General features: G+C 34.2%; 1 long non-coding RNA gene across 1 annotated transcript; it reads left to right on the top strand.

Annotated features, from left to right (window-relative positions):
• Window positions 1-21,691: 21,691 nt before the first annotated feature.
• Window positions 21,692-28,245, top strand: LOC135295435 (uncharacterized). The gene is made up of 3 exons (XR_010357529.1): window positions 21,692-21,804; window positions 25,620-25,738; window positions 27,227-28,245. It is a non-coding gene; the product is annotated as an uncharacterized LOC135295435 (long non-coding RNA).
• Window positions 28,246-72,089: the final 43,844 nt, after the last annotated feature.

The following is a 72,089-nucleotide window of genomic DNA, read 5'->3' as shown; positions in this document are numbered from 1 at the left end:
TGTAACCCCTCCGTATTACCATTTGTCAGTCACCAAGGAATAAGACAGGGGGCTCAGAAAGAAATCATGGAACACAGATTCCATATTTTTCTCTCACAGAGGAATGTAATATTCATTACGTTAAAAAAATACTTTCATGTCTGTTCTCCCTCTGATCAAATGGATATAAACGTTTGATTATAAGATACCTAAGCTTCAGCAAGACATGTAATGTGCACTTATATAGATTAACTTAGAATCTGTGCCACATAAATTTTAATTAGCATTCTTAGTCTGTGGCAATACAACAAATCCCTCCTACGCTGCTGGTTTTAACTGGACTCAGTAAAATCTGAGCATGGTAACAGATCTCTGGGAATTTAATTACAGAATGAGGAGGATGTAGGGATGTCAGGAGGTCATTGAGTCCATCCCTCTGCCCTACGGCGGGACTATTTACACTAATGTCATGCCTGACAGATACGATTCAAACTGGTTCTCGAAGACTTTGAGTGACAGAAATTGCACAGATTGTCCTGGCAATATATTTCAACTTTCCAAAGCTCTTTATTACTAAAAGCTGTGGAATTTCTGTGTGGTTTTTTCATTGTTTTTAAAAGATCTACATACTTCTTCTGAACTGTAACTTAAAACATCATTTACTGGTTTATTTACCATTAGTACACAATATGCCAACATATTTGAATATTGAAATACAATACAGGGAGGTTTCCTCTCTAGAAATTATGTAATGTCAGGTCCCCTGCTATTCCTACAGCAAATGCTACCTTGTATCTTTTGGTCTCAGAAGAATTTTTATTACAACCTTAAGGAAGAATTAATCTGGTTTGTTGTAGATCTAAGCATGTAACCTAAGTATATATGTTTTTTTCACAGACTAGAAGACAGAAAATAGCTGTACAGTGATGCAGATTTCTGGGATACAAAAAAATATGTGTAGAAAAACCCAGAAAAAATAATGATGAGCAATAAAGTACAGCTTTCAAACTTACTAGGTACTCGTATCACAGACTGGTGATTATTTTAATACCTATGCATTAACAATTTATTTTATGTGCAGTTTTCTGTACTAATTCACATCCCTCCCCAGGCATATTTTGCAGTCTGATTATGAAAATTTTATCAGAAAAGATTAGTAAGAAAATTTTATGAAGATATCAGAAAATAGTTTGGAGAAAAAAACAGGCAAAGAACAGTATTGATTGAACCAAATGAAAGACAGACAGAGAGAGGACATAGGGGAAATATGAGGTGTTCAAAACAAAATTAATATTATACTGATGGTTGTATGTATCCTCTATCTATAAATATATTGTGAGCAAGAAACAAATGAGAAAACTAACAAACAGTGTGTTGTGTGAATAATGAAGAAAATGCCAGAAGTAATAAAGAGAATGAAAGATATAGTTTCAATGCGTTAAATATAAAGGAAAGGGGAGAGTTAGAATGACCTTAAACTAATGAGCAAAAAAAGGGCAGACAATAAAAAAAATAGAATAGAATAACCTTAAAAATAATATTAAAAAAAGAAACATTCTGTGAAAAAAATAGAAACTTCAACAGAGGCCGAGAAAAAAAATAAAGTATTTTAAGAAGAAACTTTTTATCAGGAAGAAAGGAGGTGACAGGGACTGCAAAGTAAGTTAGAAGCAGCCAATTCATTTGCCTTGTATAACATCCTTGAGGTACAACTAATCTGTAGGTGAGCTAGGGCAAGACTCAATAATTTTCAGGCAAAATTTCCAAACAGTTAAAGGTATTGCATCTCAAAAAGTAATGCTGCTTTTCACACATCTTTCCACCCAGATTCAGTATGGTAAATAACTCTTTTGAACAGCATTTCTCATCTACTTTTTTTAAACATGAAATAACTTGAAGATAGAAGAAATTGTTCTCTCAGATGTTCCTTTTGGTATCTTCAGACTTTTTTCCCTCTGACATTCCCTGCTAGTGCTTTACATTAAGCACAGACAAACTCCCAATATTTTATTTTTGAAACTTATAGGAGAGGTGCATGAAAATAAATTAAGCTGTGATAGATAATTTATGTCCAGATAGATAATTTATGCCCAGAAATCACTTCTGGATTACATGGAATAATTTTCTGTTATTTTCATGGTGCTTTCATTTGAATATTAATTTATTAATGTTAGAATTCATTGTTACATTTTGAAAATGTTGATACAGAATGATATTTCTAGATATTTCTGTGTATTAGTGTAGTAGACAAAGTTCATACTTTATTATTGTATTTAGGTAAGTGATTTAGATCATGTCATTATAGAATAGCCATGTATTTATGGAAGAAATAATAGTAGTGAAATACTCTCTTATCCTATTTTTAGATTTGTAATTTGACTGTTCAATAATAGGAAATTGTCATTTCTATTTTTATCACTCATAAATATCCAAATTCACCATAGCCTTTTCAAACCCATAAGAAGGAGCTGCAATATATTACCTAAAACAAACTTCACCAGTCAGGAGAGTTTCCATGAGAAGTATTGCAAGGGTTAAGATGGCAGTGAAAGACCAAGTGAGAAATAAAATATTTAATTCTGGTTGGTTTTGTTTTTTCTTTGGTTTTTAGTTTGTTTGTTTGGGGGGTTTTTTTGTTGGTTGGTTCAGGTTTTTTTGTTTGTTTTTTTAATCCCAGGGTTTTCCTGAATTATGTTCTAAATTATCAAGCATTTGAGAATTAGCACATTTTTGGGAACTTTTATTTTAACAAACTGGTTTAGAAAGAAGAATAGAGTGCTTTAAATCAGTTAAAAGCAAACAAACAATCCCAAGAAAACCCACACAGAACTAAACATATTCCTTCTTCCCTAAGTGATTCATTTCAATGGATAGAACAATTAGATTTGTTTTGCTATAACACAATACTTCCTTTGTTGATAATCCCAGAGATAGCACTTTTCGGTCTTTGAAGTTTTTTTCCACCAACAAAATACTTACTACATCAGAATGTTTTTGTACAACTGTTGGTATGCCATTGCATTGTTATCAAATAGGGAAAATCATGTTACTGGTCATGTTATTTGACCAACTTGATTGGATTATTTACTTATTTACACCAGGTATTTATTTTCATGCATAGTATAACATCTTGAATCCATAAAAATAATGAGAAATATTATCTTGTGTTTTCTTGGGCTATATGCCCATTAGATTAGTTTTGGAAGGAAAAATCCTGGAGTGGAAAATCAGCTCCTGCAGTGATAGGAATTAGTTATCCATGAAGTTCATGCACAGTAAAATCACCTGCACAGACATCTGCTCACTTTTGACTCCCATAGTTTGGAATTGTAGAAATCTTTTTTGGGTTTGTTTGTGACTTTTCTTTGGAGCAGAATATTTGCACATACACATATACTTGTATATATTTATCAAGACAGTATTATACTTCCTTTCATTACCTCTTTTTCTTATTTCCTAATCGTAACACTTAGAAATATTTAATTTCTAGATTCCAACTTAATTGGCGGCTTTTAGAATGTTATTCCCACCTCTGTGTACCCAAATATCCATTAATTCAAATAACTTCAAATCCTGGGAATATTTTGTGCAGGGGAAGTTGAGAAACCTTTTTATTTCTAAGAAAAGAAAAGCAACACGAGAAAAGGGGGGAAAAATCTTAGCATAAGAGTAAGAAATAAAACTTTGATAGATGTCAGGATGGACCCAGAACAAGTTTCACCTCCGTTCTTACATAGCAAAGGTGAACTAGAACAGTAACATATATATTGAACAAAGATAAAGTAAGCATAAATTTTAATGGAAATTATTTATTGAAATTGATTTTTTTAGAAGTTCTTCAAAGGTCAATCAATTAACTACATATAATAGAATTATACCTCTCCAGCAAAGAAAGAGCAAAACATTTACCTTCAAACAATGATTGTGTTAAAAAAAAGGTTACTCTTTGTCTGGGTTTAAAGAATGAGCAGATTTCAGTAAAATCAAATTTGATAGTGTGTTTTAGTTCTATTCCACTACAAGAAATATCTATTGTGGTATGTTGGTTACTGTTAAAACCAACTGTTAAGCAGTTTTTTAATGCCATTTTAGTCTAAGAGGGAACAAAGTGGGTACATATATTAACTGCTTAAAAAAATTCAGTATTGACAGTGCATTATTCAGCTGTATATAATTTTGTGTACCTATATTAATAAAATTTAAAATATATTTATAATCCAATCATTCTTATTAATGTAATTTATAAAAAACAATCTCCAACTTCACTCTCTGTAAAGAAAATGTTAAAATTAAACTATAATTATTAAAATCCTACAGTTGTTGTCTGTCTCTCAGACTGCATGGTATTTTACCATAGCAATGCCTTGATGTTATTAATCAAGTGACAAATTAAGATAGACTCTGCTGAGCAGATGGGGTGATTTTTAAGATGGTAAACTAGATTGTAGAGATTGTTGAGGAGACATACTTCCTTTCTCCTTTCTTTCTTACCTGTATTCTTGTAGTCACTTCTGTCTTAGCTGTTGAAATATATTATATGATAGCAGTGAACATAGAATCATCTGATGTTAAAGCCTTTAAGTTACCATGACTGGTATTTTCCACACTATTGAAATACACCTCCTGATAGTCCAAAAAATTATCTAGGGGCACTGTCATCGTCAAGGAAAGTAATGAAAAAGGAAAAGACAGCAATCCACAAAAAACAACTAACCTTTTGTACGGGTAAGACAGAGCAATTTGTGCTGGTTGGGGCTGGGACAGGGTTAACCTGGTGTGGGGTTATGTTTTGGATTTGTGCTTTAAACAGTGTTGCTAGCACAGGGGTGTTCCAGCTGTAGCTGAGCAGAGCTTGCACAGCCTCAAGGCCTTTTCTGCTTCTCACCCCACCTCACCAAGGAGGCTTGGTGTGCACAAGGAGCTGGGAGGGGACACAGCTGGCACAGCTGCTCCTGACTGACCAAAGGGATATTCCACACCAAAGGGACCCCTGTCAACAGACAAACTCACAATAATTGTTCCTTGATTACTGGATTACAACAATAATAACTAAAACATAATTTACAAATCTTAATAGATTTTGATCAATAGCTGCTATTTTTCTTCCAAAAATTAAAATTTAAGAAAACTATCTTAATTGACAGATCAGGTGAGCCAGTTAAGAAAAACTGAAGAGGGAAAATATTTAGCAATAAAATATTCAGAAAAGCCTGCCTTTTGCAGTACTTTTACAATCTATGAATTGAATAATACAGTTAATGGGCATGTGTATACTGATAAAATTTTAACCAATAATTCATTCATACTATTATCTTTTGTATACAATATATATTTCAGCTATCAGTAATTGTAAAGTAAAAAAATATATTTTTTTCTCATTTACTGCTTGTGAAATTCTAATTTTAAGTTATTTACTTCAGGGTTTTTTTAAGATATAACTAGATTGTAAAAACAGAGTTAACAAAATTTGGTGAGAACTAAGCAATAGTTAATCAGAAGGCCTTGCTATTCAAAGTTATTACAATAGTTAATAATAATGGTCCTTGGAGTTCTAAAACTCTAATAAATATTTATATACACACATTTAAAATTTTCTTTGTGTTTTTCTTCTGTTGTAGTAACTCCTGATAAAAAGTCAAGTTCCAGAATGAGTGCCTGAAGTAATCCTCTAAAGTTTATTTTACAGTTTAAACAATCTACCTCAATCTCATGTGATAATCTTTCTTTACTTCTGGCAAACTGTGTGGATTGTCTTTAGTTAAAGTACAGTATTTACTGTGAGTGAGAATGAAACCACCAAATTCATTATCTATATGACCTGAGGCTATATTTGAATGTGCATCTCCAGAGGACAAAACTCCCTGATACAATGGACCTTAGACATTGATGATATCTCACTTGTGTACTTCTGTCATTATGCTGAAGGACTTTTATAAGTAAGAAAAATTTTTCTTTCCCTCAGAACATATGGCTACTTAGTATATTTTAATGAGTATATTTTAATTAATTAATATTTTAATTAATATGAGTAGTTGCATTGGAAAAGAACAATACTTATTTCTTTCTGATTTTCAGTCAACTGATTTTGAAGTATTATATTAATTGCACACAATTATTAAAATGCCTATCCTTTTTAAGAGTCCTCTCACAAGCAAAGGAAAAGATAATTTTCCCAGTATAAATGTTTTATTTCTGCCAGGTTTTATGAAATAATAAAAACTGAGAAAAAGAGTATTCCTTTATTCAGTCATCACTATTCAATTAAGGGTTTTAACTCCATCACTTTCTCAAATGCTTCCACTACTAGATGACAATGAAGTAGAAAAAAATGGAGGAGAACCATTATCACAAAGCAATATTGTAATACAGCTATTAATAAAGATAGCATTAAATTATTCATTATTTAAAATATTTTGCATATATTCTATTTTAAGATAAACATATTTGCAATTAAACTTGTTTGTCTTATGATATAATAATTTATTATCATTATGTGGTTCATGAAAGCTGAATATAGTGTTCAAGTCAAACAAATATTTCAAGTATGTCCCCTGTCTTTGCCCCCATCCTACTCCATTTGCCTCTTCCTTCTCTTTGCTACCCTCTTTTCCCTGTCTTTCATATTGTTCTTGCTGTAAAATGTGGGTGAATACATATACCTGTACATGTGCAATTCAGAATAGTCAAATCTATCTGTGTGTCAATAATTCTGGAGAGCAAAAGAGGTTTTACTCTAAGATTGAGAAGTGTTAGAATAAGCTTATTTTATCTATCATATATACTCCCTTAGAATAAGAGCAGCAAAAAAGAACACAAAATATTTTATTAATATATTTAATAACAAGGTGAGTTTTAATATCTGGAGGAAGCATTGTCTACCCTGCAATGAAGGCAAATAGATTGGATACACAGAGCATAATTTTTTTTCTTACAATATAATAAATCATATAGCTTTGAAAAAATTATAAACCTCTTGATTTTTATTTTTCAACAGTTTAAAATTCTCCTGTTCCCTATTCTGGCTTGGAAAATAAAATTTAAAAAAAAAGACAGTTTAATGGTAGTGGGAATGATAGTTCACTGAAGTTGAAATGGCTCACAAGGTCTAGTGGACTTCCAGATTCTCTTTTTCCTTACTTGTAAAGCTTCCTAAAGTTAAAGCTTAATAAGTTGTAGGCCATTTGACATTTATAAAAGTTTTGTAAACTAATACCTTGTTGAAACATATTGGTTCATCTGGGGAAGGGAAGAGGGGATGGAGAGACAAAACAAGCTCAATTTATAGAACTTCACTAATCTTTTATTGTAATATGCATCCATTCCATTCATTTTGTTGGGCATGTTATTAGAGGGCAGAAAACCAGGTAGATTAATTCTGTCAACAGTGCCATCATTTTAGTCTTCTACATATAAAGATTAGAAATATTTAGAAAAACCTAAATAGTTGGTGAAATTTAGATGCCAAAAATAAGCGGTCACATACAAGTATTCACATAATATACATGTGAATACTCGTGGCAAGGCTGGTGCTATCTGATGGTTGATAGGTTTTCTTTCAAGGATTTTTCTTGGAGTATTTGTGTAGTCCTCATTAAGTTTGGTCATGTAACTTCAAAATCTTCCATATTAGTAAAAGTGGAAGTGGAATTTTCAGTCCACTTATCTGAAGTACCTTCTTAAAAATATTTTCCCCTCCTGCTGAAAATTATTCAGTACTATGCTTTATACAGTGGTAAAATATAAACACACAATTATGTACACAATAGGAGACAGCGAAACTGTTTTGCAGTAAATAACTTTCAGATTTCTTTAGCACAAATTTCAGGGACTAAATATATTGTCTTTACCTCTTCCTCCTAGTAGAGCAAAAATAATAGGAGAAAAAATCAGCATTGTCAGAATAAAGAAGTCATCTCTACCAACTCAGAGGGGCATCCTTATCAGAGAAGAGAGTTACTTGCTCTAGTTTTTGTAATAAACCAGTATAATAAAACAAATACTATGGAATAATTTTATCATAGTAATTAGAATTTACATGTGCAGACCTATCTTTTTTCTATTCAAATGCCTACATTAGAATAACAATATTTTCCTGAAATTCTTTACCAAACCTGGAAAGAAAAACATGGTTTTTTTGTTGTTGTTTTTTTTGTTTGTTTGTTTGGTCTTTTTGGTTTTTGGGTTTTTTTGGATTTTTTTTTGTTTTTTGGTTGTTTTTTTTTGTTTGTTTGGGGGTTTTTTTTGGTTTTTTTTGTTTTTTTTTAGATCACTTGCTTTTTAAATGGTTAACACTGCCTATGTGTTCATGAGAAAATAAAGTTAAAAAGGTAGATTTACTACAAATTTCTTGTGATAGTGAATTTATGTATGATCCCCTGAAATCAGTAATATACAGATGGATTGTCTTCTGATCGTTTATGAAAAAAGGAGGAAAATTCTCAAGAGAATTGTACTTCTGATAAAGGGTTTAAGAAAAACAGGTTTTGGTAAAATACAGAGTATGATCACATCAATTACAGATTTACATTGAACGTGAATTGTTTGTGCATGAAAAAGATGAAAGCAACAGCAATAATGCCTCAATGGAAATAACCAGAAAAGGATAGCCTGAGTCTTTGTCATATTTATGCATTACTAGAAAGAAATTACAATATGATTGCTTTGTTTCTTTTGATTTGCAGTTTTTCATATAATACTTCTTCTTACCTCTCAGGACTTGAATAGTTCTACGAGAGCTATCCTTTACTTGAAAACATAGGAAAAGCCACACTGGTTACCAAGCCACCCAATTCCTCTTACCTTTCCTTCTTATGCCCAAGAGTGACAATTAACTTAGGAAAAGAGCATAGTGGCAATGTATAGAATGAAAGGCTCCTTTCCTTGTTACACTTTCAAGAGTGCCCAGCAAGTGAGAGTTGGGAGCAGTTTATGCACCTGAATCAGAAGAGTCACTTGGCTGAGTAAGTATAGGAGTGAGAAAATGAGAAACATTAGGTATAATAAATTCTGACACAACGTGTAGAAGTTTATATTTAATTGTCAGTTTGGTATGCCATTGTATTCTCATTACCTGAACAGCAATTAAAGACATTAAGCAGTCAAACCTTAAAAAACAATCTAAACCAAGACTAATTTTCTTGGGGCGTGGGAACATTTCTCTGTGACTCCTATGCTGAAAAGGGCCTGAAATCTAGATCTCCCTGTTTCTGTGGAAGTCCTCTAAACAGTATGCTACTCAATATAAAGTGTGCTGTTGGCAATACAAGTGAGTTGCTTTAGACAGGAATTTGATATTTTGGTATCCTGCACTGATGGAAGTATTTACTGAAACTCCTGTTCATGAACCTGTGCCTAGGCTTTTTATTAAGTGCCTAAGGTAGAGTTTATTGTATGGTCTGTTGGGATCAGTAAGTGATTCTGAAGCCTCCCAGAGACTCTTATTGAATTAGGCAGATAGGATCTCCCCTTGAAAGCCTCAATGCTCTCACCTGTCTTCCATGGCTTTATAAGAAACATAAGCACCTAAATTCTTGTTGTGTTTTGGTGTGGGGTTTATTTGTTTGGTTTTGGAGAAAAAAGAAATGGTGAAGTCAACAAAAACTTTATAGGACTTCCCTGTTTTTACCAACATGAAAGCAATAACCAAACCAGTATTAACCATCTCCGTCATTGCTTTTATAATGAGTGAAGCAAGAATAAGACATTTTCTAATCTCCTCCTGAGTTAGCATTTACCTTTATAAGGGTACACACCACAAAATATATTGTGTGCATTTATAACACTTAAGTTTTGGATCCTTGTCCTGTTCATATACAGAAGCACAACAATTGTACATCTAAGTACTAGAATGACCTAGGAGAGGTAGCCACCTGACTAACTCTAAAAATGAAGAGACTTTAAACTGGATTTAATCAATGGACTCAACTTATTGAATATCAGTAAAATTCCTCTAGATGAATTGCTAATACTCATATCAGAATCTGTTGAGAGCTGCAAGCTGAATTTTCAGCTCTCATAGTTCTATTCCTATATTAATCAAAGTACTGTGAGTTTAAAGATTTGTGAGTGAGAGACAGGGCTTTCATTTTGATAGTATTGAAGTCCAAAGGTAAAAACTGAATTTATGTCTCCAGTACAGTATAACCAGAACCTTTTTATTTGGTATATGGTGTTGTTTTAATACTAGATCTGTCAAATCCATAAATCCAATAGCATTTCCAAGAGTTGGGTTTTTCTATTTTTTTATTACTTCTATAATATAACTTAAAAATATTTTACTTTTTAAACTATGAAACCTCTGAGATACTTATGATGATTCCACACAATGGAATCTGTATCAGCCTTTTATATTTTAATGATGCCACTTCAGATTGAACAGGAGGTTTGTCTCCCCAAGAGGCTACAGATCTTCTTAGCAGTCATTTTTTTAAATTTTATTTTTGGTGAAAGGTTTACTCTTTACATTCTCATCCATATTGAATGATATTATTGAAAGATAAACATCTGGATTCCTTCTGTGGAATTTATACCTGATTCAAATAAATGTTACTTTTCTTTTTTGTGAACCAAAAAAATAGGAGCAACAGGAAAATTCAGGAAAAATACATGCTTGATTACAGCTTGTCAAACTGTGGACAATTGAGCAACCATCCCCAATATGACTTTGTATTCAGCCCTAAAGTTCTGTCAGCTGTAGCAGTAGAAGCCTGGACATGGTCCAAGCAAAAAACTGTATCATGCTGCATATCAATAACACTTCCTTCCCATATGGTTATATTGACTCCTGGGGCTTAATTTTAATCACTTTTCCAGAGATCTTCTGTTGTTTCATCGATGTCTTTTAGCAGAATTTAGAAAATATTTCTGTCCCTCAAAGTACATCTGAAGAGAGAAACTGCCTTTTAGAGTTTGTTTAATCTACCATTGTTTTGAAATACACATGTTCACTAGGTATTCCTGAAATAGATAAATTTTAATTTTTGAAACTTTATTTTCAACAATAATAAAGTTTGAAACTTTAAGAATTTGAACTCTCTCCATGTAAATTAGGTATTTTAGATGTAATAAAAACTTCCACAAATTTGACTACTATCAATTTTGTGTTTTTTAAGAATAATGTATAATTTTCTGTGTATCCTCATCATGTGAGTTTTTGTGCTAAAATCTGCCCCTATTGTGAATAGAATATCATGGGCGTGTCAGTAGAGGGACAGGAAAATTGAAATCTAAACATAAAATGAATAAACAGAAAAACAGTATGAGTTTGAAGAAATTCTTCTGCTATATAACTTCCTAAAATGGACTTCAGACCACCAAAGTATTCAGATATGAGCATAAACATTTAGTAATCTTACCATATCTTGCCCTTAATAAATCTAGTCAAGGACTGTTCAGTTCATATGAGTTGTCTTTCAGAATGGGAATATGCAGTCAGACATCACATGTGTAAAACATTCAGATATATTTCTTTAGGCACAATAATGAGAAATATTTTATGATGAACTAGCTAAAACCAGTAGTGTAGGAGACTCTGTTGCCTAGAGGCATCACACAGTGATTTATGCACGCACCATATGTACAGCCAAAGTGCGAGTGGTTAATACTACCACAAATGAAGAGTATGTCCAGATTCATTCTATGCACAGAGAAACTGAGTGGCATTGGAAATTTATTAAGGAAAATCTTCCAGCTTCACCTGCTTTTTTAGGTAGTAATGGGCTACTTATAGGCATCACACAAATACATATGTGTGTATTTGTGTGTGTCTCCATATGAGGGTCTCCCAGAACCCCTGCAAATGCCACTAGGCTTTTTTTCCGTGTATAACTAAATGAGCAGATTGAACTTTGATACAAGAACAGAAAAGAGTAATGTCCTGATAAAAAGAACTTTGTTCCTCTCTTTCAAACAAAAAAAATATACAGCTGCATTTAAGATAATGTTCTGTGGAAGACAAAAATCACAATGCTAACATGGTGTTATCACAGTACCAGATTGCATCAGGAGTTTCATGACATTTTAAAAAAAGTTGCCAATTACCTTCCAACAGACATCAAAAGCTAAATTCCAAGCTCTTTCTTTAACTGGCTTTGTGGGGAAAAAGCTACAATCAAACTAAGGGTATTCAGAATAGCACGAGGACAAAAAATATCACAAATATGTATTCTGAATTATTTTGAAAATATTAGAACTACCTAAACTAAGAAAATAAAGTCCATGTACTTCACTTCCTAATTTTAAGACTTAAGAAACCCCGGTTCTGTTTTGTCTGATTCTGGAGATTAAGAGCAAACAAACATCCTCTTTTAAATTTTATTTTAATGATAGAAGTTAAATTCTGTTACCAAAGAAACAGAAAAATAGACAGCAAGGATAAGGAACAGAGAAAACTGATTGTCAGAAAGTGGCCAAGAAGGCTGTGTACTTATGCTATTATAGTAGCACAAATAAAAAGGACTAATTCAACCAAAATTTTCTTTCCATTCACCATTATGCAATTACCTTAGAACAGTAATTGCTTTTTCATATGACATTTGTGCAGAATGATGAGGCAAATAACCACAGCCATGTTCAATAATGTGAAGCAGATCATGATCACTAGAACAAACATGAGAACTTCTATTTTTGCACCATTTCATTTTAAACTAAAGCATATCCCATACTTATTGAATACATGGGTTAAATGCTGGTCATCTATCTATCTATCTAGTTGCACATTAACATATAAATGTACAGATATATAAGTATATACACACTGATAATTTTTAATGTTCCGTTTATACAAAAATCTGAGACATGACACTATGATCTGTCTTTGCTGGAGCTAAGCAGCAGTGAGATAAGATGACTTGAATAGAATAGAATAGAATAGAATAGAATAGAATAGAATAGAACTTTTTCTTTTGGAACAACAATCATCTAGTCTAACTGCCTATCCACTTCAGGGCTGACTAACACCTAAAGCATTTTAAAGACCTTGTCCAAATGCCTTGTAAACATTCACAGGCTTGGGACATTGACCACCTCTCTAGGAAGGCTGTTCCAGTGTTTGACCACCCTGTTGGTAAAGAAATACTTCCTAATATTCAGTCTGAAACTTCCCTGACAAATTTGTCCTCAAAAAAAATTGTGGTACTAATTTCTTTCATTTAATTGGTAGACTGCATCTAAGTGAGGTACACAGCCCTTATGATGACATGAACAGATTCTTCTCCAGTTCCTTACATTGCACCTGATCATGCATAAGACAAATTTTCTCTCACACCTATTTTCTCTCCACCTATTATTGGAGATAAATGGTGAGCCTGCATAAACATATCAATCATTAAATTCATTACTTGCTATTAGGCAGTCCTATTGCCTATAAAACCTTGTCTGCTGCTGATATAGCTCAACAGCTAAAGATGAGCAGATAAGAATAATAGCTCAGTTCATTCAAACTCAAGAAGATAGTTGATAAACATAGCATGCCTCATAATCCAGTTTACTACACTTGCTGCATTCCAGTGTAGTAAACTGGATTATGAGGCATGCTATGTTTTGAGCCTCCCAGCTCTGCTCAGCCAATGCTCTTCCACCTTTCTTTTTCTGACCATTTAGCAGAAACTCGCAATTTTTTCAGCCTTGGCTAATACCTAAACACCCCCTTAGGCTGTCAGTCCTCAGCAGTGGAGTAAATAGGGTTAAAAAGCTTCAAGATAAAGACAGAGAAGTCACTAATCAATGGCTGTTGTGAGTAAAAAATGCTTGACTTTGGGGAAAATCAATACAACTTTGGCAATCCAATAGATATGGAGAGCAAGAAATGCGACAACTATCATAGAATCATAAAATTATTCGGATTGGAAGTGAACTCCAAAGACCCAACTACTCCTGCCATCTCCCTCTAGACCAGCTTGCTCAAATCCTCATCCAGCCTGGCCTTGAACTTCCAGGGATGCGGCCTCCACAATTTGTCTGAGCAACCCATTCCAGTCCTTCACCACCCTCACAGTAAAGAATTTTTTCCTAATATTTAATTAAAATCTATCCTCTGTTGACGTTAAGCCATTTCCTCTTATCACTATCCACCCATGTAAAAAGTCTCTCTCCATCATTCTTGTAGGCTCCCTTTAGATACTGGAAGGCTGCAATGAGGTCTCTACAGAGACTTCTCTTCTCCAGGCTGAACAATCCCAACTTTCTCAGCTTACCTTCATGGAGAGGTGCTCCAGGACTGTGACCATCTTTATAGCCTTTCTCTGGAGTTGCTCTAACAGGTCCACGTCTTTCAGGTATTGGGAACCCTGGAGCTGGATGCAGCACTCCAGGTGGAATTTGACAAGGGTGGAGTAGAGGGGCAGAACCATCTCCCTCAACCTGCTGGTCACACTGCTTAGGATGCAGCCCAGGATAAAAATATTAAAACAATGTCTTGCCTCCCCTCTTTCCCAGGTTCAACTTCCTTTTTTTGTTCCCAGTTCTTTTTCACACCTCCAATCCTCTTCCACGAACACAGGAGGCTTGGAGTTGAGGAATTATAGTTAATACATGGCAGTCCTTTCTCTGGCTCTCCTTTCTTCTCACACTTTTCCCTGGCTCCAATAGGGCGTCTCTATGTGGTACAGATGCTTCAGAATATATCCTTCTGTTTTGTCAGGCACCAATAAAAGCTCTGCCATAGAGGATCTCCTTCTCTCTCGCCTCTTCTGACTCAGGTGTCTACACTTCTCAATTGTTTTGTTTCTCTTCTTCTCCCATGCCATGTTTTGTCCTTTCTCGTTAATGTGGAATCACTATCCCTGCAGATGTTCAAGGAACATGGCATATAGTACTATGTTTAGTCAACAAGGTGGTGATTGGTCAAAGGTTAGTGACCTTGGAGGTCTCTTCCAATCTTATTTTGTGATACTGTATGTACTGTCAATCCATTTTTGATTACTATTCCTGATCACAATTTGTATACTTATTGTAGATATGTACACATATATACGTGAATATCTTTGTATGTTTAAAATATTTCATTAAAAAAAACCTGAACACCAAAATAGTTAAAATATATTCATGGTTTCAAATATTCCAACAAGAAAAATTTAAAACATTTAAATTTTAATCCTAAACATTAAGTGTTTGATGTACTTCCATTATGGCAGAAGAGGAGGTTTCTCATTATCTCTGGAATCACAATATCAGATTGACAACACAGACTTTGGCTCAGGGATTGGAAATATAATTAATTTTTTTATTACATATTCTTTTAAAATATCCTCAATATTCATGGCTATGTACAGTAATGTAAGAATTTTACTTCATTCTTCAAGTGGCACAGAGCAAAAATACTTTAAGCTAGCATTGCTCAGATGAGCTTTATGTGTCTAATTGCCAGAACACTGTAATGTACTCACCTTGAGATTATTCCAGGGTGAACATCAAAGCTCTTTCTGGTCTCAGATAAGTTTGCATCCTTAACTGGTTATTACCATAAGCTCTTGAGCTTGGAAACAGTGCTGAAATCTCAAGGCAACAGACTTGATTAAGCATATATTTGTTTTTTAACTTTGGCCAGGTAGGAAACCTTTCCACTATGCCACTGCCTTGGCTTTTTTTTTTTTTTTTTTTTTTAATCATTTTCTAACAGAGAAATAGGAAAAATTGGGAAAAATTACAAAAGCGCATGAGAAGTATTTTGGTCTTAGACACAGCAGAGAAAAGTGAAATGAGGACCAGAGGAATGCTGTGATCAATTGGTAGAAACAGGTGATTGGCGTTCTTACACATAAATTGTATACAACAGATTCAGAATAATGGCACTCCTATTTCAGATTCACCCAAAGGTAGCACCAGAAGATATTCTTTCATGGTATTTTAATATTCAAGTATAAAACTCAGGAAGCCTTACACTAAACCTAAACTGGGTTGGTGGAATTTTTCAAAACTGATTTGTGTTATTGTAGTAACCTTATCTTTATACCACAGCAATTTAGAGAAACCTACGTCACAGTTTTGGTCTATCAGTATAGAAACTAGCCATTTAATGTATTGTCAGGTTGAAAAATACTTACTTCAAAATGCAAAGTATTTTTTTCCAGAGAGTTAACATTCTTGACTTTGTATTTTTGTGCCTTAAGACCTCCAAATTTAAGGTCAATCCAAGAAGGATATGTCTCTTTAAAAGTGTAAAACTATGCTTTAAGGAAATTTAACTTTGGTCTAACACTGATAAAACACAAAACAAAACGTTTGCTTTGGTTTGGTTTTTTTTTAAGGAAAATTAATGTTGGTCTAACACTGATGGAGCACAAAGCAGCTGTCTGTGTTACCAATCTGCCCTGCATAATTATGCTGTCCCTTACTTCTCAGTCTTGCTTTGTTTTCTAATATGTTTTTGAGCATTCTATTTTGGAGCATTCTTAAGAGCTGGTCAATATGCAGGAAATATTCATACTCTTAAGCATGATACAACAGATGAAAAAGATCTCCCAAAAAATTTGGCCACTCACCTGGAGCATAGGATAAGCAGAAGGATATTTTCGTTGTCCTGCTCTCCTATTGTGAGTGTGCAGAGAGCAGCCTTCTGAGAGCAACCAAATTAGGTAAATGTGCATGTGCAGAAGTTTAAGGTTAGGTTAAGCGCATACAGATAAGTTCCAGGACTATATTTTTGTTGTACTCGCAGAAGTAGGGGTTACTTGCATTTTTCAACCAAATTGACAGTTTAGGTCCCTAACAGTGCTTTTTGTAACTGACATCTCATTTTAATTCTTCTGACACAGAAGGTGGTGTTGTGTCACAGCAATTAGTGACACAAACCATGGGTATGTATGGGATTTTGGTTTTTTTTAATTAAAAAAAAAAGTCAGAGGTGTCTTTTAAGAGTTAACAATTAAAAATAAATTATCAGAAAAACCATCCATACAACCATGTTTTACAGTAAAATAAGTTAATATTAAGGCCTGTGTAATTAATGCCTCCAATTTGTAATATCAAGTTTAAACTAATAATAGTTTTCTTAATTGTAAGTCAAAGAACTTTTGAATAATTACACTTGTATTTTTTTAACTGATAGTATTTTGAACGATATTTATCTTCATAGAAATATCACATTGTGGATTTTTTCATTCTTTGTTTGGCATTCCATAGTTATTTTATTTCCTGATTTCAGTGTCACAGAAGTATTTAATTTTATTAATAATAACAAGTCCTGCATCTCCAGCAATTCTTGTCATGGTTGTGCTTTAATTTGTGTCTTCTTTATTAAATTACTTTTATCCATTAAATTAAATTAAAACAACTGTTTTTTAGTTCTCTTAACAATGAACCTGATAACTGCATCTTCAAGTCACATAGGTCTCTAGAAGGACTGCTAATGATCATTAGTGAAGATATGAGATCCTAATTCTTGTAGGTGCTTCAAAAATAATTGCATTTTAAGATGCTTTATATAATTGCATTCTTTTAGACTTATGTTTTACTTTGCTAAGAAGCATATATAACTTATAGGTGTGGAAATGTACAGAACTAAATGACAAATAAGATATATACCACTTGTAAGAACCTTGAACTGCAAAACTTGATGCTTTTTAAACACTAAAAAATGTGAAAGGTTTTTAACTTTTAGACTTAAGAATTCCATATATTTTAATATTTTATATTCTGTGCCACAGAACTTTTTTTCTACCAACCAGCCTACAGTTGCAATGATTACGTGCTGCTCAGTACTTTGGCTTCTTTCCAGACAGCTTGAGTCCTGTGGGATGCATCAAAGAACGCAGTTAGTGCACTCACTGGTGTAAAACTTGCATGATGCCATAAATCTTTTAGCAAGTGGATTTGGAAGATGTTTTTGTGAAGGTTATCTGTGTAAGGTAAGCTACATTACATGAGACTTCGATGTGAGCCTTCAACATTACGCTTTCCGACATTTAATAAAATAGTGATTGCAAAGAGCTGCATCCTCAGAGGCCTTGTTATGCCAGCAAAAGAGCACAGACTTTCCTCTGTGTTTTAGTTGCAAAATAATATTTTTTTTATTTTCCTGAGATATCTAATAAAACCTGATTATTTAGAAGATTTTGCTTTTTTTATCCTTTCAGGTTATAATAAAGTTGCATTTTACTATCCACATACAAACAAGAATTTTAATTGGAGAAAATCACATATAAATACACAGGTATTTCAAAATAAAATCAAATATATATGGCTAATTTTTAGTATAAGGATTTTATTGCCCTGCTCTTGTCAGTTGGTACAATTTTCATCAGTTATGAAAGTCTGATCTGGATTTTTGAAGAATATAGGAGTATGTTCTTATATCTACTAAAGTCTTACCCATTTTGTAACTGAAACAAGTTATGCCAGGGTAAAATGAAATTATGTCAGTTCTTTTTAATTAACATCATGGTTTATAAGTCTGGAGATAAAACTGTAAGATGAAGACTTAATTAATTGAAATCTTAGGGGAATTGAACTGCAATGTTAATATAGTGTCCACAGGAAGTTAGTTGATATTGGTAGCACTCCACAGTTTTCAGTGTCCCCCTCATACCTCAGATCTTGCTTTCATTTCTCCTTTTCCACCTCAGCAAAGTAAAACTGGAAAAGCAAGGTGGTTTTCCATCTGGGTATATTAGGCACTTGTTTCTGTTCTAATTTACATTACTGTTCTAGTTTGGATCAGGATATGTTTCTGAAGCAAGTCTCCCAATCACTTTCATGTACTGAGCCCTCACTGACTTCACCATGTAAGTAAAAATTCCTGTTGTAGAAAACTAAAGAGGAAGCTGCTCTACCAAAACACACCCATTTGCTGATGGGTGTTCAGTCCATGGTCCCCACCTCAGACTGTTTCCTGGTGAAATCCCTGAAAGTAATGGGTTGTGGACATCTGGAGCCCAGAGTCAACTGTTTTACTCAGCAGATCTGTTGCTATTGTTACCCCACTTACCATGGTCTCAAGGGAACAGAGGATGTCACTAATTTCAAGCTGCACTTCCACTGCCAGGGCATGAGCTACACCCTGTGAACCCATCTCTGGTTTTATTAAGCTGATATAACTTATTTTACTGGCTATAAAATAAGGAGGTGGTTAGTTGGCTTAGACTATGAACCTACTGGTGCCTAGAGCTGGGTGAGATAGAAACAGACCAGAATATTAAGACAGTTTAAACTTAACTACTACTTTATTTTGCAATAAAGTATATGTTTAAACCATGTTTTGAACTGGTGCTGTCCTTAAATCAGGTCTCCAGCATATCCAAAATAACATTTTACTTCTTCAGGTAGAGTCATGTGAGAAGATTCTTGTACATTCTTGTACATTCTTGTAACATATATTAAAATTAAGGAAGAAGGATGCTTCTTGTAAAGAATTAATTAAAAATTGTATCAGCTACAGTTTGACAGAACTGTCTGTAAATTTCAATTATATAAATATTTCTCAATCTTTCTTCACAAACTCACTTCTTGGAAGACATGGATCCTTTTAGACACCAAGAAACTGTATCACATACCATACATATATAATTATTTAATTAAAGCTTATAAAGTTACTAGGTTTATAGATCACTGTGAGTATTTACCTTCAAGCATGTTTGCTAGTCGCAGGCTGTAATTAGACACAGAAAGAAGAAAAAAAAAAAAGGACATCCTAGGGCAATTTCCTGATTTTAAATGAAGAAAAAAACCAGTAACATTTCTAAGAGCCAGCTGAACAAATAATTTTAAGAGGATTAACACTGTCACCATATAGAAATTAGCATTTCAGTGTTAAACTTTTGAAAACTTTAACTTCAGAGATCAGAAGAAAAACAAACTCAAGCAAACAAAACAAAAAATAGAGTGATTTAGAGAAAATATTACTGTGATCAGTTTAAAGATCTGATCTTTATCGTTATTACCATCATTAATGGGTTAATAGAAAATGTCTTCAAATATTTTTAAAAAACCGTGATATGATGGCATCAGTGGAAGTCATCCTGGAAGAATTTAGCAAAATACTTCCAGCTTTTCTTTCTAAAAATACATTGTAAATAATAATCAAAAGAAAAAGCACTGTTAATTGGTCAGAAGAGAATGATTTTCTGTCCTGACGAAACAAACTGACGAAACTATTTGATTTTAATATCAACCATTGCTCAAGCTGATTACAGTTAACTATTATATCATACCTTTAGTAACATATAATGTGTTCATAAATTTAGGGATGTTCTGATCAAGATGAGGCAGTTCATTTAAAAGAATCATCAGGGTCCTAAATGACTGCTGCTGGTGAATATTCCAAATAAAATAATAAAACCCACACTTCTGAGATGCCACTTTCAGTTTAAAAAAATACAGCTTTTTTAAACAATATTGATAATGGTCATAGAAACAGGGATATGTTAACATTTCTTTTTCAGTGAAGAAGACACTGTTCCTTGATTTCTTGACCTGGTTTGATATTTACTTTGAGATTCTCAGTGAAAATTGCTAAATATTATACTAGTAGGTATAGTTTCATTTTAATCACATTCATTTCACTGACTTATCAAGATGTAATTAAAAATCTTTCCATGTTTGCTTTGTAGAGGAACAGGGCAATGATGACATTTTCTAATTGTTTCTTTTATGCTTGTTTTAGCTGGGAAATGTGTTTTCCCTGTCTTCTCTATTCAGACTGACATTTTATCTCCTAATCAAATATTTGTTTTTAATACTTGCAAGATCACTTCTGCTAAAAAAAAAAAAAAAAAAAAAAGAAAAAGAGAGATCTTTCTTTTGCCTTCTTTTATATAGCAATTTTATCCAAGAGCCTTTTGCTGACTTTTTCCATATCGTAAAAAAAGAAATCTTTAATGATTTTCACTTCCAGTTCAGTCCTGTTCTTGTGGTAACTCTATCATAAAAATTCTTCACATTCATGTGGTTGCTTAAAAATAACTTTCTGCCTTTGCACATATTTCCAAAAATATTTTATCATACTTAATAAATGTGTCACCCAGAAAATAGTCAAAGCTGCTCCTGTAACTGTTCTACTTATTAACTCAGAACAGATCTACCAAATCAGCTAATATTACAGAAATAAAAATTGCTCATTTAGATTTCTCAATCACATTTCAGCACAGATTAAGCATTCACAAACAAAATAATATGCAGAAAAAAATATTAACTTTGGATAGATTGACTTGATAGAAAAATATCAAGGTCTGTGGTCTTACTCATGCAGTTTTATTTTTAGTTGGTCCAGCAAGTATCAGGGAGGTGGATTCAATGATCCCCATGGGTTTATTACAACGTAATTGTACTAATTTTTGATTATATAATAATAAAAAGACAATTATTTACTGTCTCTTAATGTGTCATGTAATAGCTTTAAGAATGAAAAGAAGTTGTTTGTTGTATGGGAACTGCAGATTACTCCTGTGGGACATTTTGGATAGAAAAAATATATTTTTCCTTTTTTTTGGGAGGGAGGGAGGGAAGGAAGGGAGGAGGGAGGGAAGTGGCGGAAGGAAGTGGCGGAAGGAAGGAAGTGGCGGAAGGAAGTGGAGGAAGGAAGTGGCGGAAGGAAGGAAGGAAGTGGCAGAAGGAAGTGGCGGAAGGAAGTGGCGGAAGTGGCGGAAGTGGCGGAAGTGGCGGAAGGAAGTGGCGGAAGGAAGTGGCGGAAGGAAGGAAGTGGCGGAAGGAAGTGGCGGAAGGAAGTGGCGGAAGTGGCGGAAGTGGCGGAAGTGGCGGAAGTGGCGGAAGTGGCGGAAGTGGCGGAAGGAAGGAAGGAAGGAAGGAAGGAAGGAAGGAAGGAAGGATAGAAGGAAGGAATTTGATTTTGTAGGAAAGATGTTTTTAATTCACCAGCTCAAGCAATGGAGCCTTGTAAATAAGCTCTGAAGAAAAAAAAAAATCTAGCTTTACCTCATTCTTTCTCTTTTTTTCTGTATTGTCTTTACTTCTCAGTAACTTTTTGGAGTTCTTTTCATGCCGTATATTTACAGACTATGCATGCACATATAGATATACAAAGATATTAATACATGATTCATAAGAAAAAAGAACTGAAATGAAATCTAAAATGGCAAAATATGACAATTACAAAATAAAGCAGTGACAAGATAATAAGTGTCAGTATTACAAAGTCCTTTGCAATCTTCATCTTATGAAATTATTTTCATCTGGTGAAGGGCTTTTGTCAACCAGAAATCTCTTGTAGGAACTGAAAACATTTATATATCCATGTGCAAAAAATGCACAAGAATGGGGGGAAAAAATCTTGTGCAATCTCTCTCACTGTCTTGTCTTTCATCAAAGTCTAGTTTTGTTTGTACTACAGAAAAACAACTAGACTGGAATGGTCTGAGCACATTCATTACATTACAGCTTAAATAAATCTGCGCAATCATCTAAATAATGCAATATCTTGTCTCCTATTTTGGCCAATGTTGAATAACTCACAGAAGGCCAAAAGAAAAATCTAAACCCAACCATGGGTTACTGGAATGGACAAGCAGTCCAATCAAATTACTTGCTAATGCAAGAAGTAAAAAATGCAGAACAATGGTATAGAATTCATCAGTTACTGCATAAGTACTTGATGCATATTAAGTATTTATCTTTCCACTTGTATTGATGTCACCCCTTATAAGTGCATTATCAGAGAATTTAAATAAGAATTTCCAAAAATATTGACTTTAGTAGATAGATATCTACCTAGAGATAAATTGAAACTGGCCAGGTTATTATGATATGGTGCAATATAGCATGGCAACCACTTATTCTCACACTGATCATTAGTTTTTTGCTCTATACCTAGGAAGGAGACCTTTCCATTAATGGGACTTAATCCTCCCCCATATGAACAAGGTCTCCCTCCTTGAACATTTGGAATGTGATGATAGTTCAAATTGTTTACCTAAACAAAGTTAAACTGAAGTCCAGAACACAGGACTACATTTTATCCAAGTGACTGGCATAGATTTTTGTGTTTATATGGGATTTTGAATATGTATTACATTGTGGGTGATAAGCATGTATGTGGAAGGGGAGAGGGAGGCAGTGGAATGAAGATGTATAACTTGCATAAGTTGCTCCAAAGAAGTCTCACTCCTAAAACATTAACACGGATGCTTGATTTTTCTTATTAAGATGAAGTGCATAACACCTTTTCCTGTGCTGTTCTTTATACCAACCATCTCTTCAAAATGAAGTATTTTCTGATAGTTTTAGGTTTCTTTACACTGCATCCTTTGAACCACATTCTGAGATGTATATCTCTTCTGTATCCTGTTAAGCATGCCTGTGGTCTCGATTCCTCTAGCAATTTTGTAAAGGTGAAGTAGTTTTGTAGGGTAGAGTTTATTAGAGGGAACAATTATTTGGGACAAAGACATGTGTACAGGTTTCTTTTACTTGGCATGGTATCTTTCCTCTATCATCCTGAATACTGTTTTTTAATTGTTTAAGATGCTAAGCATAGACTTGTATAGATTTGCATTATATAAGCTCATTTTTCTTCTTTCCTGACCTTCTCTGAAAAGTTATCCCTTGCAGTATATTTGTCAGTGTCTTCTCTGACTTACTTGTCTGGCAATCTGTCCCTTGGCATCCTTATAACATCTGTCATGAATGTCTATCTGCACCATTCTCCAAGTCTTTCATTTGTTGCCTTGTCTGTTCACAGTAATTGCCACATTCATCATAGGTACTTTTTTTGAAGTAGAAACAATTTCATTCTCTGATGTTGCATTTAATATCTTCTTTGTAGTTCTTTGTGTTTTATTTCTTTTCTGTGTTGTGAAATCTCTGCACTCAGCAAACAAGCATACAAGTAGTGACAAAATCAAATTTTTATAACTACCTTCTTTTGTTGAGGTACTCATCATTACATAAATAAAGAGCTCACATCTCTTACCACATTTTGCACATGTGTAAGAGCTGCTTCAAAACATCATGAACTGGAAATTGAAGCTGTAATTAACTGCAATAAAAAGTATAACTTTGTATTTTACAAAAGTCTAGCAGACAGAGCAAAAGGTGCATTCATTCAAAAGTACAAATCATGGAGATATTTCAGTTCCCTTTTCATCTTGAGCCTTCTGGATGTCAATGTCCTTATCTCTAAAAGAATGGGGAATAACGTTCTGTAATGGGGATAATGTTCTGTAATTACATTATTTTAAAAATATATTTACCAAATAACGAGCAACAAAATTGACTTTTTCCAATATTTCTCACAAGAGAAAAAAAAAATTAAATTTGTTTACAGCACCCTCTCAGGCACACTTAACTGCCAGTCAGATAAGCCTGTCACACTGTTCTGCCTTGAGATATCTTATTTCCTGCTATAGTAACAGCTTCAAGAATCATGCAAAATATAAACATACAAAGGATGAGCTTGTTCCAGTCTGATTCCTTCATAGCTTTCCTAGTACATCTGACATTGACAGTTGTATAGATGGATGAAACTATTAGGTACAGAAACTAGTATGTACAGAAAGATACATACCTTAGAATATATTATCTTTTAAAAAGCTAAATCTTTACTGTTAGCATCATGCCATGTTAGACTATGATTATGCATTGACATGACATAAATATATAAAGTTATAGCGTTATCTCTGATAATTCTGTTGTCAGAATGGCCACATAACACTTAAGTAATGCCAGGATTTGTCAAATGCTAACTGTTCTTGGGAATTTTTTTGTATTATTATACAAAGTTTCTTTTTTCTTTCTGTTTCATGTTGAATTTCTATAGATTAAAAAACTATAGAGAGTATACTGTATTGGTTAATTTTAAGTTTTTCCTTAAACATGTAAGTTATGACATTTATTATTTGTCCAGATTTTAATTAATAATAATATTTTGAATGTGAGTAGCCTTACTAAAACTCAAAATACAAGTTTGAATTTGAGTTCACCAATATGTGCAAAGGCTTTGCATCTAACACAAATGTAACACTGAGAGACTTCCTGCACTGAAATATGCACTTTGTATGGACTTCATAATTCCTACCCTCAGGATCACAGAGTATATTTTTTGTAGGAACAAAGTTTTTACTTTCAATTTTATGTTTCTATCTAAAAATAAATTTTAAAAAGCTCTCCATCATATATATTTACATTCTCAGTAATACACAATGGTTCACTTACACATTATACACATTTACTTCCTTTATATAAATCTGAACTAGGACCAGAAACTGACTCTGTGAACGAGTCATTCAGGCACTAACTCATTCAAATATTGTAACTAAGGAGTTGGAGATAGAAAGACATTCACTGCAGACCAGATTCACCCTTCTGTTTTCTTCTCAGTTTTTGTTATTGCTAACCAGTTCCCAAAGCGCTGTGGCATTGCACTAATAATGTTCCAGGATTTGTTTAGAGTTTTGACATTTCTCATCCTTAGCACTTTTAGACTAAAATGTACACATTTCACCTATGTGTCTTTGCCTAATTGAATTCTTCTGTAATGTCTGTGTGTCTGTAGTCTATTTTAACTGATTGATAGTTCGAGACACAGAAAATACCAGTTTTTAAACCGAGATTTCCACAAACAAACCACGTTGCCTTGAGTGTATAAAGTTTTCATGTAGCTTTAGAAGATTTAGCTGCAGAGATCACCTTTTCATGTCACAGTATAATTCAGTGGGTGATGTACCACTCATAATGGTATTTTCTTACTTTTTCAGTCACAGATTAAAGCAATACTAAACATGCACTAGCTCTTTGAGTTGTGGTCATTTGCCTGAGACTACCAATTCATTTTACAAAGTCTGCTGAACAGCAATCAGATAATAATGACTTTTTGGTAAGTAGTTAATGATGCAGAGGTTTAGAGGACCCATACCTGATTAAGTGTGCAGAGTGGCTGGTGTGCAGTTAATGTAATGTAAAGTAATGACAGAGTAAGTAGAATAAGAATAAATAGCTTAGTTGCCACATTGTCTGCACATTGAATGGGAAAGGAAACGGGCATGTAGAGACCTTCTTTATAACAATCAGTTAAAGCTCTATATTATGGTTTATTTTGGATTAACTCGACCCATTATTATTTGATGTACTGGGGTAAGATTCCGCTAGAAGTGAGTCATTCAAATAAGCTGTGCCAGAAGGTAGCATGGATAAAATGAACTATTTTAAATATTTTTATATAATGCTAGTATTGGGGTTGTACATGACTGATAGCCCTTGAGTGATTAATTTTTCAATCTACAAATATTTTCAATGTGTTTTTGTGATTTATGCTATGCGTTAAATTATCATGTTAGACTGTGTGAAGCATAGGAAAGTTTACTACATAGAAGTATTGCTCAAGTTCTCCTTTTGAAATCAGACTTATTACAGTTAGTTTAAGAAGAATATATGAGCATCAATAGATACAAAGTTTTTTTCTAGAATTTGTTCATCTTAAGATTTTCATTGCTTATCAATGCAAAGAATAATGCATATTTTTAAATCAATTATTTTCCTATCACAAAGATTAATCTGTCAGCTGCAATGTCCAGGCATAACTAGTATAAAGTATCATTAGCTGTATTCTCCTGCTGAAGACTCACAAAATAACCAGTACTTGTATTTTTATTACTCTGGGAATAGATCAGCAACTATATATATACGCAAATATAATACTAAGAGTCTATAGCAGAATGCATATAATGCTAACCTACGAGGATTTCTTTTCTATTCTAATCCAAGTTATGCTTCCAGTTTTGCATTCATTTTTACATTTTTAAAATGGGATACCTGTTCTCTAGTCCAGTTCCCAAAGACTGTCTCATTCTTAAAATGCATATATTTTAATGTTGTTTATTTCAGGGTTGTTTTGTTCAGGGTTGTTTATTTCTTTCCTGCTATTGCCCAGGTTTCCGGAATTGTGTTAGACAAGACTATAATTTCTACTCAACCAGATTAATCCAAAATCTGAAAGGAAAGTAGATACAACAAACATTATTTCTGGGAAAAAGGTTCTCCTTTAAGGATAACAAGTATTTTAACTATCTGTTTCAAAATATAATGTAAGAAATAAAGTACAGAGGCAATACATTCAAAACTGGTTTTCCCACAACCATAAACAGTAAATAAAGAGAAAAGAAACTCCATTATTAAATTAAATGAAGCAAAGCCTTTCATTTCAGTAACTGAGAAACCAATGAGAAGAAAACACTAACTCTAGTCTCAAAAGAGTTCAAACACTCAAAATAAATTAAACTTACCTAACTCTTAGAGGAATTACTGAGATCTACTAAGAATTGTTGTTTAACTTTTCTTTTTCTGATTGTTCTGCTTTTGTTCGTAGTTAAACATTTGCTTCAGAGGAGCTTGTCTGAGTCACTGCAACCTTCAAGTGATGACAGATTCCAGAGGAAAGAAGCTCTGTAACACTAGAGTCTTGTGCTCTGGTGTGCAGTAGAGTGGGGAACAAGAGGTGTTTCAGTCCCACTTCAAAAAAGGAAGAGATTTCAGTCTGAGAAAAATACAAACATATGGCATTTGAAAGAAGTAGCCAAAAGAGTTCAGGATCCAACTAATTTTTTATTGAAAATAAGTCTTTAATATCACTTCATATGTAGCAACATATATTAACCTGGTTGTGCACTTCAAGAATATAAAAACCTCACACACATTCTAAGTCTTTTGATGGTCACAGGAAAGGATCACATAATTTTAATCACAACCGAGTTTAGCAGCAAAATACTTGAAAATATTGAATGTGTCATCACATCCTCCTCCCAGTCCAGGTCTTTTTCCCTTGTTCAATTATTAAAGCATGCCAACAAATATCACCACATTGAATTTTGTTTAAAGAGAAATTGTTTAAATGATGAATGTTTTATCACAGGGGTCTTGTTTTAAAGTGGTGAGCTTTTTCTTTTCTTTTTCTTTCATTCTCTTTAAAAGTAGTAAGTGCAGATGTAGAATGGATACACTTTAATAAAATCAAACAAAAAAAAAACACCTTCCATGTAAATTATGCAAGAAAATATAAATGCATGAAAAAGATTCTATATTTTCCCAATGAATAAATAGAGAAATGAGAATTGAGTCCTTTCCTTCTGCATGGAATCACTTAGCAAATCCATACTTTGCCCTACTGATGAGAACAACAAAATAAAATTTAATTTTTTATGCTCTTGAGAGTATCAAAGAAATCTGACATCCATAAAGATAAAGGAACAGAGCAGCATTTTACCAAGCTTGCAGACAGCTGAACAGATGTCACAGCAGCCAGCAGTAGAACCAATCAAGGAGTCAAAGAGAGGAATATACCAAGGGAACAGACCTAGGTCCATATGCCAATACTAGAAGAATTCATCTCTTAACATCTGGTTGTACCAAGCATTCCCCGTATGTGAGTGTATGTACTGGCTTTGGGCCTCCCTTTGAACACTGCCAGGAATAAACAAAAAATCTGCCAAGTTCGTCCTGAAATTCTGTGAATCAGACAGTTGTTTTTCTATTTCTAAATGTATAATGTGTCCCTGTTGTAGTTTTGCAGGGGTATGATTTAGAATATGAACTAGGTTCCAACCTGTTTTAAAAAAAAACCAAAAACCTAAACAGCTTTCTGAAATTGACCCAGTCTGTTAATGAACTCTGACCTTTCCCTACCAAAAAAACCCCAAAGCATAAAACAAAAAAACCCAAAACCAGACAAAATCAAGCAAACAAAAACCCAACAAAACCCCCACAAACCCAAACCCAACACCACTCACTCCCAAAAACCCCAACAAAAATACAACAACAAAACATTAACCAAAGTAACCTTAGACAAATTGGATCTTGCTGGATGTTTCACTCATTGTAATTGTGATTGACATACCAATAATTTGCACCTTCTCTTAACATCCACAAGCAACACAAACTAATAACCTTTAGAGAACTTGAAGAAATTGAATGGAAATAACACTAAACAAAAAAGTGACAGTGACCTAGATACTGCAAATTATGAAGCTAATTAATTCCATCTTTGCTTTCTATGTTTTTACTTAAATTTTTTTTTGCATAACAGTCTATACCAAAAGAAAAAATACCCACAAAAATCAAAACGCTTGCATATGTAACTATAAATTAAGCAAACTTCTGTTTTGTTACTGAAAAACCTACTGAACACTAAAAATCACATAATTTGGGACATATGAACTGCCAATAGTTAGATAAAAAATCATCCCAATCATGAAAAAGTGGCATCTGGGAGATCTCATTGAGACCTGCTTATCAAGACAGGTTATTATTTTAATTTTTTTTTTTTTTTAAATACATACTGATGTTTTTGTCTGAAATAACAGGTGGTTTTGACAAGCAATCTGTGAACAGGCCACTGGAACGGGCTTGCAGAAAAGACTGCAGAGAAAGTCTTTAAGGCAGGTTCCGGACAGATTAAAATTAAAACACTATCTATTGTGAAACAGATAATTTGCCAAACTTTGCTATACAATGGTCAGCCCAGGAGTCTCTTTTAACTGGCTAGTAAATAGCCTCTAAACTGTTGACTGAAGTTATCTTGGCTATCCCTTATGTATAAAGAAAGATGAATCTATCTTATTACATTTTATGATGATGTCAAAGACATATCAAGAATCAGATTCTAAAGGCAAGTCTACAACTACAATGAACAAGGGATTTACAGGCAAAATTGTTAGTGCTGAGGCTCTGAAATCTGCTTTTCCATAGGCATTGTTTCATTCAAAATCTTACTATGGTAAAAAGGGACAATATTCTGTATACGACAACAGAAATGTATTGCTTTTCTAGTTAATGTTTTTTACCCATCTAATAGTCCATACCTAGTTAATAAAGAAACTATAATAATAACAATTATTATTATTATTATTATTATTATTATTATTATTATTACTGAGTTCAAACTGCCTCTGTGCTGTGGTGCAATGCTCACTCTTTGACATTCCCCTGGATCCTAATCTTGATGGATAGAGTTTGTTTCAAGGCTTACAGTGAATGAGTTGTATCTTGACATCATAGCTAGGAACAAGATTCCTTAATTGACAGGTCTGGTTGGGGGGGGGGGGGGGGGTGGAGCACTTAGAGCTGTTTTCATAGGATTTTTAGCTTTGCTTTTTCACATCATGTCCCATTTTAAGCTGGAAAATTGCATGAAGCCTAATGTAAAACATGTGAGTTACTCTGTGACAGCTAAAGATTTTAAGTCCTTCACCGCATGGCACTCCCAGGGCTGCATCTACATCAGGCAGGGATCAACTGATTGACCTCTAGGACTGTTGCAACAAGCTACAGCTGGCCCAGGCCAAGGCAAGCCTTGCCCTATTAATTACTGCAGTGTGTAGGTCCTTGGAGTCCAGAGCAGGTGAGTTTGTGCTCAGCAATGCTAAGGATCGCAAGGGACAGGGAGATTTAGGTGGGGAGTGTTGGCAACTGAGAGATTTACCTCAATGTGCACTCCTGGCTTGAACTGAAATGCTGATGCTGAGGCATTCTGAGTGGGTTGGGAGATTGTGAGATTTGAAAAGTGGTTTTGGCACTCAGAGTTCAGTCATCTAAATGCTTAGGTCACTTCTGAAAAATACTAAAATGTATCTTGGAATTATCGCAAACCTCTATTTCCTCACCTGAGTGTCAGAGTACACCCTCTGCACCATTTTTAGACTATTGTCCCAAAGGCACTACTTCTCACCAGCAGACCCAAGGTATTTGCAATTCTCAAGCTGCAAACCCTGGCTGAACTGCAAAATGCTATTGCTGAGCTGAGCTTTTGTAATTTTTTAATAGCTTTTATGGCTGTAGGCAGGTATCTACTCTCAAGCGTTTCTGAAGCAGAAAAAGAGAATCCAAGGGCCAGAAACATACACATCACCTCTTGCTCTCCTCATCATGAGATGAGAAAGAGAAGATTGAATCTTCAGTTATCTCTTGCATGTGCAGCAAAAAAATAGAAAAGCTATATGCCTGCTACAATCACCAGTTCACCCATCCCTCTGGGAACCTTTTGCAACGCTATTCTAGCAGTCAACTTAAAGTAGTTTACTTTAGAGAATGAAATAACACACAGAACTCAGATTAATACTGTATTTGCTATCAATATAAATATGAGGTACTATGGTAATTGCAGTATTCATTACTGCACTATTTTTAAAATTCGTTTAGGCTGCTATATCTCATTCAGTAATTGGCACCAAAATGATAATAAAGATCCATGACAAAGATCTTAGGTAAAATGAATAAAAAATCACTCTGAAGCATTGGTTCTTTCAGCAATTTGTGACTAATAACAAATAATTTCAATGGTGAAAATAAAACTTCTCTAATTCTGCATATCAGTATTAATCATAACAATATATTCCTTTCAATACATACATTTTTTTGTAATTAGGGATAACATTGAGTGTGTATTGCTTTGCATTTTTTAGTTGGTTGGTTATTTTCCCATCTGACACAAAGTATTAGGACTATAATTTCAGGACCAGCAGTTTTAAAGGCAGTGCATTTCAGCAATCATCTTATTGGACTGAACATGAGAGTCACTTTTATTTTTAATTCTGTCACTATATTCTGTGTGTAAGATAATGGATGTTACTTTTCACTTTTTACCTTACCTGCTCTTTTTTTCACTCGGTCCATTAAGTTCAGATTCCTTTAGGTAACAGACATTTTTATGTATGTTTAGAAAGCCGCAGGCACAATCTAAAGTCCATGTACTATCTTGTAGACAAATGTTCAACTTTTAATTCAGTTCACATTATGTGCTGCCTGGTGCTCTTTTATAGTTATCTTCTGATTTCAAGACCCATCACCTCCCTTCAGCCAAATGATACCAAAAGTTTTGTTCTTCCTTTCAGTCATGTTTTCATATATATTTGCTTAAAAAAATCTTTTCAACCTGACATGCCTTGAAAAAGAAACCTTTGGCCATCATCACTGTCTAACTCTAAGGCTTCTGTCAGGATTTTTGTTATCTATCAGTAGCTATTTTTGCTTATCTAAGTGCACTACAAAGTTAAGGGATAATTTATCTTCCTTCTAAAATAATTTAAAATGTGCTTTGAAACACTTTTGAACAAAAAAAGAAATTCACTTTTATCTCTAATTGAAAAGAAGAGAAAAATGAGTATCTATTAACTCAGTTTTTGTTCTCTTAGACTGTATTAATTCATGATCCATAAGACTCTCTTAGCCAGGGCAGCAGCATTTTAATCATATGTAATTTTGACACTCTAGACACGCAATGTAAAATTATCAAAATTTCACTGATAAGTCCCTTAAGTAACAAGTTTCATTATTCACTTTAGCTCTAAGAGATAAAAGAACATTCAACTAACACACACAAGTTAGACTCTTTAGGTCTTATTGGTTTCATTTAAGCTGCTTCTCAGATTAAGAAATAATTTTCCTTATTATCACTTGCTTTCAAAGAATTGAAAAGTGTCAAAGCATGAAATTTAATCATAAAGCACCCAGTGCTTCTTCTCTTTAGAAACAGTTATTTTTTCCTTCAAGGGTTCTATTATAATGTCTTTCTTTTTGTGTCAAACATTCACTTTTCTAATGGTTTTTCCTTATGCCATTTTAATAACATCAAATCTTAAACTAAGTAAAACTGCATCTCAACAGAGATTACATAAAAGGTATGAAAGAAGAAATTTAGAGTCTCTGGAATGTGTTAAGTATAGATTGATTGTTCTTTTATGTCCGATACTTTAAAATCCTTTATGGGGTCATTTTCTGTCTTCTGAATCTTACAAAATTGTAAAATAAGCCCAAGACTAAAAAAAAAAAAACCAACCAAACAATCAAACAAAAAATTTCCCTGATATGGGACAACGACAGAAAAGGTTTTGAGTGGGATCTTCTAGAATAATAAAATACTGCTAAATTAATTTTTTTTAATAACAAAAGAAGCAAGAATCTCACAGAGATTCTGAATGATATATAGATGATTCAAAAAAACTCATGAAAAAAAATTGTTTGCATCACTGCCACTATGGAATGTGGGTATTCCCTGTTGTGTCAATACCCACTATGGGTATTCCCTGTTGTGTCATTTCCACACAGTTCTCTGATCTCTGACTTCTTCCCACATTTTTTCAGACCTTACCTCCAGCCAGTACTGTCTTCTCTTCAGTGTCCCATCTTTTCTCCAAAATCTTTTATTCTTTACAGAAGCCAAGTTTGAGCACCATTTCTTTTCTGTACGTCATGCTCTCTGGCTTCCCCATTCTAAGCAGTGCATATGCAAAAAACAATACATAATCAGACTATCAGTTGCTGCTTCTGTCCCAAGTCTTTCTTTTAATTAAGTGGAGGATTTGGGACATGACTATGCTGTTTAAGTGTTGCAAAATTTTCAATCAACCAGTATGCACTGGTGCTAGAAAGTGGGAGTCTTGTATTTGAGAGTTCAGATGCTCAGTTCCAGATATTCAATCTTCTGTTCACCCCTGCCCACCCCCAATTATCTGTAGGCTATTAATATACACAATCCAATACTCTCTAAAATCAGTAAAATTGAGCATCTTCTAGTCATGTCTGTAGCTATTCATTTGCTATTAAAAGGGTCCTATTGGTCTAGATAAAACTCAGTACCTAAATATTAAATGACTAAACCACTGATGGCATTTTGCAATATTCTTTCACTAAATGTGAAACCAGGTACAGTGTGGGTAGAAAAAGTAATTAGAATTCGCGTTACTAAGCACCTCTTTTAATGATAATTTCCTAATTTGTCACACTTAATTTTGAAAACATCATAATTTTTTCCTGTTTTTTAAATCTGATTTCATGTTTAGATTTTTTAATAGCAAGATCAAAAGAGTGCATGACTACAATATTCAAATTCTTAGATTTACTGTGATGTGATGATTCTTGATTGCTACTTAGAGCTGTACAAATATAGTTTCAGTCAACATCCAAATGGTTTCAAAAATACAATTATTCATACAATATTTTTTTTTTGAAAAGTCTAAGTCCATACCTTTTACATATTCTAGAAATATTTATGTTCTCATATTTTAATAAAATGCTTGAAAGTAATTAATTTACTTGTATAGGAACTGGAAGATAATATGAACGGCAAAAAGCTCCTCAAATCTTTTTGTATGCAATGCTCTTCCCACACACCTACGCAGATTTATATTACAAAGGAATTGCTTCAAAAGCACCTATTGGAAATAATCCCTAGAAATACATTCTTTGTGTTGTTAATGTTATGGTTATGTCTCTGCCCTCAAGACTTATATGTGTTTACTTTTGTACAAATATAAAAGCAATGAATGTCACTCTCTCAATAGGTTTGTAATTCTATAATTGTATCACAAATGACAGGAGGAGTGGGATCTCAGCTAACTCTTTAGATTACCCATGGCATAATTAGTTTCATTTTGATATATACATTACAAAGTGAAAAAATCCCATCTCAGGGATCGCATCCCAAGAGTTGGATTGCAGACATCTAAATATAGACATTTATCTACATGGATATTATGTTTTTTAAAAGTGAATAGAAATTTATGCTAGTGGAATTTCGAAAACTCTCATGGATTTGAGGAGTAGATTCTAAACTTTTTGTGTGTGTATGTGTCTTTGGACCCTACTTCTGTGATCGTGACAACATATTACATCTTTTTTTCTCCTCACTCAGCTCTCTACTTAGCAATGCAAAGTAATCCCAAAGCTGGCTAAGCATCTTAGGACATCACTATAACCAAAGTATCCAACATAAAGAAAGCAGTAAAATTAATTCCTCAGTATCTCCTGTATATAGAGTCAGGAAATTCTGTAATAATATACTGTAACCTCTCCCAGGTGTTCTGAGATAAAAAATTCTGAGGGGAATGTCAGAATCATCAGTACATAAAACTATCTTGTAAGAAAGACACACGATTTTTACCAGGGCCTGTAGGGACACAAGGGACAACAATTTTAATCCATTGACAGAGGATAGACTTAGATCAGAAATAATGGAAAAAATATGATAAGTAACATGAAATGCAGAAACAGGTTGCCCAGAGAAGTTGTGGGCTCCCCATCACTGGAAGTATTCAGGATGAGGTTGGATGAGGCTTTGAGCTATCTGATGTAGCGGAAGATGTCTCTGCCCATGGCAGGGGAGGAGGACTAGATGATCTTTAAAGGTCCCTTACAATTCAAACTGTTCCATATTTCTATGTATTTTCCTGCTTTTAGTTTCAAAAACTGTCATTTTCATCACCTATTGAGTCTAGCTTACTTTATGCTTGTAGGTATATAGTTTGTCTTTTTAAAAGAAATCAAGTATTTGCTGCTCTCATAATGAAGATAAATGACTGCATAACCTAATGATCTGATTTCTTAAGCTTGCCTGTATTTCTCTAAAGGAATATCATTAATATTCATGGAGCACAACACTTAAATTGAAGTAAAACTTTTTTTTTTTTAATCTGGAAGAATAAATTTAAATTGTAAATCATAATTCCACAAGAACTCTTCCTAAAATTGTTCCTACTACTTTAAAGATGTTATGTGGTTGACACAGTTATTGTAATGCTAAATTTTTGAAAACTGCCAATTTATGTGTCTTTGCCACATACTTTGTAACTTACCTTTGCTGCTGTTAGATAAGATAAAGTAAGATTGATCTGCCTTTTTTATATAAAGAACTTCACAATCTTCATGCAGCTTGAAAGCATATGGATTTATCTGCCTTGTTGCTTTAATATCCTAGTTATTTATGAATTTGTCAGACAGTCTGAAATATTAATGGTATGAACATTAATTTTAAAAAATCCAAAACAGTTATTTTGGAAATATCCTAAATTCCTTTCGAAATTACAATACCAGCAGAAAAATGGGGGAAGGGAAAAGGAAGTACTAGTTTTGAAAGGTACTTTCTTCAGAAAGGAAGATGCACTTGCTGTGGCTATCCTCCATAGATACCAGTTATTTTTGTTCTAGTCTTAAATCTCTGTTATAAACAGAAGAAATTTCTAATAATGAATTTCTCTTTTATGTGACAGTGGAAAATACGGCTATGTAACATATGTCTGATTAGTCGTCAGGGTATCATAGCCTTTTTACTGGTGTAAATTCAAAAGAGAACTTTCATGAAAACTTTGAGACATAATTGACAATTACAAAAATATTATTAAAATGACATTTGAAGAATCAGTGGTTTCCTTTTCATTTTACAGACCATGTATTTACAAAAATTGAGCTGAACTACTCTGCACTTGGATTGCCTATTCCTACTATCCTTCTCTACCTGGCTTTGTTCTTATCTTGACATATTGAAAGTCACAAGAATGAGTTATTACTCAGTGAAGTGACAGAAAATCTTGAACTCTACTTTCCAGTAATAGCATACATGAGGCAGAGAAATCTAATGGAAGAAAGAAAAATACATATGCCAGTTCCCCAGAAACATAAATTTTACATGTAAAAGGAGTGGTAAGCTTCCTAAGCTTGTGAGACTTCCTTCTCACACGCTGGAAATCAGTTTAACTTGAAAGTGATTTTTTAGTAAACTTCATTAAAAAAGGGGAGACCAGCAGCTATTCTGTATTTAAAGACATTTAAGAAGAGATAAAAAATACTTTAGAATTGTTCCAAACCTATAAATGAAAATAAAAATGATGCTAGCTAAATAAAAGAATATAGATTTTTGACAAAAGGGACTTACAACATCAGATATTAGAAACATGATCTTTCATACATATGATCGATAAAAGCCTGAATAACAAACAAAAACCTCTCTGAGGAGAACTTTTTTTCTTTCCTGAGAAACCAATACACAACAAGCTAGGTATGAAGATGAAGATGTATTGTTGAGCCAAATTACACTGAGGGGAAACATAAATAAACTCTGTAAGACTGTCAGATTCAGAGAAGCCTTTCAGGCTGGAGGCAACACAAACACGGTAAGTACGACGTCATAGTGCCGATTGATGTATAACAAGGATTTTAAAATAAACGCATATCCCAAATTCCATTTGTTCTTTATTTTTTTATCTTCACTATGTTCTCACATTTTGTGACTAGCTGAGCTATTGGAATTGGAATACTGGGGAATGATTCACATATTAGTGAAATTTAGAGTTACTCCAGTACCGTAGGCAAATAACACATTAAGTATAACAGTAAGCATGAATATTCTTTCATATGCATACTGCATTTACATTTACTTCAGCAGGATATTTAAGAATGTCAATGTACAACATATACTACTCTCATGCAAAGTGTTTACTATCATCCAACACAAATGCTTACAATGATTTTTCATAAATAAAAGCAAGGAAAAAATAAAATAATATTTGATTTAGCCAGCTAAAATGCAAGGAAAAAAATGTGGGTTTTTTTTTCCTTTTTCCAAAATTATTGTTGGAGTTTTTTTTTTTCTCTCCTTAGACTGACAGAAAGACTGATGAAATATTAGATATTATTCACAGCCACATTTTTCAAATTTGAAGTACATTGATCTCAAGTTTTAGAGTAAAATTGCTGCTATTCAAAGAAATTAGGAAGAAAACATTATCCTATATAGAGTGATTAGAGCACATTTCTGTAATGTCACATTTAAAAGCCTCTTTATAAATCTGCAGTCTTCTGCTTTAGATCACAGAGTTGAAATTGGGCCCACGTCATCACCAAAATACTGTGGTGTTTGGTATCTAGAAGTAAAATTCGAAACTAATCAGTAGTTGATAGTAATGCACTATATCTCTGTAACATATCCAAAGCATTTAATCTGAACTCTTTTATTATGATCCAATTTTTAAACACTTACAAGACCCTATCTTCTCAGTACTATCCAATCACGTGAAATAATTGTAGTATAGTAGCTTTTGGATAGTTTCTTTCAAAACTGCACTTTTAATTGATTCTATTATTTGCCAGGAAGAAAAGGAGCACACAAAGTCCTAACTATTATCTCACACAAAAAGGACATTTAATTAGTGTTTCATTATTTAGTGGTGTTTAATGTCACTAACATCAGTGAATATTACCATTTTCTTTCAGGTTGGAAGAGAGATACGCCTGCAGTAGGACTCCTTTAAGGCACTCTATCCATACACATGCTCATGTATACTGAGAACTATTATAGAAACTTAAACCAGAGAAGCACTGGCATTAGATATCAATGGATTGAAGCTTGAATAGATCCAGTCTCCTGCAATTCATTTGGAAGGAAAGGTACAAGAACTCTTTACTTGAAACCTATCTAGAGTTTACTGCTCTCCAAATCTGTGGCATCTGCAAAGTGACAGACTTTTGGGTTGTTCATCCCAGGTAATGTCTGTGTCACTTCAACTTTTGAGCCTGAGAAAAGTTGTGTTCTCAAGTCAGGAAGACTGAACTTCAAGAGAAATAAAGACTTCAAGCATCAGAGCTGATACTCCACACAGCATATTTCTCAAGAAAAAAAACTAAAAATGCCAAACAAACATCTCCCCTTTTAGATTTTTGATAGTGATCATGCAAAGTGTTCATACTGCACAAATTCTTTTCCAAGAAGAACCCCTCTCTTCAATGTCATATTGTAAGTGAAAACAAAAATAATGCTGTAAAGTTTTAAAGACTGTGAGCGGAAAAAAAGGAAAAAACCCTCAAACACCTCTGCAACTGATGTTACTTCCAGCAACTGCTTTGTTTGTAGTGTAATTTTCTATATGTTTGAGTCTGTGACAAATTCACACCATCCTCTAATGAAAAGTCAAGGCTGAAGGTCCTGTTCACCATGACCCTTAGGCAAAGAAATAAGTGAGAATTCATATTAAAATTTCTACTCATAAAATGAACAAGTATGAAGATCTGCTCATTATCCCTTTACCCCTGACATTCCATTGACTTTTGTCTGAATTTTCCATTCTCTACACATTTTCTACTTTAATTATAGCCTTATGTATTTTGACACCACCTATTTTCTTATGTTAAAATAAAAATGAACAATAGGTAGGAAAGCATGTGGGTTTTTGTGTTAAAAATATTTCCAGAATTACCTTCTTTATTAGATTAGTGAAAATGATCATAGGGATGGAACATCAATCCTGTAAGGAAATTCTGGGTGAGTTGAGGTTGTTCAGCCTGGAGAAGAGAAGGCTCCAAGTAAAGCTTAAAGCAGCCTTCCAGTACTTAGAGGGAGATTACAAAGAAGAAGGGGACAGTCTGTTTAGCAAGCCCCTTCTCAGTAAGAGAAGTGATAATGGTTTAAACTAAAGGAAAGTCAATTCCAAGTATATAAGGAAGACTTTTTTTACTATGAGAATAGTAAAACACTAGAACAGGCTGCCCACAGAGATGGTGGATGCTTCATCCATGCAACATTCAAGGACAGGTTGGATGGGGCTCTGAGCAACCTGATCCAGTTTAAGATGTCCTTGCTAATTGCAGGACTAAATGAATTGTAAATGTCCCTTCCAAACAAAACTAGTCTATGATTCTGTCTTTCTATGAATTGCTGATTGTCTTTAGATATTTCAACTAGAAATTTTCTTCTATATAATTTAATCATAAATACTGCCAGCATCCCATTTACCAATCTAAATAGTTAAGTCCCCTTTCATCTATGATTGTCTAAGTATTTGACATAAAACAAGCTTTAAGTAGAATAAAACAGAAACAGAGAAAAAACAAGTGAAATTGTTTTGTAATCAAAGGCTTGCACAAAAAAATCAGTGTTAATTAAAATAGGATTAGTGCTGAAGCATAGAACTGCATTAGAAAAATCTACATCTGAGAACTAAACATAAACTCAAGGATACAATTGTCAGGTAAATTTAGAAATAATCCTCTCCCACATAGACCTAAGCTAAAAATTTAAATAAAGTCATTAAAAGTACAGCTAATATAGTTTTAGTTATTTTCTCCCAAAGGATTAAGTATAACAAATATTTTCAGAAGAAATTCTGTTTTATTTGGGATAGGTCAGTGAACCTAAGGAATTATTTGCTTTCCAGCATTTCTTTTGCAGCTTCAAAGCAAACATATCTTCTCCTACAAACTTGAATGTGAAAGGTAATGTTAAAGGAGATGTGAAAATGAAATCCTTAACTGAATACATATGTAGAGTGATATCTGTGTGCAGTGGGAAAACATTACATAATATATGCCACAAAATGCACAACAATCCCTTTAAAATCCTTTCTGAGAATCATATTTCCTGTTATTTCTTGTTATATGCTTTTGAGAACCATCATTTTAACACACTCTGCTAAAGTATATTTTGGTAAACCAGTCTCATATCACTAAGAAAACAGCATACTTGTCATGCCAATATCACACTTGTTATACTCCTCATTTTTTCTCCTTACATTATTCTCATCATTCATACCCAGTTTGAAAATTATTCATTTCTTGTAATCTATGGAATTGAAATTATTTCAGTTATTTTTAGACCTGTTTGAATTGCATTTAAATGCAGTGTATCTAATTATTATCTCTTATAGGATGCCCTATACAGAGCTAACAAAAATAATTCCACAATGTTATATCTCATACACAAATTCATGTGTGTGTCTGGTTCCTTTTTTCCCTTTTGTTTCTTTTTATTTTTTTTTTCTTTCAATAGGACAGCTAATCTATGTATAATCCTTTCTTTAAATTAAATTCTGGCATTTTGTGACAGGATCATGTTTGGAATTAATGTAAATCTGAGTAAAGGCAAGACAAATAATTACTGAAGTCTTCTGATCCATCTTAATGTTCACACTTTTTAACAAAGATTTAGGCATAGGCACCACTGTCATTCATTTGGTGAGGATTAATTCACCAAAGATAACACAAAGCAGTGATGGTGGATTGACATTGCTAAGTTTTTAAGGTACAGTTCTGTTAACTATTTAAAGGCAGTCTTCCCTATATACCTGTCATCTTAAAGATAAATTTAATGAAGTTAAATATTAATATTTGAGTAATGAAATGCATGTACATGTTATGAGCATCTTGACTCAGTTATCTGCAATATTTAGTAATATGAAGACTTGAAAGTAGATGATACAGTCTTAGATTTTGAATTTAATTTATGAGGAAAAACATAGTCTATGTATTATGGCTCTATTATAAGTAGCTTTGCCTTTAATATATAACAATCTTATCAGAACATAAAAAACATGATAGGCTTGGCACCTTTTTCAGGTAGGAAAAGAAAACTGTGTTTCCTAAGGACACTGAAATTTTAAATTATCAACAATTTTTGTAGGGACCTGTCTAGAATACAATGTTTTGTTTTTTTTTAACTTAATGAACTACGGAAAAATAAACAGACTTCAAAGGATAGGATGGGTCAGCAAATAGAATACTTAAATCTCAAAAACATAACTTTAAGGTGTGTTTTATTGCTGACTTCTTCAGATTACAGATTATCTGGAATTAAAAAAAAAATTTGAATTGGACAAAAATAAATAAATAATGATTTGATTTTATTCCATATATTTTTCTCCATTTGAAGCAAAAATAAAGTAAGATAATAACTCATTAACATGTTCTTTTATATTAACATAAAGGAAATGTTGCCATTTCTCTCATAAAAATCTGTGACTTTTCAGGTAGGTAGTGGGCTATACTTGGATCACCCTCTTTGTAAATTAACTTGTTTATTGCCTGCGTCTTTTCCCCCCTTAAACATTTACCCACAATCAGACAGATATATGTATTTATGATATTATGCCACCATATAGATGTAGAATCATAAAACTTTAGCCTTTTCAGGCAAGAAATTGGTTAAAATTTCAAATTATTTAAATATAATGTTTTCATTGCACCATAGCACATACAGTCAAAATGCTGAATTTTGCATTTGTCCTTTAAAAATATTCTGTTAATTCATTTTGCCATCCTTTTTAGAATTCTCTGGGTGGCTCTACGCTTCAATGTATTGACTCACAACTGCAGCTGTGTACCTGCAAGCTTGATGCCAGTGCACTCCATTGCCTTCTGCAGGTGTTTCATAGTAATATGAGGACAGATACCAGCAGAGCCCTTTGTTGTTCCACTTGGTTTGAAGATCATTATTATTGTATTTCTGTTCCTACTCTGAGTTAAACATTTCATGTAAATTACACTTGTTTTACTCTTAGCCTTTTGGCAAACTGAATTATTTGCTTGAGAAAAATTAATTGGGAAAACATGTAGATACATAATCTCACAATAATAACCTTTTTTTTCCCTTATTTAAATGTGTGAGCTTTCTTCTGTTGTGATATTTTAGCCAAAGAAACCCATAGCAGAAAATGGTTATGGTAGGCAATGAGATTCTGAAAATGGAAAATATATACATAACTATCTGAATAATTCTGTTACTACTCTAGATTCAAATTTGTAATTGCCTTGGGGAAAAAAATGGAAAAAGAAACCAATGTTTTCTCTTTCCTTGCAACTTCTCCATATTTATTAAATGCAATCATCACTTCTGTGTTATTTTCTGTAGTTCAAACAGCAGAATGAAGTGTGTTTATTTCTAAACTGAATTGTAAAGAAATAAATTGTTTATATTCCTCTTTTTTATACAATGTTGGATAATTCTTGCTAAATATCATGTAGATATTTATATGTACATATAAATACAAAGGTATATATGAATGTATGTATTCAGGTTAAATACACATCACATCATTTGCTTTAGATGCCATAATGAGATGTAATTCTTTTTTATATTGAATTTCCTTGTAACTGTGGTGTTGTAATTGTAGGCAGTAAAACAAAACCCTGTTGTGGTGCAGATGTTACCTGGTTTTATGCTTTTATTGTATGCAAATTAAATTGTATGACTCTGGATTTATCTAAACCACACTTGGACTTCCTTTGTTTTATCTATATTCATTTCACAGGGAATAATCTGTATGCTCAATTACTCATGGTTGTACAAAAATTTTGAGCAAGTAGATTTATATGTAGAATTTTGAAGTTTGTGGTTCAGATGACAGGTATGATGTCACTGGGTGCTGGTAGTGCTTATAAAGAAATTATTAGGTTAATGAAAATGTCAAAGTCTCAAAATGTTTCATTTTCTGGATCATAGATCACTTTGCATCTTGTTTAACCAGGGCTTTTTGATATAATAAATATCATACTAATGATAAGTTTTTTTTCCTTCCAGTTGCAATCTTTTGATAGTAAAAAATTATATTGCAGATATCTAAAAAATATCTTATAGAAATAGAGAAAAAACTGAAAAATTCAAAACATTAAATATTTCCAGTAAAGAAACTAACAGCTGTGTAAAAAATTTCCTATTGGACTATTCTGGAGAATGACCTGGGTGTCCTGGTCTATGAGCCAGCATTGTCCTTGTGGACAACAGTGCAATGTCAACAGTATTCCAGGCCACTCTGGGAAGAGCATTGCCAGCAGGACAAGGGAGGAGATCCTGCCCCTCTGCTCATCTGGAGTGCTGTGTCCAGTTTGGGGCTCCTCAGTACAAGACAGACATGGAGCTCCTGGTACAGGCCAGTGGATGTCCAGGAACAAATTATTAGGGGACTGGAGGACCTGATTTACCAGAAAAAGCTGAGGGAGCTGAGTCTGTTCAGACTTGAGAAGAGACAGCTTGAGAGGAGGACCTCAGCAATGCATATCAGTACCTGAAAGGAGGGAGCTGGACTGTCCTTGGTGATGCCAAGCAACAAGGCAAGCAACAGGCAGAAACTGGAACACAGGGAATTCCCCTTGAACACAAGGAAGTCCCTTGAACTTTGTTCTGTGGGTGACCTAGCACTGGGGCAAATTAGCTAGATGCAAATCTATGCCAGGTGCTCAAGGATGACTCTGCTTGAGCAGGCTGTTTGGACTAGATGGACCCCAGTGGTTCCTTCCAATCTTACCCATTCTGTGATTCTGTGATTAGACAAAAATTAACATCATGTTAGTTCTAGCAATGGTCCAGCTAGGTGAACAATGGATAGACTGGCAAAGAATACAAGGACACAGGAAACATAGAAACATGCCTTTCTAGCGCTTATCACTAAGAGGAGAAAGTAATTTGGAACAATAATGGTGCTACAAATTTTAAACTACAACTTTTGGTTGAGATGAGGACTCATCTTGATTCTAAAGAGTTTAGGTAAACTATTTTATTGCAAGAAATCCAAATACGTTTTTATGTTATTTTAGTTATTTTATATATCTTTATTTCATATATATATATATATATATATAATTTTAGATTGTTTTAAAATTGAAGTTATAGAGTACATAATTATATTCAATTAGAGAAATATTTTGAATATTTTCAAAGCCATTTTGATGAGGTAACAACTTTGATCAAATATTGTGTTAGGTGAATAATTGCTATTCTCAGAAAGTTCACATTTCTGTTCTTGAGGTGTCTGAAATTGCTCGTGATCAGAATAATATTTGTGGCAAAGTATTTATCATTGTAGAGTTACTAAGAATAGTTATTACAGTTCCAGTAGGAGGGAAGGTGGGATCCATTTTGACTCATGCTGACTGTCGAATTTAGTTGTCTGAAATAATCAGCATGAAAGTACAAGGGATGCTTTACCCTTCATGGCTGCATTACAAGCTTCAATTCTGAATCTGTAGTGTTATCCTTTCTTCAATATTATTTCTGCCCTATATGTTCTTGATATGCCAAGGAAGTCAAAAGAAACTGAATTATTTAGATTAAAGCAGGCATTCAAATCCTTATTTATTATCTTAAAGTTATGATGTTTTACTGCTACTGAATTATAATATATTCTTGTTCATGATAAACTACCAGTATTGAAATATATAATGTGAAATGGAACAGTGGGTAGGAAAAAGTAATTTTTTTTCCTCTTCTCAGATCTTGATTCTTGCTGTTTTGAAACTCCTGACTACATGAACTCAACAGGAAAGATATCTTATGTAGAAAATAATTTTGTTAGCTAAAGAATCATGAACAGACAAAAATTGCTGTTGCACATTAGGTTAGGAGAAGGCGTTACTAATCTAAGGACAACAACACAAAAGAAGTCCCAGGTGCTTATCAGCAAATTCAATTACACTAAAAAAAAATGGCTTATAAATGCAAAGCTAAGAAGGCATTTATATCACTCAGGTGTTTCTTTTTCATTGTGGCTTTTTCATGGATCTTTACCAGAATTTGATGAGATAGAGGTAAAATGGAACATCAAGTATTCATAGGCAGACCACATATATTAAAAATAATGAAATTGCTCTGCATATAGTAGCTTACCCAGCAGATTGTCACAGCATGCACCCTCATTAGGATGTCTGCTTGAAGCTTAGATTCCTGGCATAAGGTAAAAATGGAATATCCAAGTGATGGAGGCTCAACACATGTATTTATCATTTACAAAACTGTTTTTCAAAGAACTGTGAAGTCTATAGATCTTTGTAATATATATGGTCTGGCAGTTATTTTAAGCTGTTTTCAGACACAATTTATGAATCTTCTTTAAACTAACAATTTATTTTCACCCTGTACTAACAGAAATCTGAGTTTTGGGAATAGCAGAAAAAAGCAGGGAAAGCTGAACATTTCAAGAATTGTTGTGATACCAATTTGTACGCATTTGAGTTAATTTCTAGCCTGCTGGGGCAACAGTGGCTCTTCATATAATTTCCTTTTTGTTCATGGGAAAGCCCATTTCTAAAACTGTACCAGAAACACGGTGGGAAAACTATACCAGTGTGTGGAAAAGAATAAACCTGTTATATAGGGAATAAAACTGATAGCTGTGAGAGAAAGGAAGGAAAGGAGAAGGAGAAGGTAAGAAGATAGGAAGAGATGAGTGGAGGAAGAAGGAGGAAGAGAGAGAGAGAGAGAGAGAGAGAGAGAGTGAGACAGAGAGAAAAGATGAATAAAGGAGCCTGACTTTCTCAGGCTGAAGCCTAACACACTATGAATTTTGCCTTATTCGGAACCCATTTTATATAGCAGATGACACTTCTGTTTTTAGATGCCTTCTACCATTACTCCCAAGAAACCTCTCCCTGTATCCACTGAAAATGTATTACTGTGTGCAGCCTCATCCTCACCACAGCAAGTGACAGACATCTTGACAGCAGCAGTAGCTTAGAGAACCCATCAAGAACATCACTGAGAAAAAAGGGATTAAAAAACAACAGCAAAAAAATCCTGCCAAAATAAGCAAACAAAAACCCCTCCAAAACAATGACAAGCAGATATTAAAAAGAACAAACAAAGAAAGAAAAAAAAGGCAGGGATTTTTTAGCTGTTTGTTTTGGGGGATTTTTTTGGGGTTATTTGTTTGGTTGTTTTTCTTTTTTTGTTTTTTTTTTTGTTGTTGTTTTTTTTTTTTTTTTTGTTGTTGTTTTTTTTTCAGGAGGGTTCAATGCAAATGCAAGAGTGTCTCTGGATAAATGAGTTTAAAATGTTGTCTATCAACACATGATTGTAATGGAAGTCATCGGTGTTTTGGACCAGATAACCAGACTTATCTGTTTCTGGGAGCTTGTGATTTATTTCTGCTTTGAATAGTAAAATGGATTCAATTTTTTCTAATACCTTATTCACAATAAATGTATGTTCTGTACTTTTTAAATGATGTGGATGGACACAAGAGTGGAAGGTTCCCTGTTTGCCTTTTCCTGTTGCTTTCCAGGTCAAGTAGAAGTGCATACGAATAACAGAACACTATACCTTCATTAAAAGTGAAGTATTTTGAGGTTGGTACAGAGAGACACATTAGGAATTTAAAGCATTTTTACTATTAGAGATGATCAGAAGAAATACAGACAAATCCCCTCCTGAAGGAAATTTGATTGTAGTGTGCAAAGTATATTGAAAACCACAAAGCCAATAAAAGTTGTTTTAGATCAAGACTAGAAAAAAAACATTCCACATGGAAGGACAAATTAGACAGAGCAAAGACTTGTTAATAAACTCTTTGATCTTCATAATGTCTTATTATTTGGGTCTGAATTTTCTCATTACCATAGTTTGTGTTCAAATAAAACCTGGCATTAGGAGGTTAAAGGTCTTTCTGATGCTTTTGTAGTACATATTTATCAGCTTTTTAGTTCAGATCATAGGTTGCCTTTGAAGAAAACCTACCACTATTTCCCCTTCCTATATTTGGTTAACATTATAAATCAGTCTTAGAGAAGATAAGGATGATTATTTTTGGATGAAACATAAGCAAAAGAATCTCTCTTGGAGACCTCTTAATATGCTGTAATGTTAATGGCCAGTTGCTCTGTGATACTCACCTAGAATTACTCTATCACGAAAAGCATGTTTAACGTGGACATTGGATCATCAAAATCAATTATTTCTCCTTACATATCTGCTCCTATTGGCACATAGTTTAATAAATTAATTTAGAAACAATACTTACTTCAAGAAAAGTTGTACAAGTCAAATCCAAGTTAGATTCCCATCTTTTCAAGACCTTGTTTTAGACAATCAGGTTCAAAAAAAAAAAAAAAGGAAGGGAAAATGACTGCTAAAATTTAATCTGTTTCAGTTCAAAGTCCTATGTCTCAGTTGAAATCCTCACTCAAACACATTTTTATATACAGCACTACATTTGTCACTAAAGTGGTAAAACTTTAATTATGCATTTATGATTCCATATTCTCTGGGAATAGAATGGCTAAAGTAAATAACTAAGTCGTAACATACTGCAGCGTGCTTAACCAAATAATCAAAGACTTGAACTGAGTACCTGGATCATTTGTAAAATAATTACACACACTATGATTTCATGAACTACTCTTTATAGTTACATTGTTAAATAGAAAAAGGCATGGAATGATTTCTGGCCTTAGTTCCCAGTGGCTCTGGATTCTGAGAGGTAGCCCCACCTGTGTCGGATTGCTCTGGAGAGATCTAGCTTGAGTGTTCTGAGTCAGAGCCATGGGATGAACAACCATGAAGTAGCAGTTGATGGGGACTGCATGACTACATTCAACCTCAGTTCTGGTTCCTCAGTACAAGAGAGACATGAACGTACTGCAAGGACTCCAGTTAGAGGCCATCAGAGATGATGAAAGGGATGGGCTATCTCTCCAGTGAGGAAAGGCTGAGACAACTTTTTAGCCTGGGAAAGAAAAGGCTCAGGGGAGATCTCAGTGTGGCCAAGAAGGCAAATATTCTTCTATCAGAAATAGTGTGGCCAGCAGGGCCAGGGCAGTGGTTGTACTCAGGCACTGGTAAGGCCGCACTTCAGATCCTGTGTTCAGTTTTGCACACCTCACCACAAGAAAGACAGAGAGGTACTGGAAGACATCCAGAGAAGCTGGTGAAGGACCTAAAGCTAGTCCTCTTATGAGAAGCAGATGAGGAAGGGTTCAGCCTGGAGAAAAGGAGACTCAAGGGGGACCTTATCACTCTATGAGTGCCTGATTGCCTGAAGGAAGGTTGTAGGGGTTGGTAGAGGTTGTAGAGGGTTGGTCTCCTCAACCAAATAAAAAGCTATAGAACAAGAGAAAATGGGTTCAAGTTGCACCAGGAGAGGTGGATTGGATATTAGTCAACCTAACTTTGCTGTGAGAGTTGTCAAGTTTGCACAGGATGCCGAGAGAAGTGGTTCACTCACAACTCCTGGAATTATTTTAAAGATGTGGTACGTAGGAACATGATTTAGTGCTGGTTTTGACCATATTAGGTTTATGGTTAGATTCAATAACTTAAAGTTCTTTTCCAATCTAAATGATTTTATGATTCTATAATAAGTCATATCTATAAACTCCTGAGGGGAGGGTGAAAAGAGGATGGATCCAGGCCCTTTTCAGTGGTTCAGAGGGAACACAAGGAGCTTCCATATTGTTATAACATTGACTTGGATAAAGAGAAAGATGGGACAGGACAGGTGAGGCAGGGTGAGGTGGGGTAGGGCAGGGTGTGAAGGGAAGGGAACAAAAATTATTAAAAATGGTCAAACCCCTTTACTAATTTACTTTTTCACTTACATATTAGGTATGTTGCATTTGTTATCATTCAGCAAGTATCTTTACTAGTGATAAAACAGGTTCAAACAGTTTCAGATTCTACACAATACTCATCTATTTTCCATCAGCTATATGCCCTAACCTGTGATATAAAGACAATTGTGCGTTTCTGGATTATATATAATGGGAATGATTTTCCTAATTACTTCTAGACTTATCTACACATCCATTTGTATGAGCAGTGCAGCACGATTGACAAGGGGTGAGCTGGAACGAAAAAAAGGACAGAAACTAGCTATACCAAATTTTATTTTGTGAGATAGACTAGTTTCGAAATATTACTGAAATGGAAGAAAACTTTGAGCTATTAAAAAAGCAAAATGTCTCTAAATTCTTATAAATTCAATCCTATAATGCTGTCCACAGAAAAATTTAATTAGTATTTTTCCTTGTTAGTTTTATTTTTATCTGCCAGAAAAAAAGTTTTTAGAGCTTTAGTCAAGTCTTTCTTCTGAAATCTCTGTTTAATATTGCACATGTAAAATCTTCATGTTATGATTTAAATAAAAATTTGTGCTTCTGTCTAGGGGGTATTTTTTGAAAAATAAAGATGCCACATACATCTAATACACTCTATTAAAGTACGATGAATATATATAGTACCAAAGTCTCATGAAGTAAATAAGGATTTTAGACTGTGTAAACTTACTTTTTTTTCTCAATGCCATTCCATGCAAAAAACCCAACCATGAAGTAAGTAATTTTGATTCCAGAAAATCTGTCACAAGAATTTATAGTGCTGCTATGTTTAAATCAGCTCAGGAGTTAGCAATTTAAAATCTTTTGGTCTACTGCAACAAGTATGGCACAGATCCAAACAACTAAAGAAGAAATGCAGGGTACAAAAAAATTTCTTGTAGGAATTCATTTAATAACAAATTATATATCATTGAGTTTTATTGAATATTGTAATAAAATCTTTAGATAGGTGAAAGACAAATCCCCAGCGTAGTGCAACTGCAATAGTAGAAACCTCCCCCCACAAAAAAAAAAAACGAAACCAAAAACAAAGAGTGTTTTATGTTTCCAGCTCAAAACCTTTGCATTTATATAAAGCAAAACTCATTTTAAGATCTGAATGTCCATAAACAGACACCACTTCAAGGACCATATTTAAATTATAAACTCTGCTAATAGAAAAAAACCTATTATTTATTCTTGAACTATTTATGTACAGTAAGGTTCTACAGCTGCATTTCTGAGGGTACATCCAAAGATGTATGTCTATCTTGCTTACAGCTTCTCTCGATTAAGTGTGTTTTACCACTCGTGATATGCTATAAATTGTTTAATTTACTGCATAAATTAAAGTATTTCCTCTTTTTGTGGGATAAAAAGGTCATTTCAAGCTTCTTGGTGCTATCAGGAAAACAGGAAAATACATTGTGTCACAAAGGATATTTGAACATGCCAAGCATGTTTCAGCACTGCTTGAGCCCTGAAAAATTGGAAGAAGACAAACTATTTGCAGTTTTACTCATGCTGCTTAATGAGTGAGTGCTTGTGTAAAGATGGGTGGGGGCAAAATTAGAGGAAATTGGGTAGTCCCATTTTACCAGAAGTTACAACAGCATGGAAATTACAGAATTAAATGCAGTTATTACTCCCTGGATAGGATGTGGTTGACATACCTGAAACCTGTGCCACAATGATTCTCCACACACCCAATCTTCATTAATAATTATTATGCTAAGGGGAAGAAATGGATGGTGGAGTGGAGTTCAGGCTCTGGTGGAATCACTGAAGGAAGGGGAACCTGGTGGTGCTTTTCAGCTGAAAAACCTAGTGGCAGACTTCAACTGAGGGAGAGAGACGTCTTGCTGCTGAACTAACAACTGCAATGAAACGACTCTCTTCAGATGAACACCTCCACCCCAAAGTTATGCACCTCCAAGTTATGATCACCCTTCACTGAGGAAGTGTCTGTGTTTTATTGACTGTACATTCAAGAGTGAAACAGGAGAATTTTGCCACAATCAATAACAAAGGTAGGTATGTACAGAGTCACTCAAGCTGAACATACAGAAATAGTACAAAATTAAGCTAGAAATGAGGAGAAGCTAGGAAAGACTCCATCATAACTTCTGGGAGCAGTCAAGTTGAAGCTGACTTCTCATTCAACAATTCTATTGAGTAAGATCCATACTCTACATGCACTGATTGATTCTCAAGCTGTCTTTGATTGGTGACTGAAGCTTATCTGTGCATTGCTTTGAACACATTTTTGCAGTCCTGTACTATCACAAGGAATCCTTGAACCTTAACCTGTCATGACTTTTTGTCAACATTGTTCATATTAGGGAGTGTTATTCTGTAGACTGTCAGTACTTCAAGGACACTGGCAGTCACCAGCAGCAGGCAACATACTTGAATAAAATGTGGAGACCTGGGAAGGAGTCTGTCTTGAGCTGTTGGCTTGTGACCCTGAACAACTCAGTTGGACAACCCTCCAAACCAGCAGGTTGCTGAGTGGAAAAGCTTCATAATGGATTTGGCACAAGGGTCTTAGCTTTCCAAAGCAAGGGGACACATATTTCCAATAGCCTTATTAATTCCATATATAGGGAGATTTAACTAAATTGGTTGATTTTTTTTTTTTTTTGTTTGTTTCATTATTATTGCCCAAAACAGATGAGATTATACTAGTTATTCATAGTTCAGGGTGTCCATGTGTTAAGAGACTATGACCATGGACAAAAATAGATTAATTTTGCGTGTCATTCATATCAACCTAATACAGAGTGGAACTGTACTCTGCTGAAATCTATTGCTGTCTAGTTACAAAAAGAATAGACACATTTAGCTCAGCTCCAGGGGCAGATGTCCATCTACCTATAATCTATTTCCTAGGTGTAATCAGTCTTATTCCCTGCCTTTTAATTTAATTATAAATAAATATGTATCTTTATTCAATGCAATTCAGTGTAGCCATTTAAAGGGGATGTAAAAATAATGTATATTTTCATTTTTTGTTCTTTCTACAGTAAAAAATAATAATTAAAAAAACTATAGAAATATCTTGAGATCTCTTCACTGAGCATAGAAGACACCTAAGAGTGACAAAATTCCGAGGTCAGTTACTTCTTCGAGTATCTAAAATTTGCCAGCATGAATTCAAGTGATATAAAAACTTAGTGGAATTTCAGAAGAGCTTATTTGCAACTCAGTTGCTTAAATCCTTTCAAAACATATAAGGTATATTTTTGGATGGGATTTATCTGGCCAGTTGAAGATGTATATTCTTTAATCACGCAAGAACTAATCCCTCTTTCCTCCTTTTAGAGATAATTTCACAGTAAAATTAATACTTTGGGGATGTAAATCCCCACTATAAAATACAATAAATATATTTTTAAAAAGCATTTATTTTCTAAAAAAATATAGAAGAAATCAAAGAAACTAGCTTTGGTGTACATCCCTATATTTATGCTTGTACATAGTCATATATATATAAGGTTTTTTTCAAGGTTTCATTTAGGTTTTGTTCAAGTTTTTTTCAATGACTTTTCAGTGACCAAAAAACTTGGTCAGAACAATAGCTCTTTAGGAAAGGTAAGCATGTGGCAAAGAAGAGCCTCAAATAACAACCTTTGTCAGTACATATTTCAACCAGGTATTCTTAGGAAGCTGTCTTCTCAAACTGAATATTGTTTTTATTGTGGGTTTTTAACTCCACATTCACATTTACCAAGGACTGTGAAAACCTGCCTTAACTCTATTTAACACAGTAATTAATATTTTTATTTTATGGTCCAGAACGATAAAATTTTAAAAGTAAATGTTAAAAAAAAAATCTGATAGCAAGCTTATAAAAATGTTTCATTGAGGAATAATTCTCTTTACTTAATGCATAACCATATTTGTACACACTGTAATTTTCAGCATTAATCCATTAACCCTGGAGGGAAAATGAGCCTGGGTATTTTTAAAATATTTATATTCACTGCATCAAGCACTTCTGCAATAATCTGGCAATTCTAATAATATTCAATAGACTAATTTTTATTTAAAATTATAACATCTAGGATAAAAAATTATTAGAAACCAGAAAGGAATAAATTATACCCAGATTTTTCGAAAAATATCATTGCAATCTATCCTGGGTGGGAATTTAGAAAATATTTTTTTCCTGAGCAGTCTGTTTTTGATAAGGCAACTAATATAACACCGCAGCTATCAACTCAACAGAGTCTTACAGATGTATGTTAAAATACACATATATTTCTGTTTGACCACAATTTAAATCACCATCTATACAAGAAACAATCTACCTCTGAAAGTAAGCACCACTTCCCAATAAAGACATTGTGTTGGAAGGCCCAATATTATTTGGCATTTTGAAACACAAAACCCTAGGCTTCCTGATACTCTGGATTTTATACATGTTCACATGGTATTCTGTGAAAAGGAAAGATTTAGTTATTTTAAGAGCCCAAAATGTAGTGAGTTTTTTCCTTCTAAAATAAGGGTTTCTGTCTAATTTATCTGAAGCATTATCTGATAAACTTCACAAATTTTACTAAAGATTCTTGCTGCTCTTCTTGAAAGTATATATATCAGAGGGTACATCCCTTCATGACATCTTGTTGACAATGAATATGATGAAGACCACATGAACAAATATTTGAGGACCAATTTCAAGACAAATTAAAGATATCTGATAATGCCATGGGTTCATGAGCTCCAAGCCAATTACATAAAGGATAAAAGTTACTTCTAAAAAACAAATGCACAGTTTCCAGTTAACTATTCCTGTCTATATACAAATAATCTGATAATTCTAGAGACTGATTAAAAAAAATTAAAAATCTGAAGTAGTGCATCTTTCCCAGACATTTGTTAAATTGTTATGAAATATTTGCTATCCGTGAGTCAGAGTTGTTCTTTTCTGGAGAATGTGGCATTCATTTATTAGTAGACTTCCCATTGTCTTACCTGGTACATCTCAGCAATGTCAGAAACATTGAGGAGTTGCCTTTTTTTTCTTGTAACAATTCTACAGTCCTGGTCTTGAAGGATATTGTGCTCTATTTTTAAATAGTGCAATGAGTCATGCCCAGTCCTTATCCAGAGAAATGATTTCCTCTTATAAAAGTACTTTTGCCTCATGTGCATAACCTGGTCGGGTAAATTCTACAGTGAAGGTCCAATTCCTGACTTAAATATTCTAGTATGACTCCGGTTGATATAATTGAGAGTGACACACATATCATTCACCATGGGAGAAATTTCCTTCCTTTTTGAATCTGCAGTTGGGAGAATCAAAATTGTAATATCTAGTGATGTGTTCAGACAAACACATTCAACAGAAAATATTTTCTTTATTTAAAAAAAAAAATAGTCTTTTTTTGTTGTTAATGTTGTTGTTGTTGTTGCTGCTGCTGCTGCTGTTGTGGAATGATTATTTGACTTGAATCCCTGATATATCATTCTTCCTCACTCCTTTAGAGGCTAACTTCATACATCACAATTTATGTAAATGTTATATTTTTGCAGCACAAGTACTAAATGATGGGTTTTGAATTGCAGTAATATATCTTATAAAGCAATGAGTTTTATTTCTTGTTAACGGAATAGAAACAAGAGTAAAAAGAATTGTTTGACTGATTCTCTGTTTTCGTTATTATAGATATTAATGTACATACGAAATATCCCATTTAATTTATTCTGAGATTTTTTATTATACAGATAAAATCATATCCAGATTTGATGGTTTGGATATCAGTTGATTCAAAGTATCAGATGCAAATCACCAATTAATTTATCTTCATATCCAAAAATGTGTTAAAGTAATTATTAGGCAGAAAAGAGATTCACAGACTTAATTATTCAAAGGCATACTCTCCTTCCATAAGTTTACATTTGCTGTGAAAGGGCAGAGCAGTGGCTTTAACTTAAAACCAAATTTTGATCCAACTCTAATTAAGGCAATCTTTCTGCCTTTGTTACTTTCAATGTTTTCCGTACTAGTACAATACTTTTTCATATTAAGTTACAGAAAAAGAATGAAAATACTTTAAGACTCAGGAACTGACAGTAGTGGGTGCTCTTAATCCATGGTACTTCAGAAAACAATTATTCTGGGGGGAAAAAAAGTAAAAAGAGAGAAATTAATATCACACAAACAAACCACTATGAGTATATATATATTAGAGGGTGATACGTGTTTTGTGTTAAAACTCAGGAGTCTGAGCAAGTGAAATGTTAGTTTATCACCACTTTCTTCATAATGTTTTATTATGCACATGCCAATGTGAATATTTTTGTCTGTATATCACTATTAGAAGAAAACTAAGTTGAGAGAAGGGAGCAACTGGGTAACTTTTGAGACAGGAAATAAAGGAAAGAAAAGACACTGCAATCTGTTATGCCAGGACCTTCCTTCTATTTGGTGATGTCCTTACATGGGGTAGGATAAGAAAACATTCTGTGGCTTTGTGAAGCACAATATTGATATTTGAGACTGCCAGTGATGACTTCTTCATCCTTAATTATTTTTTAAAGCCTTCACAAGTAACTTTTTGTCAGTTCTCTATGATTTTAATGCAGTTTTTTATTACTTTCAGGATATTTATCTGTTCCAGGAAGATTCTTCTCAATATAACAAGCAGAGCAAATAGAATAATTTTTAACTTATGCTCGTCTTTCTGGACTTCCAGGAAGTGCCATACTGTAATATTAAACTGTAACACAGATATTTGGTATTATGTCATGTATTTATCTGCTATAGATAGAAGGATGAGAGCACTAAGACTCAAAGGACTGGCTTAAAGGTAAACGTGAGGAATATATGGGATGTGTATGACATTACCATCAAGTCACAAAAGCGGATCTAACAGTATCAAGAGCAGAAAATATCTCTATTCCTTGTCATAAAGGGCATCTGATTTAACCTTTGTGTAATATTAGGTAGAAATTTAGTCCAAGTTGAGTTCTTCATTTTTCATGAATACTTTTGATTACAGTTGTCTTGATAAACTCCACCTTTTATGATGATGTCCCTGTTGGCTGGAGACTGACAGATTATCCAGAATAAAGTAGTCACATTCTAATTCAGTAGTCCACTGTCAACAGGGTATATGGCATTTGAAAAAAGTGCTAACAATGATAAACCAGTGAGAGCCCATTGAAAATGTTAATCTGGAAAGCAGCAAGCTCCAGATAACAGTGAATTACCTGTGTAAAAGAGAAATTAAGTAAAGAAGCAAGTGCACAGACCCCATTGATGGGAAAGATTTAAAAGATGGTCTCCTTCTGTAATGGAGAGCAGATAGTGGGGCCCAGAAAAAACTTAGATATGGGTTGAGCTGACAGGGCGACTCTATGCTCTGCAAAAAGGAACATCTTGCTTTTCCCCAAGGCTCCTACTCAGTTCCCCTCTGTCTTCTCCTAGCCTGAACATACTTTACATCATTCCAATTTACTAGTTTGGCAGAAAGTTAATCCAACAAGTGAAACAGAAAAAAGTTTTCTGACAGTCTAGTGAGTTGAAAGAACTTGAAACATCATCAACCAAAAAAGAAAGGAAGGGAACTAGTTTCCCATGAATGCCAAAGGTTAGGAAGAAGTAGAGGGGTGGAGGAGGTCCTTGCGGTGGCAAAGTATGTTACCTTGATTTGAGCACCTTGATCAAAGCAATAGTATGACAGCAAGGGGAAGAATAGCAAAAAGATTCCACTTCCCATTTTAATGTCCCTCCAAAAATCTTGAATAATCATAGTTTAAAATTAAGAAATTTCTTCACTATATTTATGCTTTTGTCTTCACAGGATGAAAAGTTTCTTTAATGTCCTCTCTAAGACAGCTTCAGAGACTGTTTATAGATGTGGGAGAGGAATCTAATCTCTATCCAGAAGTATGCTGAAATTCAGCCTTTATCTGTCATCTCATTTTTTGGACTTAAGCCTACGAGCTTCTATCTTCCTTTAACAAAATATTTTATTTATTCTGAATAACAAAAGAGATATGAATCTATTGGACAGCAATAGGCCACTGAGATGAATAAGGAAGTGGAGCACCTCAAATATGAGGAAAGGCTGAGAGAAGTGGGACTGCTTATTCTGGAGAAGAGCAGCCCTAAAGGCATGGTATGCAAGTATGTGAATATCTGATGGGAGGGCATAAAGAGGACAGAGTCAGACTCTTTTTCAGTAGTGCCCAGTGACAGAAGGAGAGGCAATAGATACAAAAAGAAAAACAGGGGTCTCTGCCTGAAATGCAGGAAACACTTTTTTACTGTGGGGATGACCAAGAAGTGAGGAATGCTGCCCAGGGGTATTGTGGAGTTTTCATCCTTGGAGATACTCAAAAGTTGCCTTCAGATGATCCTTGGAAAACAGCTCTTGGTGACTTCATTTGAGCCAGTGTTGAACAAGATGACCTCCAGAGGTACCTTCCAACATCAACCCTTCTGTAATTCTGTGATTCTCAGAATTATTCAACTACATTTATATAGTGCAGATGAGCATCAAATTCGCATGTCTTGCTACAAGAATGACTTTGAAAGGATTCACTGCTGATTTTAATGAGAGGCATATATTACATATAACACTTTGAATGAAGGTTAATACTGCAAAAGAACATGCCAGCATATGTAACTATTACTGAAATTGTTGTAGAAAATGCTAATCTCATTGAATCTTTTCAACTAAAAAAATTGCACTAGAAATCTAGTTTTTCAGGGGTGTTTTCTTGCTTTCTTGTAACTAGAACATTGCCTTGACTAACTGATCAAAAGTACCATAAAAAAAAAAAAAGAATTCTCTGGTTTACTTTATACTAAGGGAATTTGGACTGGCATAAAATAGATTACGTTATGTAAATTAACTGCTGTGCAAGTAATGCTGCTTAATTAAATTTGTAACTATAAAATATAATTGTTTAAATAAACACATCTACCTATTACTAAGAATTAGTTATAAAATAACACCAATAAAATTTCACCTTTAAAAAATTTGAACACCTTGATAAATTGTAGCATTTTTCTTTTTTTAGCTAATTTTTTCATCGAGTAGAAATTTCTTTGATGATCATATGGAAAGGCTTTGCTGAAGTTTTAATTATGTTACATTTTGAGGGGAAGGCAGTTGGTTAGATTTGAGTGAGGTGGGTATATACACAGTTAAGCCTCTGTGAAGACCCATTCACTCTCTCATGGTGACATGTAAAGAAATAGAAATTTATTGAATAAATATTAAAAGGTTATTCTGTATACTGGAACAAAGTTAGAATTGATGCATTCTGCATTGTTTCCAATAAAGAACTTCTTTTGTACTACCCTAAAATTCCAATTTTTTCATACTGAATAAGTAGACAAGAAAATTACACATTAATTAAGATATTCCCTTGTTGACTTTCTTGTACTATTGCAGTCTTTCTATAGGCTGCTTCTTCAATTACCTTCTGGGATGTTTCTTATTTAAATGGGATCCTGCAGGGCTCACTGCTGAGATTGTTTGGCTCTGCAGAAATTCACATCATCTTTAAAAATCAACTATTTAGATTCACTTTTTCTAGCAAACAAGGGAAGTAGATGAGGGCTTGTACCTAGCTAGATCCCAACACAGTATGCTTGAACTCTAGTTTCTCTAGACTAGACAAAGCATTAAATGAGTCTCTAAGTGAAATGGTGTTGTTTGCTATTCTTGGTATAGGGTTTCAGAAATCTGGCTTCAAAGAGCTTCCAGGAAACTATCAAAAGTCAGGAGGAATTAACTTCCTTTCTATTGATTCAGGTTTGACATTATCCCAATTTGTGAAAGAATGCAATTTAACTAGTTATTTAAAATGGTCTGTCTGCTGCAATCTGTATCACAAGTTTCAATTTTAACACTGACATGACTTTCTGGATATGTTTTTTTTTCTGAGAGAAACAAGGCCTTAACTATTAAAAATCCTTTATCATTGGTATTCTTGCTGTGCAACTGAGTTCCAAACTAACTATCAGTGTCCAAGAAATAGTTACAAATATTTGTATAACATATAATCAATATTTACATCCATGAAAATTTTTACTTCTATATTTCTTTAAAATATTAAAAATGTTTTTAAGCTGTCACATTATTTTGTGATTTATACTTTTAGGTGAACCTCAGTGTCAGTACAAAAGATTGTTTTTCAGTACTCCAATTCCTTTTGTTTCACTGCTGCTTGATTTATCAGAATATCCTAAATCATCTTAGTTTCTAACATAGCTTTCTATTTCTGTATCCCTTTGATATGCAATTGATTTATCCCTTGCAATGTATCATGCAGAGTCCACTTTGCCATCATATATTTGGTGGGTTTTTGTGGGTGGTTAAGTTTCTTTTGTTAATACACCATAGTATTTAAAAATTATATTAATTAGCTTACCTTTCAGACACCACATTTTTTTTCCTTCAATATATTACTTGGCCTATTTTTCCAAATATTCTCAAATATGCTGTGTTAGTTTTTGGGTCTGTTTTAAACTAAGCTTTGCAATGCACCTATGAATTGCTAATTTCACATGGACCTATTAAAATTAACCTAAATTTTATCATTTTACTTTAGATTTGAAAAATTAAATTTTAATTCAAAGTCATTATGTTCTGGGTGTTTGCCATTGTCTTGACTTCATAGTACATTGCATCACTGAGCGAAATTATAGCCCCATAAACCAAACCAATACACTAAACACCCCCGCCCCCCAAACCCGTTAGTGTAATTTGCATAAGTATGAAGAAAAATAATTAAATCAATGTCTAAAATGGAATTCAGGCTTAGTTTCCCAAAACATATCAACACATCATAAATTTTTCCTTACTTGATTATCACTGAACTCCAGGACGTTATAGTTGAGTTTCATATGTTTACACACAGGCATTGATTAACTTAACTAATGCCCACACTGAGCGTTACTAAAGTGTCTAGGCAAGCCATTAGAACTTTTTGCCATTTTCAGAAATTATAGATTTGTTTGCAAAAAAAATAGCAAAAAACTACTCCCAGTCCTCACCAGTAAAACAATTCTAATTGATTTACAGGCAAATTTCTGTATGAGGAATCATTACACTGTCATTTAAACAATTTTTTTCTTTTTTTTTTCTTTTTTGAGACTGTCTAGGCATTGTCCTGTAAAGGTTGTTAAGATACATTTCTTAGTTTTCCTTTAAGATGCAAATTTAAGAGAATAGTTCAGTATAGCCAAAAGGTTTAAGTATTTGTTATTTATTACTGCAAATAGAGACTTAAATGATTCTTTGAAGAAATCAATTACCTTATCAGATTAGAAATTTACTACTTAGCCAATTCAATCTTAGATTGATTTTAAATAGCTACAGGTTTCACTTGTCCTATTTTCAATCCATAACATATGTCTCACTTCAGTATTCTTGGTTATGTGAGAAGGGTTGGTTTGTTGGGGTTTTTTTTGTTTGTTTGTTTTGGGGGTTTTATGTGAGTTTATTTGTTTGGGTTTGGGTTTGTTTTTTGGTTTTTTCGGGTTTTTTGTGTTTTTTTTTTTAAGCTTGCCATACTCATCTATGAAGATTTTTGATTGATTTTATTTGAAAAATGAAGGAAGCTTAAAATTACAGCTTTAGGGGAATAGTCAGGAAAGAGTGGGAATTTTCTGCGATCTGTTTTCTATAGTTGGTTCTGAGGTAAAATCCTGTTCTTAATCTTATATAAAAAAAAATTTTGTGATACAACAAATGCCATATGATCTTATGTCCCGAGCAAGTTAATGCAAGTCTGAATTCAATATCCTAATTTCTGTGATACAGTTCAGCACAAGCATTTTATATTCTCCCTGTGCTTAAAAAATCTACAGTGAAAAAGTCATAAAAGACAGCAGTCACCCAGCTGCATGTACTCAAAAGGATGCTAACATGGTGTTCACTGGATACACTGTATCCATTAGATTCAATGCAACCACTGGTGATGAGGTGGATGATTATGTTGGCTTTTGCAGTTTTAGTAGGCATGTGAAAAATAAGTGTCTTGCATACAAAAAGGAAAAAAAAGAAAAACATTTTTTTGACAATAATTTAAGAACGAAACTCCATAAATACAAAAGAGATCCAACTCCATTCCTGATTCCATTGAAGTCAGGTGAGCAGAGAATATCTCACAAATTCAATATGTAAAACAAAATATAATTTGTTTTTAGTACCCAAACCAAGGATGATATTAGAGGGTAATAGATGCAAAATTTCAAAAAATTGAGTGAGATTTATTTCCAATTATGTGTCATCATTTTAATTGTATCAACATTAGATCCAATTCCAGTTTAGTAGTGTTAGTTGACCATTCACAGATAATTCATTGTCCTTTAAGTTTCATGCTCTCAGCCCAAATTTCTGTGACTAGGAGTTTTTATTCCTATTCATTTGGGCCACTTAGACTTCACAAAAATGAGTTGTGTCTGAAATTTCAATTTTTTTCTTTTTGTTTTTCCAATGTAAAATTCCTGAGAATAGCTACATCTTTATAATTGTTCCTTATAGCCAGTGAAGTACGGAATTATTTTGAGGAAGACATGGTGCAGTATCTAATCTATCTTTTTTTTTGTCGATTTCTTTTATTTATTTTTTTAATGATATCTTTGTAAAGTAATTGCTTTTGGTTTTATCATAGTTATCATGAAGTTCAACAAAGCCAAGTGCAGGATCTTGCACCTGGGTTGTGGTAACCCCCAAATACCAGCCCAGACTGGGGCATTTATGGGTTGAAAGTGGCCTTGCTGATAAGAACTTGAAAGTGCTGATGGATGAAAAACTGAACATGAGCCAGCAATGAGCTTGCAGCTAAGAAAACCAATTTTATCCTAAGATGCATGAAAAGATGTGTGGCCAGAAGGCCAACGGAAGTGATTCTCTCTCTCTGCTCCCATGACACACTCCCTTAAATACAGTGTTGAGCTCTGGGATCCCCAGCAGAAAGACATGGACATGTTGGAGCAGGTCCAGGGCAGAGCTGCAAAGACAGACAGAGGAATCAAACACCTCTCCTACGAGAAAAAGGCTAAGAAAGTTTGGGTTCTTCAGCATGGAGAAAAGAAGGCTCTAGATTATCTTCTGACACAAAGAAAATAACTACAGTCTGCAGTATCTTGCTAAAACAACCACAGACTGACTTCTGATTTTATTAAGAGCTATTCATTTGTTAGAAGAGGAATTAAACCTACAATATAACAAAAAAAAAAAAAGGATGATGTAAAGTCAACATGCAATAATGTGAAGAACATTGCATACATTTCACCTTTGCTTGGTTATTTTTTGTTAGGAAGGTATCTTACAACAACAGCAAACTGTGTAAGATGCACATTGCTGAAAAGAGGCAATTCTCACTTCCTAATTAGTTATCCAGGCACATACACTCACACACACATACATAGCCCAACTTCAGAAAATGCTTTATCTGCTCAACAGGGCTGAATAAATGCTCACCTACAATTTGAGTCTAGGAGCATGAGTCTGAGGAGCTTGAATGTCAGACGTGGGCCCAGGTGAGGGTCATTGTAGACACACAACGCAGAGGACAAACAAATAGGTTTTGCTGAATGCCATGTGACCTATGTACAGCAAACTATAACAATTAAGAATGGAAGCAGTCAGAACTTGCCAGAGGGGTTGGACTTTATATCCAAGGTAATATTTGATGCCTCACAAAGCAGGGCATGCTCAGCAGGTTGTACAAAATTACTTTGCAGCTCTAGTGATGCAGCTAGTAACACTGAACTTTGATGCTGAATTGCTTTGTTCTGTTTTCAGTGCTTTGTGCTTTTTCTTCCTGATGCAAACAACCTCAACTACTACTACTTTTTATATTCAGTGTTATGATGAACTAGAGAAAAATAAAATGAAAGGAATTTGGAAAGTCTGCAGTGGAATGAGGTTTGCAAATAAAAATATCTTAATTTGAAATTTCCTAAAGTTTCATGTCTTTAACTCTGTTCATGCTTACTATTTTGCAGTATTGTGTAAAGTGTTCTACTAAGTGACCACCTGAGAATTCGCAGTTTTAAGGCTTAGCCCTCTTGAAAGGTTGTTTTTTTTTTAATTTATTCTAAAATTGCTCATGACACCTCTGTCATGGGGGCATTTTTCTGCAAAACAACAACAAAAAATGGTATCCTATTGTGGTGTGAGAGAGAGGGCACATCTAAAAGTAATTGTCTAAATTATCTTTCTTTCCTTTAAGGTTTCTATATCACAGTGCAACTCAGGTGGGAAAATCTTCTGACCATATAAAAGATACAGTTATGAAAACACTTTAGTCTGGCTGAATAATTTTTCTGAAGTCTCTGTAAGAAAAAAACAGAGTGGGACTTAGCTGTCTGGAGGAGATGAGCAGACATTTCAGTGACAGGTGGAACTACTTCACTTTCAGCAGGCTCATACAATGGTCATTTCTAGCTGGACAATCTCAAATACAAAAGTCTATAAGCATGTGAACATTTTTGCTGCTGAAGAACTTTGCAATAATTGCCTGAACATTCTTACACTGAGCACTTCTCTTCAGAAACATTTTTTTAAAAAGTAATCCTTCTCTTAAAAAAAAAAAAAATCAAGTTATCAGTACTCTTAGAATTGGCAAATATGAATCTTTAGCAATAATTACAGAATTCCACTGAAAGGTGACTATGTGAGCCAGGGCAGGACTCTGAGATTGTTTCTGCAGCAATTACTCAGTACTCAATAAAGAAGCAATTACTGATAAAACTCCTTCTTCCTAATAACATACACACATATTGTTCTTGCTGATTTACAGAATAACAGCCTTTCACAAGTCTCTCAACTAGCTGGCTTTATCTCGTGCATGTATTTAACCAGAGGCAATGATGAGAATGCAGCAAATAAGTGTGTAAAGGATGCTTGTCGTCATGTATTTCTTCTTACAATTAATGTATTCCTTAATCAGCACATATTATTCTTACAGGTCTTAAAGGGTTTTAATTAAAATAGACAGACAATGTTTTATTTTTCTGAGGTGTTTGCTGAGTTTTTCTATTAAACAGGTAGGAAAGATGGAGTTAATATGATGCATGCTATTATTAAATGTTGAAATTTTTACATGTGACTTTTGCGTAAGATAATGGAATCAAGAGAATGGCTTGGTTTAGAAGGGACCTTACAAGTCATCTGGTTCCAGCCCCCATGCAGTGGGCAGGGATGTCTCTCACTAGACCAGATTACTCAGAACTTCTTCCAGCCTGGTCTTGAACACTGTCAGGGATGGACCATCCTGAATGTCCCCAGGCAATTTTTGCCACCACCCTCACAATAAAGAATTTTTTCCTAATCAAATCTACACCTACTCTTTCAGTTTAAACCCATCCCCTCTTGTCCTGTCACTGCATGTTCTTGTAAATAGTCTCTCTCCATCTTTCCTGTAAGGAAAGGTAATGGAAGGCTGCAATCAGGTCACCCTGAAGCCTCTTTTCCAGGCTAAGAAATGCCAGTTCTCTCAGTCTTTCCTCACAGGAGAAGCTCTCCATCTCTGCAATCAACTTGGAGGCCCTCATCTGGATCTGCTCCAACAGCTCCATGTCTTTCCTGTGCTGGGGACTCCAGAGCTTGATGCAGCACTGCAGGTGCTCACCAGATGGGAGTACAGGAGCAGAATCTCTTCCCTAGCCCTCCTGCCCAGACTGCTTTGGATGCATCCCAGGACACATTTGGCTTTCTGTTCTGGACTGTGAGTGCACATGGCTGCGTCATGTCCAACCTCTCATCCACCAGGATCTCCAAGTCCTTCTCAGCAGAGCTGGTCTCCATCTGTTTATCCCCAGGCTGTGTTCATACTGGTGCTTGCCCTAACCAAGGTGCAGTACCTTGCACTTGATCCTGTTGAACCTCGAGACATTCCCATGCACCCACTTCTTGATCTTGTCCAGGTCCTTCTGAATGGCATCCTGTCTTTCAGCAGTGTCAACTTCACTCCTCAGCTTGGTGTCATCTGCAAATTCGCTGAGGGTGCACTCGAACCCATTGTCCTTGTCACCAATGAAGATGTTAAAAAGTGCCAGTCCTAATATCAACCCCTGCAAAACACCACTTGTCACTGATGTTCACTGGGACTCTAAGCCATTAACCACTACCCTCTGGATGTGACTGTCCAACCAATTATTTGCCTACTGAACAGTCCACCTATCAAATCCATCTCTTTCCAGTTGTGCAGATTATGTATAGGGGCTGTAGCATTCTAGAAATTTATTTTTTTTACCCAGATCCTCATTGCAAATCTGACATTTACATTCCCAGATATAAAGAGACATTAATATTTAACAGAAGGGAAACATTGTCACTTTCATGTTTTGTTGAGAAAGTAATTTTTATAGGGTTAAGGATTCTTGAGGAAAAAAAAACACCAAAACCCCCCCATGCTGTAGATTATTAATACATGCCGCAGGCACCTAATTCTTCTTTCTGCCATTTCTGCATCTTTGATAGTGCCTGGCAATGGATTGATGACACTTCTCATCTATGTAGAAATGTCTCTAATCTTGCAGTAAAATGTATTGTATCAATTATAATCAACAGTAGGAGTCAGGGATTTCCCTCCACCTTGCGTTATTATTATTTATTTACCTAATGTATAAACTAATAGTCTAACAAACTCTCTGGGAGTATTGTGTGAAGCTAAACTAGATTTCTGAACAGCATGGACACTACTAGAAATAAAGACAATACTATTTACCACAAGGTGCAACAATAACAAGAGTTATCACAGCATATTATAAAAGGGAAATCAAGAAGCATATAAAGGAGGATATCTATTTCAACAAGACTGTAATACTGTAAGATGCTTAGGAACAATTGCAAGTTTAATAATTAGGCTCTATGAGGAAGAACTGTCTCATTTTTATCACAATGAATTACGAAAATAACAAATATTAAAAAATTATTTCAAAATTAAACATGTAGAACACAAAACCATCACATTTTTGAAAAAGAAAAAAAATAATTGCATAATTAAGAGAGAATTCTGACATAATTATTCAGACTATCTCAACAGACATTTTAGAGTTTTACCAGCCATGAGGGAGATATTAAAAAGATGTAGGAAATGTTTGCACTTCTCATAAAATCTCAGTTCTATCTTGAGCCAGAATCCAGAATGCCAGATTGGCATAAAATTGTCTAAACAACCATAATTCCGAGAGATGTTATGATTAAAATATCCTTATAAATATTTTTGATGATTTTGTCTATTTACAAGTTGGAAAGCTTTCAATGTATTTATTTTTCAGGCTTCTCAGTCCTAATAATGGGAGAAATGTTAATAAATAAGCCTCTTTGACATAGCATCTTTTCAGTCAGCTATATAAAGTCATGGAAACAAATTTCTCCTTACCTTAAGTACCCAAATTGGGACTTTAATGTACTTGTGCTGAGAGAGGAAGCATATATGCTGTAAGAACAAAAATTGGCAGGGATGTGTGTTGATTTATACTAGAGAGCAGCTTATTTCTTTCTTTATTTTTTTCTACAGGAAAAATCCTCGTTTAATCTTGAAAGCTGTGATCATCTAAATACTATTTAAAATATGCTCCCATACATTATTTTCTTTTGGAATACTGTATTTCTTGAGAAAAATAGCAAAGTAAACAAATTTTTTCTCTACAAATACATTTTTCAATAAAATATTTTAAAAATGCTTAATTTTTTTCTGCATCATGTTTTGATTTTTTGAATGCCAGTGAACACAGGAAAATCTAAGAAGTGGGTTAAGTAAAAAGTCAAATAGCTTCTATGAAGCAGAGTTCATTAGTTACAGTTAGTTCTTCAGAAATAGCAACAAAATGTAATTTAAACTTTAACAAAAATTTGTAGTTGAATCTTCCTAAGTACTTATATAATAAAAAACTTTTTAATTAAAAAAATCTTTCTAATTATAAAAATTGTTAATAATGACATAAGTACAAAAACAGATATGGGGTTATTAATTTCAGTCTTTAAAGATGTGAAGAACAGCAAAAACACTGGGTAATTTTGCCCTTTCTTATGTGGTTTATGTAAATACTCTCTCATTTTTTCTACTGCATGCACCTTTTGGTGCTATATGCATCTAACCCAAACTTTCCTAGGATCTGCTTATTCAGTTATAACTCATTTTGATGTGGATAGAGAGAAAAAAAGAGAATGCAAAGATTACCCTGATCCAGGTGAAATCTGTTTTGGTTACCTTCTAGGCAATAATTTAGACTGTGTTTATATCTTGCTTAAGGTTCCATTTATGCTAATGATATCTTCCTGGCTTTATAAAGTATGTTCCTCTTTTCTCATCAAGAAATTTTGAGCACAACTCTATTTATTTCAACCTTATTTGAAATTACACCTTATTTGAAATAAATATAGAGGCAAAAATACCACAGGCAACAGATCAAAAATTCATCACTGCTTGAGAACACAGGAAGGGTACATTTAGATTTTCTTTATGAGGAATATGTTCCCTGTCTTTAAATCTCATTCGCAGAGTGTTTAGGTATGGTTTGCAGTTTATGTTCCCTTATATCATCCCAATATTTCTTCTCTATTTTAAATCTCCTGAAGATCTATAAGATCTAACAGGGATCTAAGATATCTGGAGGAAACAAAAATTTGCATAGTAGAAGACATGCAAAACATTGACATCATGAACACCTTTTCAACCTTGAGAAATCCAGATCTGTTTAACTTTTCCATTTGATTTCCACTATCTGCACTACTTTTACATTTTTGTGCTACAGTGAGGTCCATTGTCATTACTATACAGCTTAGATACTAAACTTGCACTACAACTGCTGCAGCTTGAAACCAGAAGTGTTGTTCTACAGAGCTTAAACACTCTTTAACATTCTCTTAAATAAGTGCTGTTTAAATTAGACTAGGTTGAAACAAACCAAACAGAGAAAAACAGACATGGAATTTCAGCAGAAATTAATTTTGGAATAGATGGAGGAGGTAGGGACCCTTCCCCCAGTGACAAAAGGGTAGCTCAGGAAGTTTTGTAGCAGCCCCATGGGGATCTTTTCAGTACTATGAACTTGGCACCTTTTGAACCTTAGGGAAAAAAAAGGCTGAAAGTGCTGTATGCTGTCTGCTTCTACTTGAAATCAATGCATAGATTTCTATACCACTGAAGAAGTATAATTTCCAGAGCATTAGAAAAATATGTAAGATAAAAATGAACAAGATGAGCTACTACTTTGACTGGTTTCATTTTGACACTGTTTCTCTTGTACGATCTGTGGCTTGCACATCAGAAAGATAAAAAGTCTTTCTGATTGCTCCTCAAGCATCAGAACAAATTGAAAATGGAAAGAAGTGGATGTGTTATTGATTCTTTAAAAAGAAATTTCAACTAGGTCAAAGACAGAGAAGAGACTAAAAGTATTAAAAGAAGGCATACAAGTATTTTTAAGAATCTTTTCTCCTTGATGGGTTAAGCTGTAGGTGGTAATTTCCTGTTATTAAACTGGGCATTAACCTTTATTCCCCCACACAGTTATTTACCTGAGAGGTTTTAGTAAAATTTATCCATATGGGTTTTCAGTTCAGTGATGCAAAGTGAGTTATCCAAATTTTCTCATGAAACACTGTCATAAATCTGCAGTAATTTTAGAGTGTTCCATCCAGTACTTACAGTTCTATAATGGAAATTCTCTTAAAATTGCCTCAATTAATTTTTTGAATGTAATGAATTAGCACTTTAAAATATATAAGAATGGGGTTTTTTTTAAAATAGATTTTATCTTAAATGTCTTCATTTCAAGTACTTTAAACTTTAGATCTATTACATACATTTACATCTGGTATGATTCTCCAAATGTCTGACCAAAAGATGTCAGTCGTCTGTGGGAAAGGAGATAGAAAATTTACAGAGATTATGAGAGCATGTGTGAGAGTGGTCATTCCTGTCACTGGGCACTAGTGGAAAGAGCCTGGTTCTGTCCATTGCAAATTCCCCTCAGGAATTTATGCACATTGAGAACATCTCCCCTGACCCTTCCCTTCTCTGGGCTGCACAGTCCCTGCCCTTTAACCTTTGCCCAGAGAAGAATGTTCTAGTCCCTTAGTCATCCTGGAGACTCACTGTTGATGTTCACATCTCTCTTGCACTGAGGAGCTCAGAACTGGACATAACACCCAAATGAAGCCTCAGGATTGCTGAGGGAAGAAGGATTACCTCACATGCTCTACTGGCAGGAATGCTCTTAAAGCAGTACCAGGAACTTTATTTGCAGCAAGGGCATATGCTGACTCTTGTTCAAGTTGTTGTCCAGCGTGCCCCTAGGTCCTTTTCTGCCAAGCTACTTTCCTGCTAGACGGTTCTGGTTTGTACTGATACATGGGGTTATTCCTCTGCACATGCAGGACTTTACAATTGCCCTTGTTGAATTTCATTAGATTCCTGTCAGCCTATTTTTTCCAGCCTGTGGAGATCATTCCGAGTGATAGCACAACTCCCTGCATATCAGCCATTCCTCCCAGTTTCCTGTCAACAGAAAACTTGCTGAGGGTGCAGTCTGCCCCATGATTCAGACCATTAATGAAGATCACAAAATCTTAGAATCATTACGGTTGGAAAAGACATCTACAATCAAGGAATGGAGTCTATAAACATGCCACTGCCAAGTCCACCACTAAACTGGTCTCCCAAATGCCACATCCACAAGTTTTCTGAAGACTTCCAGGGATGGTGATTCCACCACTTCCCCAGACAGCCTGTTCCAATGCCTGGCCATCATTTTGGTGAAGAATTTTTTCCTAATATCCAATTTCTACATTTGTAGGTACAACCTGAGGCCATTTCGTCTTGTTTTGCCCCTTATTATGAGGGAGAACATACTCTTTACAACCTCCTTTCAGACAGATGCAGAGACCAAGAACATCTTCCTTGAACTTACTTTTCTCCAAGCTAAACAACCCCAGCTCCTCAGCAAACTCGTCACCAGGCTTGTGCTCTAGATCCTCCAATAACTTCATTGCTCTTCCCTGGACATGCTCTAGCACCTTGAAGTCTTGCTTTTTGTAAGGGGCTCAAAACAGCACAGGACTTGAGGTGCAGCCTCACCAGTGCTGAGGACAGGGGGACAATCACTGCCATGGTGCTGCTGGCCACACTACTGCAGATACAGGCCAGGATCCCTTCGGCATGTTAAATAGGATCAGACCTGGTACAGACACCTTGGGTACGCCTGTATTAACCAGCCTCCAACTACACTATGTGTCACTGATCAGCAGCTCCTGGGCCCATGCTAGGTCTCCATGTTAGGTTTTGAGTATAACAGGCAATCCAGTCTATTATTACATCTATTTATGTAGATAAATTTATGCAAAATCTTCGCATTAATTCTGAACTTATGGAATGGATAATATAGATATAATTAAAACCATGGATAATAATTTTCTCTTGCTAAAAAACTTAATGAGATTCATCCGTTTTACTTTACTGAGAGTTGATTATAGTGGGACCATGTACTTTCCTTAGTTTTCATGAGATTATTTGTGAACCTATGTATGCACAGTTCTAATTCATCTGTAAATTACCAAGATCTAAATTGGATAGCATTTGTTTATATTATTTAGCTACATTTGGTTGGATTTTTTCAGAACTATTCATCATCAGTATCATGTATCCACCAAAGTCAATAGGATTAAATGCTTTTTTTTTGCATTAAACAGCACAACGCCTGTTTTATTTAAAGTTTGAGGCCCTGCTATTTCTTGGGGGATTAATACATTCACAGTTCACATTTGCTTCTCTGACACAGCAGGAATGTTCATTTCTGATGTTTCTGCTTTATGTTAAGAGGGCATGAAATAAACAAACAATGAAACAAAAAAAACCCCATGATTCATATCACTAATTAACTAGATGTGCTAAAATACCACAGATTTCATTTACATCACTCTCACCAGGGCAAAAAAAGACTATCTTTTGTAAGAACCATTCTTATATTTTACCTACCTGAGTAATATGTAACCAGGGAACAATGAATAAGAAAATAAAAAAGAAAATTTATAAGTAATTGTATAAAAAAATTGTGCTACTTTTAAATTGTAGTTAGACACATAAACACAATGAAAATAATAAATTATATTGATCATATGAAGACACATGCAACTATCTTTCCAGCTATCAATCGAACAGCTATGCAAGTGTTTATTTGTACAAGTATTTATTAATACATACTTGCAATCATGGTAATTTGGTGACTCAAAAAACCCCTTAATTCATCCCAAAATGATAGACATAAATTTTCCTTTCCTTTCTTCCCCTGCTGAAAATCTTCAATACACAGAGTGAATAATTGAGATAGGTGGGCATTTCTGTGCTAGATATTCCCACAAAACCCATCATCTCACATGGTGATACTATAAAAAGCTGTAATTTTGTGATTTTGTTATCACATTAATTTAAGTAATTTTGAGTCATCTGTTGGTCTGATAAATTTAAGGAGAAAATTATAATACTTAGGTTTTTATTGAGAATTTTTTTTTATTTGATCATTGTTTTGTTCTCTGCAGTATAATGTTGAAGAGGGTTTTACTTTGTTCTTCATCAGACAAGCCTGAGATTCTCTATTGGTTTCAGGCAGTATTTTTCAAAATTTTTTTGAGACAATTTAGATCTCTTCAGACCACTTTTACAGATATTGTGGGTCAAGACGAATTACATATTCTGTGGAATCTCTTCACATGTAAGACTGAAACCGCCTCTGACAAAATTAACTATATAATCTCAGCAAATATATAGCTAATCATAGAGTTACAGAAAACTTCAGGATAGAAAATACCTTTTGAGATTAGAAAGTCTAAGCATTAACCTTGCACTTCCAAGTCCACAACTAAATCAAATCCCTAGGAACTATATCTGTTCACCTTTTAAATACCTCTGGGGATGGTAACAACTAGTTTGTGGTCTTCAGCTGTGAAGCACAGCCTGCCTGTATTGAGCATCATAACCCTAAGTAGAATTGCACCATTTTATTTTATATTGCACCAGATAAACTGTAAGAATAGAGTCTAAAATTCTAAGAAAAACCCTTATTGAGAGGAAAGCTTACTTCCTTTCACAGTCTTGGACCTAAATGGTGCAGTTTGACAGAGTGAAAGTACTTAGCATAACATTTAGCAACTTAGGTTGCTTAGAATTTATGAGTTGTGATTATCCTAAGCAACCTGGCAAAAGTCTAGGACTCAGATATCCTATTCCTTGGGAAACTCAGCTTATTATAAAACAATGTCTGGCTTTATTCACTACTGAAATGATCCTAAAGATGTAAGGCAAATTTCACAATGCATAACTTCTCAGTTGCATCTGAGACAGGTTGTTTTGTATAT

The sequence above is a fragment of the Passer domesticus genome, chromosome 2, assembly GCF_036417665.1.
Source record: "Passer domesticus isolate bPasDom1 chromosome 2, bPasDom1.hap1, whole genome shotgun sequence".
In the NCBI taxonomy this organism is placed as follows: domain Eukaryota; kingdom Metazoa; phylum Chordata; class Aves; order Passeriformes; family Passeridae; genus Passer; species Passer domesticus.
The sequence above is the reverse complement of the archived record's forward strand: the minus strand, read 5'-3'. Positions and strand labels throughout refer to the sequence as shown.